This window comes from Siphateles boraxobius, unplaced genomic scaffold, assembly GCF_051911475.1.
Source record: "Siphateles boraxobius isolate OS27281-9 unplaced genomic scaffold, OSU_SipBor_1 41, whole genome shotgun sequence".
Taxonomy (NCBI): Eukaryota; Metazoa; Chordata; class Actinopteri; order Cypriniformes; family Leuciscidae; genus Siphateles; species Siphateles boraxobius.
Genome location: NW_027509042.1, coordinates 2,614,995 through 2,686,125, shown reverse-complemented (window position 1 = coordinate 2,686,125; position 71,131 = coordinate 2,614,995). Strand labels below are relative to the sequence as shown.

The 71,131-nt window shown below is 36.7% G+C and overlaps 7 protein-coding genes across 11 annotated transcripts in view; 3 read left to right on the top strand and 4 right to left on the bottom strand.

Moving 5' to 3' along the window:
* Positions 1–18,540: 18,540 nt before the first annotated feature.
* On the bottom strand, positions 18,541–23,371 carry hyal1 (hyaluronidase 1). The gene is made up of 4 exons (XM_077197775.1): positions 23,002–23,371; positions 20,978–21,923; positions 20,789–20,878; positions 18,541–19,283 (listed from the first exon to the last, which is right to left on the bottom strand). The coding sequence occupies exons 2-4, from the start codon at positions 21,896–21,898 to the stop codon at positions 18,921–18,923; spliced, it is 1,374 nt and encodes a 457-aa protein (XP_077053890.1). The 5' UTR covers positions 21,899–21,923; positions 23,002–23,371; the 3' UTR covers positions 18,541–18,920.
* Positions 23,372–24,125: 754 nt separating this feature from the next.
* hyal2a (hyaluronidase 2a) lies at positions 24,126–31,751 on the bottom strand. The gene is made up of 4 exons (XM_077197774.1): positions 31,475–31,751; positions 29,480–30,434; positions 27,521–27,610; positions 24,126–26,206 (listed from the first exon to the last, which is right to left on the bottom strand). Exons 2-4 carry the CDS (start codon positions 30,419–30,421, stop codon positions 25,817–25,819), a joined length of 1,422 nt encoding a protein of 473 aa, XP_077053889.1. The 5' UTR covers positions 30,422–30,434; positions 31,475–31,751; the 3' UTR covers positions 24,126–25,816.
* Positions 31,752–35,315: 3,564 nt separating this feature from the next.
* Positions 35,316–39,414, bottom strand: tusc2a (tumor suppressor 2, mitochondrial calcium regulator a). 3 transcript variants are annotated; one of them, XM_077197770.1, is made up of 5 exons: positions 39,339–39,414; positions 39,168–39,201; positions 37,854–38,066; positions 36,578–36,698; positions 35,316–35,860 (listed from the first exon to the last, which is right to left on the bottom strand). In XM_077197770.1, the coding sequence occupies exons 3-5, from the start codon at positions 38,000–38,002 to the stop codon at positions 35,795–35,797; spliced, it is 336 nt and encodes a 111-aa protein (XP_077053885.1). In that variant the 5' UTR covers positions 38,003–38,066; positions 39,168–39,201; positions 39,339–39,414; the 3' UTR covers positions 35,316–35,794. The 3 variants fall into 3 exon arrangements, with proteins under 3 accessions (XP_077053885.1, XP_077053884.1, XP_077053883.1); XM_077197769.1 differs by lacking the exon at positions 39,168–39,201 and having other exon boundaries at positions 39,339–39,413; XM_077197768.1 differs by having other exon boundaries at positions 39,168–39,394.
* A 4-nt stretch (positions 39,415–39,418) lies between these two features.
* On the top strand, positions 39,419–45,355 carry hmga1b (high mobility group AT-hook 1b). 2 transcript variants are annotated; one of them, XM_077197773.1, is made up of 5 exons: positions 39,419–39,454; positions 41,913–42,011; positions 42,225–42,302; positions 42,803–42,850; positions 43,660–45,355. In XM_077197773.1, the coding sequence occupies exons 2-5, from the start codon at positions 41,922–41,924 to the stop codon at positions 43,720–43,722; spliced, it is 279 nt and encodes a 92-aa protein (XP_077053888.1). In that variant the 5' UTR covers positions 39,419–39,454; positions 41,913–41,921; the 3' UTR covers positions 43,723–45,355. The 2 variants fall into 2 exon arrangements, with proteins under 2 accessions (XP_077053888.1, XP_077053887.1); XM_077197772.1 differs by lacking the exon at positions 39,419–39,454 and adding an exon at positions 41,079–41,398.
* A 1,110-nt stretch (positions 45,356–46,465) lies between these two features.
* nudt3b (nudix (nucleoside diphosphate linked moiety X)-type motif 3b) lies at positions 46,466–55,837 on the top strand. The gene is made up of 5 exons (XM_077197817.1): positions 46,466–46,763; positions 47,833–47,943; positions 51,435–51,479; positions 51,594–51,678; positions 52,586–55,837. Exons 1-5 carry the CDS (start codon positions 46,665–46,667, stop codon positions 52,780–52,782), a joined length of 537 nt encoding a protein of 178 aa, XP_077053932.1. The 5' UTR covers positions 46,466–46,664; the 3' UTR covers positions 52,783–55,837.
* Positions 55,838–56,605: 768 nt separating this feature from the next.
* rps10 (ribosomal protein S10) lies at positions 56,606–60,549 on the bottom strand. The gene is made up of 6 exons (XM_077197822.1): positions 60,417–60,549; positions 59,425–59,574; positions 57,531–57,705; positions 56,976–57,053; positions 56,821–56,876; positions 56,606–56,687 (listed from the first exon to the last, which is right to left on the bottom strand). The coding sequence occupies exons 2-6, from the start codon at positions 59,572–59,574 to the stop codon at positions 56,643–56,645; spliced, it is 504 nt and encodes a 167-aa protein (XP_077053937.1). The 5' UTR covers positions 60,417–60,549; the 3' UTR covers positions 56,606–56,642.
* A 2,704-nt stretch (positions 60,550–63,253) lies between these two features.
* The window catches only part of pacsin1b (protein kinase C and casein kinase substrate in neurons 1b), a 34,406-nt gene continuing 26,528 nt past the window's right edge, over positions 63,254–71,131 (top strand). Inside the window, exon 1 of one of the 2 annotated variants that reach the window (XM_077197795.1) lies at positions 63,254–63,612. The gene's annotated coding sequence lies outside the window, so the exon portion shown is untranslated. The remainder of the gene's footprint in view (positions 63,613–71,131) is intronic. The other variant, XM_077197796.1, reaches the window with a different exon arrangement.

Below are 71,131 nucleotides of genomic sequence, written 5' to 3'. Positions count from 1 at the left end.
AACGTAAACTGCACACACACACACACACACACACACACACACACACACACACACACACACACACACACACACACCCAAAACATTCATATCTAGTTACTTATTAAAAACGTTTTTGTTTTTATAAACATAACAGCTTCAAAATTCGTGTTTTCGATATGGGCGCGTCATTTACATTGTAGAGCAAAACGTCCAAGTATCGTCAACTTATGTTTACCACAGACCTTATTTTACTCATAAAATGTAAAAACCAATATAGGCAAATCTTGAGGGAACCGCTGGCGAATTACTCTTCCAGATTTTGATGCCATCATTGCAGTACTCTGGTACTTTAACATATACTATGGTATAGATATAGTATTGCCATCTGATACAATCACTACCGATGGGTAATAAAACCATGTAAAAATATATATATATATATTATGGTATTTACATGGTATGCAAAAGGACTCAAATGATAGTATGATACCATGTTATTAGCATGGCACATGTCAAAAGATTTAAAGTATGAAGAGAAGATGCACAGTGTGTGTATGTAGTGGCATTGCTCTGCTCTCATATGGACGGACTAGTGTCATTAGTCTCAGCCCTCTCCCGCTCATTAACTCGGTCTGTCGCCATGGCAGCCACACAAAGGCCGTCCCCTCCCTGCCTGCACATGGAGGGTGACAGGCCAATTAGAACAGGGCACACTGACACACTGTGATTACCTCTCCGCTAAACCCACTGCACAAAACAGGGCTGGCGGAAGGTAGAGGAAGAGGTGGAGGCCATGTAAGGCCAGGCACATCTCATTTCATTGAGCTTTCATGTTTCAACACATAAGCTCCACTCCAAACCCTAGTGAGCTGTCGACGTACGCAGTATTTTAAGGCATCATAGGAGTGCGAGTAGTGTGATGTGTCTGTCCACATTGAAAGCAAAAGTCCTGCAATGCAGCACCAGCCAATCAAAACACAGTTGATGTTTAATAGAGTAAAAAAAATCAACGATACGTTGATAACTTTTTAACAATAACTAAACAGACCTGTTCTGAGCTCCAAAGTTGTTAATTGATGGTATATATGCTTTTGTTGAAGCCATCTGTTCGCATTATTATTTCTTATCTAGTCTGATTTAACAGTGGAATTTGTGGTGAGAAGAACTACATTACCCATGATGCTATACAGAAATTTCCACCAATCAGAGAGGCAAGACTGCAGCAAGCAAATTGCGCCAAAAGAGTATGCATTAAACGGCCAATGAAGTTGGTCGTCCAATGCTGTCAAAATACTTAAGTATTCTTAAGTAGTGTGTGTGTGTGTGTATTGTATATATATATATATATATATTAAACAGCAATATTATCTAATAATATCTTGCTTACAAGAGGTTGTCAGGGTCATTAAAGTCAATACAATACTGCATTCAATTGCAAATTATTAATAATGCAAATTATTCTAATGTATCCCAGACAAAAGCAAAGCACTACCTTCTCAACTATAATTAAACCATTGCCGCATAAAAAGGGTTTTAAAATTGTAGTAACGTGTGGCTTTCAAAAATAATTAAAAAACAACCGTCTGATTGGAAACTTTGGGAAACCTTTATGCAAATCCATGCACGCTTAATGCAAATTCATCAGTCAAAATGTTGCATTAATGGTGCAATTAAAAGTCACTTATGCAATAATACCCATAGTTTTCCGACACATGACCAGCACAGAGACCCTGAGGCAGCACAGGCCTGTTTATTGTCCATCTGTTTCAAGCCACTGATATTTAGACCACCTCTCAAAAGGAGAATATGAATAAAACTGTGAGTTTTGGGCACTTGCGATCCATACAGCACCTGCATCAGCATTTCTATCACTAAAAACAGCGGGACATTCTAAAACGTATTAAGACATTGATAGTAAAAGATCAAATTTAGTATGCACATTATTGCATTTTGCATACTATTCAGGCAAACAGATGAGTGCAACTTGCTAAACTGCACATTAAAGGTTTTCTGTGGGAAAGCACTTCATATTCTGGGCTCTTCAGCTTGCATGCCTGTATAATATTGTAAGGGTGGATTTCCTGCAGGGGTTCAAGGCTGCAAGACTACCAAATGACTAAAGAAACACTGTCATCAAGACGGTAGAAAACTGTACATTTCTTGTCTATTACCACCCACTGCTACTTATACCAACGGCGGAAATAAGGGACCCAGAGAATAAAAGAGGAAGAGCAACACAATCTTGTTCAATGCTTTCCCTGACCATGTGACTTTGAGCCAAATGTGAGACGTTCAAACTGACCAATCAGATAATTACAACTTCCCCCACCGTACTAAAGGTGACTACAGGCCTACAGGCCTTGATCACTATCACCCCCATGCCTTAGGATTATTTTCAATCCTACAGTATTATTAAGAGGTATACTGAATTTGGTCCTTCATTATTTTCTTAATTATTGTTTTCTACTAGAGCATGCTTACAGTACAAGTTAGCGCACTGCATTAATATTCTGGCCGCATCTGCTTGATGTAGTGTGCATCATCAATAATGTATACTGAATTTGGTCTTTTAATTTCACTGTCTTGGTAGATTACTAAGTACAAACCTGGTTAAAATAACTGGCAGGCAGCAGAGGAAAGCCTGGTTTTGCCCTATTGGAACAAAACTACAAAAACGAATGCAATTCAAGCAGTGTTAATTCAGCTTAAAATGAGCGGAATCAACAAAACTTCTACACTTTTAAGCTACTAGTGCTCAACAAGGGGTATATTTTAACAGGCTTCACCACCCTATTAAAAAAATACAGCGCTGCTCTAAGCAAATACTGCACTCATGAGCTTCAGCTTACAAGATCACATACTTCCCTATACATAGTAGGCCAAAAACATTATGTGGCAATAGTTCACAGCACTTGTAAAAGAGTGGAAGATCTACTACTTCCGGCGAGATTCTGAAGTGTGCATATGTTGGACAGTTTTGGAAACTGTGGGAGAAATTAAATATGTTCTATATGACTTTCGTATGTGCAAATGTGTGACTAATGTACAACAGAGACAGAGGGCCTCCACTGCAAAGGTAGCATATGATAAGCAAATCTAACGAACTTAGTTATGGCTAAGAAATATCATCATTTGGCCTAGAGAAATAACCTTGGATGGGGTCAGGACTATAAGGAAGGAAGGATGCCCTCCTCTCATAGTCACACTTTGTAGCCATTCTGTGACTGTATGACCGCTGTCCTTTTCTTGCAAGAAAATAAATAATGTTTAAAGACAATTTGTACATGTTTGTCACTTATTCAGTGATGTAAAATTGTTTGCCATCACAATTCTATCCCATGAGGCCACGGGAGAGGATTTGTGAATGGCAGTGAAGTGACGCAACTGACGCTGGTAGATCACATGATAATGACTACATGGCGAATGTTGTACTTCTGAATTTCATACTACACATATTCATACTATACATAATTTAACGCTTGCAAAGTAAGTATGTGATTTCGGATGCAGCCCGTCTGTAGCAACCATAGTACTACACTTGTTAGGTTAGCCGAAACATGATTAGACGTTCAATATATCTCTTTTCCACTTGCCATTTAAGTCTAGCTTATCAAGTACTGTAAATTCTCAAATACCTGCCTGGATAATAACCTTTTTTCTTTTTTGGTAAATCAAGAATATAAATGTAAAAGTATACAATATGCATTTCCCAAAGTGGTTATTACTGTTAGCATCATATCATCATTTGCATATGCAAAATGTTAGAAAATTACTTATTTATTTTTTTGAGTCTATAACTTTGCATAACATAATTTTGTGCTTCTCAAATCTTATAAAGAGAGATATGTGAGCATATGAGTCTGTAATGGTCTCTGTATCTTGCTTTCATGTGCTAATATGCAGACTGCCTGTCTGCACACTAAATGACTAAAGAGGGTGAGAAATGAGATATGGAGAGTTATTGGAGTTCAAAGTGATGAGCATGCTTGCATTATGATAGCATTAGTTGTCAGCTATAATCTACCTTGCTCACTGCTGCTGTCCCGGTGTATCTGGTTCATCATTCACAAAGCAAATGGATGCTGTGTTTTGATCTTACGAGTACACAGGCGGCCTGCAGGTCAGTGTGTGAATCAAATTAACCCGTAATTAAGGTAATAAGTAGGAGATTCATATCATACACCTTTTCAAATACACTATTACAAGAGTAACCCCAGTGATTTTGGAAATTATTTAACATTCTGGATTTAAATAAAACTTTAAAAAGTGACATTTTGTTTATTGATCGACTCATTTTAGATGCAATGTTCATCAACATGTACAAAGTCGTTATTTACAGTAGTGTTTTAAAGCTTTAAAAGATTTGTATGTTTTCGAAAGAGTCTTTTGAAAGAGCACACCAAGGCTGCATTAATTTGATCGAAAAGACAGTAAAAATAACAATATTTTTAAAAAGTATTATAATTTAAAATACCAGTTTTCTATTTGAATATATTGTAAAATGTAAATTATTCCTGTGATGAAAAGCTGAATTTTTCAGTGTCACATGATCCTTCAGATATTGTTCTAATATGCTGACTTGCTGCTCAAGAAACATTTATTATTGGTATTTAGTAGTAATATGTTTTGTGGAAATTGTGTTAAATTTTTTGATGAACAAAGTTCAGAAGAACAGCATTTATTTGAAGCAGAAACTTCTGTAACATCGTAAAAGTCTGTACTGTCACATCAATTTAAAGCATCCTTGCTGGATAACTTTCATACTGAAAAATCATACTGAACTCAAACTTGTGAAAGTGTAAATATTTTCAAACCAACAAGCTTTTAAAAAGGGTCTGCCTACTGACAGTCACAATAATACAAAAAATAAAACTATAAATAAAATATCTGTGGCATCTATATAACTTCATAATATGCTACATAAATGATGCCTAATTTGCATATTTTAGCGGTTTTAATGGGAAAAGTAACAATTCAAAAAATCTTATTTTTACATGTATGTGGCACCATGCCAAATAAGGATGTGCCAGAAGTCTAAATATGCATTCGGAAAGGCTCGGAAAAAGAAAAACACATTCTACGGAGCCCCTGAAGGGACATGGTTGGGCTTGCTGCTGTAGTCGGCTATTCACAGAGTACATGTGATTGCGAATTCGAAAGTAAAAGTAAAAAGCAAGCATGCATTCAAAAGCGCTTTCAATACCCCGTATATTGATAGCGGCTCCCTGATTATATACAAAGTAATTCATTACCCAACTATATATTTGCAAAAGAACTCAAAAGCATTGAAATATTTTTTTCCCTCCTATCTCGTATTTTTTTTCCTATCACCATGTCCCTTTAGAAGCCCCACAGAATGTGTCATTTCTTTTCTGAACATAGTATTCGGCTCTCCGGGCACATCCCTAATGCCAACATTCACTGGCATTTTGATTAAAAGAAAGAAAAATATTTTCTAGCCTGAATGACTTCCCTCTCATTGCTAAATAACACTTGTGTAAAATGCCAGCGAAAGCAAATAGAAGTATTATTTACAGTATTACTCCATAAACCGTCACACACATATCCCAAGATATGTGTGTATTTACATTAGCACTCGGTCTAATCTCTGATAACCCCATTACACCGATCAATAGCAGCCTGAGAGTGCTGGAATACATACTGATGCACTTTGACCTTGAGAAAGCTATCGAGTCAGTGTTTCACAGAGTTAGCAAGTTAATTTAATAGAGGAATTCGTGCTGGGATGTTACAGATGCGGATGACCTTATCCGTCCGGCTCTGCGTTTTCCAGGGATTCTTTAGTTAGCAGAATCAAAAAAGACAACACTCTACACACGAACGGGCCAATTCCCTCTCTCATCGGCCCTTAAACCCCAGAAGAAATCTCACTGCTCACTTCTCTGCCGAAGCTCATCTCGTCTCGTTGTCCGTCAGGACGCTGCTGCTAGTTTGTTTGTGAATGTGATGGATCAAACCACATTCAGGTTTTTTTTTCTATTCAGCATTTCAGTTTTTCATCAAAATTGCTTCTTAGAATGCTGAAATCATTAAACCCCTAATACTGATACTGTATATAGATTATCATCAAAACACTACAAAATAATTGATATTTTTGTACTGGTTTAGTTATAAAGGCCTAGCCCTAGACAGAACAGTATATGACTAGCCTTGTAATGTGCAGACACACGTGTACCACATGAACACAGGTGGTATAGCTCATTTTCACAAGGTACATTTGACTTCTGTGTTTTTCTTAGAGAAATTGAGGCAAAGAGAGCGAGGGTGAGCGAGACAGAGACAGAACATTGTGTCCAGGCAGACGAAGGCGTTACCCTGTCCTTTGCTTCTATGGGAACGCTTCACTGCCTTTCAATAATAATAAAAAATCATGGAAAAAAAGAAAGAGAAACATTTTATCCGGCGTTCTCCAGGCAATTCTCCTCTCTCCACACTGGCCTCAACAAAATGGAGCACAAACAAAACCACACAAAGGAAGCAAAATCAAGTAGCTCCAAACACGTATGCCACATTTCTCGAACACAAAGATGCTTTATTTTCATAATGGTTTTCATAGGCATGTTTTCCTCCTGTGGCCGAAGGAGAGAGGCTGAGAATGATGGGAGATCATTGTGGAGAAATGGCTGGGCAATAACATAATAGCTGCTAAATTAAGTTTAAGAAAGCCATAGATATTGATGACATTTTGAAATCAAAACTGACACTATTTACTTTATTTGGATGGATGGATGGATGGGTATGGATTGATGGATGTATGTATGAATTGATGGATATGTATGTATGTATGCATGTATGGATGTGTCTATGGATCTACAGTTTGTGTATGTATGGATGAGCATGTTTTTGCTCAGTTTAATGTAATTTCTGTCTATTAGGAGAAGCATTTGACACATTAGCAGAGATTTCATTTGTAATTTCTCTCTTTCCTATGAGAAGAACTGGGAAAGAAAAACACTGAGAAGCCTGAAACAGGTGATTCTGCCCGAAGTGAAGTGCCGGTGTGGCGTAGAAAGAGTAGAAAGCAAGAAGAGGGAAGGAGGAAGAAAAGGACCATAGAAAAAGAGTAGATTGGGTGAGTGGGGCGGAGGGCAGAGGGGTTAGAGATTTGTGGTATAAAAGAAGAGCGTGAGGCACACAGAAGCTGTTAGTCAGAGACCGGCGTGGCATAATCGATTGTGAACACCGCCACCCAGCGCAGCCAATCACAGAGCTTCACACAGACTTCTCGGCTTTACAGCACTTGCACTTTGGGGAGGAGGGTAAAATGAACTGAAGATACGTGATGGAAAAAGGGAGGAAGAAAAACAGAGTCTGAAGATGGGATGGAGAGCGTAGCAGACAGAGAAAGATTGGCGGGGTTCAGATTTTTAGAGATCTGCTCTGATGGACTGACCTTGAGACGACAGAGCATTTTACGCCTAATCTGAGACACACATGCACTCGAGAAATCACACATTACAAGACAGAAATACACAATGTATTTGAAATGAAACTTGTCTCACTTCAGACTGTTCAGTCATTGGCCAAATGCAACCAAAGGGCTTCCTGCAAAAGCATATCTGTCATCTGAACAGATCAAGAAAAGGGTGCCAGCGGATGACATTTGTTTAATCTCCTTATCTCAGCTTGATGGCAATCCAAAGGCCTGCAACACGTCAGTTTTTAATCTATCCCTGAACAAAAGTTAAGACCGTACCAGAACTAATCTAAAGACACAAACTCAGCAGGCGTCAACATAAGACCAATGCAAAAATTGTGTGACCAGCCTGCGTGAAAGATTGGCTGGCTTAGATTTACATTTATTATGAAAATTGACTTAGTTCTAGCATTCCAATTAGCATTAAAGCTTTAACTGATGACACATAGCCTATCAACTATCAACGATTATCAATGATTTTCAATTAGACCTAAGGCATACATCATTTCTCAACTTAATATTTAGTAGAAAATAAAATGCATTTATTTATTTATATTTAATAAATATAAATGAGATATTAAAAATTAAAAATAAATACATTTATTTAAAATATATTTTAAATAGGCTAGAACAGATTTCTCCACAAGGGCAACAAGAGTTTTGTTTACTGTTGTAAAACATAAGTCTCAATTACGTAGTTGATCAGATCAAACATGCTACAATCCTCAGACATTAGATTATAATACTTCACGCAAGTAAACAGAGAACACATTGAAAGTGAATCCATCCCTATTTTGGTTGTTTGTTAGTCCAATATTCTAAAACACGTTATTAGAATCCAAACAGCCCAAAACTTCAAAAATGACCAATGCATGAAAAAAGGTTTTTGCCATGTAGCCTAGTGTCTTAACTTGCTCCATATGACAGAAAACTGAGCTTACAAACAGACAGGTTAGAGGCTGACACTGAAGATTTTCATTTTTAAACGTGTGTAGTCAACATGCATAACCATCTTAACCAGCCAGATGTTCTTGGTCGACCAGTTTCAACAGGAAGACCATGCTAGTCAAGTTTCTTGACTCTGGCACAAGTCAACATAAACTCCATGCAGAAAAACACACCAGCCTTAAAGCCCGTTCACACCGAGGATGATGACTGTAACTATAACAATAAAGATATAGCTGTACAAATCGTTCTAAATATAAAAGAATAGCAGAGTACACACAGAAACAATATAACAAATCACTTTCAGAATTCATTTTTCCAGCTTGAATGATAAAAACATTGACAGCCAATCAGAATCCATCCTGATTTAAAGAACTCAAGCATTTAAAGTGGACCACTTCAAAACTGCAGGGCGCTTATATACAGAACAATATGGTGTGTTGGTGTGGGACTCTAATATAGTTATCGTTCTTGGTGAACGGGCCTTTAGGTGGTCTGCTGGTCTCGGAACAGTGTTTTACTCATGCTCAGGTTCACAGCGATGCTTATACAGCTGTATAACACTTCATCCATCTGTAGAAACAACCAATTAACCAGCCCTCTCCCTGTGACAGGCACCATCTTCATTCATTTCCCATTTTGTTTTTTTTCCCCGCTGAAAGAAAATTGCAGAGGTCGCTTAATAATGATGGTAAAAAGAGCAAAGAAAGCGGAGGGAGAGAGTCGGCAAGAGTGAGAAAGATCCCATTCGTCACACTTGACAGACGTCATCTGTTCAAAAAAAAAACGTCTCAATTATGAACAGGCTTTAAAAGATGGGTTGCCAGATTAAGCTGCGAATAATGTGAAGCTCGGACTAACGATGTGTCGGCTGTGTTTCTCCAGAGCACTATATATTAACTAAATTAATAACTTGTTTACAACAAAAATGAACCATCACTGAACTGACTTAAGCTGGACTATGATGCTATTTTCTTCTAGATCTGCTGTACAGCCAGTGTTCCTGTTATTACCGTAAAGCTGCTTTGAAACAATCTGTATTGTATAAAGCACCATATAAATAAAGGTAACTTGACTTGACGAATGTTGATCTATTCTAGAGTGACGTAAACGTCTCACAAATTCCAGACTGAGGTCGCATTGGAAATCATCTGACCTGTATCGGATTTAGGACCACATGGAAGTGGCACACATCAGAATTGAAAAGATCAGATACTGTCATGACAAGATCCGAGTCACACAAAAAATCAGATTCGGGCCACATTTACTAGCAGTCTGAACATCGCCATAGTGTGAAGAATATTTAAAAAATCTAAAGAACTTTTTTCCCAATGCAAAGAAACTTTTGTGCATTTGAAAGGCTCCATTGATTTCAAAGGTTCTAAATAGAACCAACCTAGTCAATAAAGAACCTTTATTTTTAAGAGTGAAAAGTACTGAAAGGTCCTTTTGGGAACCCAAAATGGTTCTTCTATGGTATTGCAGAGGAAAACCCCTTTTGGAACATTTATTTTTAAGAATCCTGAACAACTTAGCATTGGATCCCATTGACATTCACTATACTGACAATTTTCAAAATATCTTCATTTGAGTTCCACAAGGAAGAACTAGTCTGTGGATTGCATGTAATAATTATTTGCTAATATTCAAGAGTAAACAAGACATCCTTGAGCAGTGCATCAGTAAAACTTACAGCACAAACGCCTCATCTCGCGTCAGTGGACCCCGTCCCTTCCATCGCAGACATTAGCAATCACAGTTGCTAATGGGCAGTTAAATTAATGTAGACTAGAGAGAGCTTCTGTTTGTTTGCAGTTTGTATAACGTTCACAGGCACATCGTATCGTGGCACAGTAGTGATGTCTCAAGAATTAGCCTATATCTTGAGAGGCTTGAACCCGCAATTTTTTGAATACAAGATCTCTTCACCTGTGCAGTGTTTCATATCACACACTGTCATATTAAAATATACACCCAGGTCCATCAATGCTACATACTTGTATCCAAAGCGATAAATGAAGATCACAAGGAATATATCACAGGATGACAAAACCTGCAAAAATAATAAATAAAAAAATGTGAATGAAATAAATGTATTTGGGGTCTGTTTTTAATGCACACCAAGGCTGCAATTATTTACTCAAAAATACAGTAAAAACAGCAATATTGTGAAATATTACAATTTAAAATAACTGTTTTCTATTTGAATATATTGAACATTTTAATTTATTCCTGTGTTGTAAAGCTGAATTTTTAGCATTATTACTCCAGTCTTCAGTGACACATGATCCTTCAGAAATCATTCTAATATGATGATTTGTTGCTCAAGAAACATTTATGATTATTATCAATGTTGAAAACAGTTGTGCTGCTTCATATTTCTGTGGAAACTGATTTAAAAAGAATATGATTCTTTGATGAATAGAAAGTTTAGAAAAAAACATTTATTTGAAATAGAAATCATTTGTAATATTTTTGCTCACTTTAATGCTGAATTTGTATATACATATATGTGTGTGTGTGTGTGTGTGTGTGTGTGTGTGTGTGTGTGTGTGTGTGTGTGTGTGTGTGTGTGTGTGTGTGTGTGTGTCATTGTACTTGCACTTGTCATCATGCAACACAACAAAACTAGATTGCTCCCATTATATTGACTGAAGGTGGCCTTCACAAGCCCTAAAGTCTTGTTGTGCTAGTACCCAAGGACGTTGATGCTCATGTCCTACTAGTGTAAATCACATTAAGCTACGCAGCGTACATCCCCGGGTGACCGAACCGTAAGCATGTCCACCTTTGATTATTGATTTTGTTGACTGCAGTAAACAGCGTCAGTAAGACTTACCACTGACCGAGCAAATGCGCTTAGCAAAGCTGTTTTAGCGACTTTACCTGCTTCCCCGAGTGCAGTGTAATTCCTTGACAGTGCACGTTCAGCCCAATACGGCCAGATAAAGATGTGCAGAGACAGATAGCAACATTTGAAGCTCTCTCCACGGTGCCACGTGTGTGCGCGCGCACGCGTAAAACGATGTGTTCTCATTGCTGAACTGTGAAAGGGAGAGCGCCTCGGGGCAAGACGCTGATGGGGACCTTTCAAATCCCATTGCGTTGTCTTCTCCTTCATTTTCCCATTGCACTGCCATGGAGGCAGATAACATGCTCGAGTAAAGGTTACAACACACGCTGACATTTCTGCTGAAACCAACAACTACTACATTCTGAATAACAGTGCCCCACTTTGTGCGTGCATGTGCGGTCATTTCTGTGTGTGAGGAGAAAGAATAGAAGGTTTGAAGAGGGTAAAGTGTCTCAATCCTGGCATTTACCAGGATTTTTCGGGTTTTCTTTGCAGTACTTTAGAATAGTTCTTCTCAACCACCCAAAAATGAGAAAAAGCTGTTTTGATGCTAAAGGGAATGTGAAATGCAAGTAATAAAACTCAACTATCCATTATCATCGCAAATTATAGGCTCCTAAAAGAAACGAGAAAACACTTCCCATATCTTTCATTGCTGATGTCAAAGGTCATGACTCATGTGCCATTTCGGTAGAAGCTATGGATGTTTTCACCACAGAATAAAAAAATGTAAAAAAGTAATTGCAACTTTTAATCTCACAATTGCATGAATCTATAAAGTAGTAATTTTATATTATAGAGTCAGAATTGTGAGATATAAAATTGCAATTTTGAGAAAAAAAGTAATTTTTTTTCTTCTCAGAAATGGACTTTATAACTCAATTGTGAAATAACGCAATTCTGACTTTATTTTAACTCGCATATTACAAGTTTAAATCTCGCACTTCTGACTTTATAACTCGTAATTGTGAGAGAAAAAGTCGCTATGATCTTTTTGTTTTATTCCATGGTGGAAACAAGCTTCCATAAGAAGCTCATTAAATTCAAAAGATAGTCATATAAAAACTAAACTTACAAATTTTCCAATTAGTTTTCCATTTACTTTCATATGATGAATACGGTTTTGTACTGGCACTCAATATCAAATATAAGGTATTGAAAGAGGCATCTAATGAATTGGCTAAATAAAACAATATTTTTAATGAAAATGTGTGACTTTAACGTTTTTATTTTATAATAATAATTGTCTTATAAAAACAATAGCGCAACCCCAACAGCCTTCAGGCATGACTCTAACAATACGGTATAAAGCCTTAAAAATACATTAGAAAAGTTCATTCACTGCTCTTCAAAATACAAAATGCACACATTTCTAAGGCCTGTAAGTTAATTAAAAAGAAAGTCTTGCTGAATATCCCACAATGCAATGGGGTGAGTGATAAGAGCGAGCAGGCTAATTCGACTGTAACTGGGATAACAAAATGATGTGCAAATGGGAAGAGCTCTAATCTGCCCCAGTCGTGCTGTTTTTATGAGTGTGGTTTGTGTTAATGGAGCATTACGTTTGAACTTCAAATTATGTCAGACCACAGACTTCAAGCGCTACAGAGAGTAGTATGCCGTACATAATAATCATAATGTAGTTATCAATATGCTGATATTCCCATTCCAAACACAACTATTGTCAACAACAATAAAACTGACCCCAAAATGCAAGCCAATATTGCTCGAGCAATACATAAATAAGCATAGAAATCAAGTGAATGACTGAGATGAAAACTGATATATCATCCCTAAAACGCCTGTAAACAGAGCCAGTGGATCAAATAACAAGATACACACACACACACACACACACACACCAAATAAGCAATGCCTGTGACGTCAGAGACCCTCTGAAGGTTGATTAGAGAGTCTATCTCCTCCTTGGAGACAAAAAAAGTGTGGTTGGCATTTTTGCGAGAGCAATCAGCGCACACTTTCAAATAAGTGACCAGGGTGTCACTCCAATCCTGCGTCGAGGCGGCCCGATGGGCGCTGAAGCGACTCGCCTCTGATAGCAAACACTATGACCCTACGCTATCCAATTTATTAGCTAGATTAGCATGTAGAGAGAGAGAAATGTTTATTCAAAACGGGTCGCAAATAAATGCTGAAAGATCTGAAAAATATCTGAACTAGTGGGCTATTATTATGTCAGCATGCTTCTGCATATTAATGTTAAATGGCTGCATTGTGCTAATTGTATATTTGATTTGACTCGAGTTTCATATTGTGCTTTTGATTGGTTGGCACGTGAAATGAGCCTTTTTCATGGTGATTGATTGGTCAAAGTTTGATGGTACGCCTGACAATGACCTCAAGGTCCTTCTGAGCTTTAGTTTTCAGTGACTATTTACAAAGCCAATTCAAACCCAATTCAATCTTAGAAAGAAATATCTGCATCTCTCTAAATTTAGTTGTGTGATTATTGTAAGTAAAAAAAAAATCACATCTACCTACGCTCCTGTAATTCCAATTGTTGGGTTTTATTGTCCCTGTGGAACAAAAATATGCTATTCATAATAATAATGGGATGCATGTTTAACTTTGGACTGGGGAAAAAACAAATGCATTGGATGATTTAATATTTAGTGCTCTCTTGTGCACTTACTGACAAAGACAGGAAAGTTTTCAGCAAATGATGCACTTTAGTTCTACAAATGGTTCTTATGAATTATGTAGTTTTCCCCCCAAAGTCCATTGATTCCTAAACCTGGAAAATAAGTATTTCTTTCTAGCAAATTGTAGCTATTCTTCTTTATCAATACATAAAACTTTTCATTCATGTTAACAGCAAAAAAAAAAAAAAAAAAAACATTTATGACCAATACAAATTAGCTTTTTTATTTTGTTTTATTAAATGCTTCAAAAAGGGAAATTAAACACAATAAAATAAATCCACGTGACTAGAATGCTATAGCACTCAAAAAACTAAAATTAGACCTAGATTAAAGATTTATGTATTTGAATTGCATATACAATTTCCATTCATTTGGATGACACAGTTTTAACATAAACAAATTAATAAACTTAATGTGATGCATATTTTTCAGTCAATGAAACGGGTAAAAAACAGGCAAGATTTCTGTGAAGGTATACTAATAAACTGAATGTGTTTAATAACCAGGTTTATACATTTATCATCAATAAATCCAATTTCTTTCAATCTCATACATTTGATCTAATTCAATATTGCTCATTCCACAGCTTGCCATATATTTAAAACCTGTACATAAATTTTACCTGAATAAATGTAATATTTTTTTTTTTCAGATTTATGCCTGATTCTAAGCAATCAGAATAAAAATTTCAGATTTCTTTTTTAATGCAGTTTCTTACCTGTTTTATTAATGTATGACTGGCAAATATGCATCACATTAAGATTATCAGTTTGTTTACTGTTTCATTCAAATGTATAGTTTATATACCAAGTCTTCTGGAGCAATACTATATGGCTGAAATTTAAGTTATTCAATATTCGCCATATAGCCGTCAAATATCGATTCACCGTCTGCTTGCAATGCATGTGCCCACTGTTTCTGAACGACAGAGGCCGTGTGACGAACCACTTGTTGAAAAGCAGTGAGTGTGTGCGTGCGCGTGAGTGAGAGTGATTGTGTGTGAGTGTGTGTGATTGTGAGTGTGAGTGTGTGTGTGTGTGTGTGTGTGTGTGTGTGTGTGTGTGTGTGTGTGTGTGTGTGTGTGTGTGTGTGTGTGTGTGTGTGTGTGTGTGAGTGAGTGTGAAACTTAGTTTTGAGTAAGTTGTTTGGTACCAATTTTGGATGATTTCATATTTGCTGTACTTTATTTCCACTTCCTAGCAAAGACCGTAACGTTTTCAGCACTTATGCAACAAAATAACTTATGCAAAGTTCTGTAATGGTGTTTATGAATTTCAGCATGTAGTGCTTTCCCCAAAGTCCACTGCCTCCTAAACCTGGGAAAAAGTATATAAAAAAACAGTTATTTTTAATTGTATTCATATTTCACAATATTACTGTTTGCATTTTAATCAAATAATGCAGCCTGGGTGTGCATAAGAGGCTTCTTTCAAAAACATTAAAATTATTCCAAACTTTTGACCGTTAGTGTACATCTATGCTACCTTCAAAAACTGCGCAGATGAAGACATGATCTCAGTAGAGAGAATGTTACTAGCTTCAGAACTGCTTGTGTTTTTCAGACTCTAGGACTGTGGCAAGCTCTCTTAAGGGAGCGCTGTTCCAGGTTGGAGACCGATAAAACACAAAAGTTGCAATGGGACGTCTATTATCATCCTCTGCGGCTGCTTATCTGTCTAAATGTGTGACTTTGGGTCAATGCAATCAGTTCTGGGGGAATGGAAGTGAGCCTAAATTTAACAGCTTTTGTTTACCTTATCTCTCTCACAGGCACCACCGACCAGAATGACCGAAATGTAAAGTTTCTCTTCTCTTAATCAGTGACCCGGCCATTTGTGTAGGTTCTGTTTAATGTGATTTTTACTGGCAATCATCCACGAAAAGGACATTTGGATTCGGTAGTAGTTCAACTGGACAACAGTCTGACTTGAGTATGACTATAAAAACACACGTCGAAGAAAACCACATTCTATGGATTAGTGTGAGTCGACAAGTCACTCAACAAACATTAGTTTAGATTCAGATGAACTTGAAAGCAGATTTTCATTGGGGAATTCCAAACGATTAGTCAACTAGTCATATAGATTATTGTAGATTACAAATGAAAATATTTTGTACTTTACATTAAGTTATTTAAATGCACAGTATTGCATATCTCTATGTAGCAAATAAGAGAAATCAAAATTACACTCTTCAATAATTTATCATTAGTTAATGCATTAACTAACATGAAGAAACAATGAGCAATATAAGCATTAACCTTCGCTAATGTTAGTTAATAAAAATGTTCATGTTAGTTCACGGTGAATTAACTGATGTTAACAAATACAACTTTTGATCTTAAAATTGTATTAGTAAATGTTGAAATTAACTTGATTAATAAATTAAGTAAAAGTACTGTACATTGTTAGTTCAGGTTAATTAACTAATTTTATCAAATGATACTTTATTCTGTAGTTTTCTTTATTCTTTTTTTCTCTATCCATGTGATTTTCAATTACTGAATCAGCATTTACATTTGGTTACCACCTTGTTCATTTTACTGCGATTTGGACCCCAAATTCTGAATAACTCAATTATTTTGGTCAAAACTCTGACTGCATGCACCTTCTGTAGCCTATTCAGCTGGGAAATGCACCCTTAATAGTGTGCTAGGTCTCTCTGACCCCTACAAAGGTCAAACCAAACAGCTTATAATTATTTCAATTTTCACAAAGATAATGCGCATATCATCTATGATTGCGAAGATTTTCTTCTGTTCACTCTCTTAGTTCGTAACACTTACAAAAAAGTAGGCTAATAGTACCATGGTAGTCTTGGAAGTATCTTGGCTGGGGTACCATATAAATAACATTTTATATTTCAGAGTATCATAGTATTACCATACGATTCCATCACTGTACCATAGTATCACCACGGTACCTTTTTTGTAAGAGAAATACATATTATCTCAATAAGGTCTAAAATATTGGAACGTGACCATGACCTTTTAAAGTTTCAGTGGAATTATCAACAGTATGAGAAAAATGTTATGATCATTCAAATTTACAAGTTTTAATATAATGAGGCCTGCATGTTCTGTTGAACAAATCAGTGCCATTCAAAAACACAGCCATTTCTAAAGCGCATCATTATCGAATATGATCAAAACTATACGTTCATCATGATTCGTGCTATACATTTACTGAGGTAACTGTGTGTTTCTTGCCCATGCAATTAGTATTAAACAAGTCTTTCATGCTTGTTGACTTCACACACTATTTTAATTGTTTTGAACGTGATTATTTTTAACCACAGCTCACAGTACACTTGACAGTGTGCTTCTACTGTCCTCTAGTGGCCCTAGAGTGTATCATTCCACACAGTGTGTGTGTTGCTTTTCTCTTACAGAGACAGAACGTCCAACAAAACCGCAATCTTGCATTCATATCAAGCTTGTAGGGCTGCAATGTATTTATATTCCTCAAACATTGTGGGGTTTTTTTTGTTTTGTTTTTTATTCCTCAGCTTTCTGCAATTAGTTCTCTTTCCTTTGCAGGTGTATTTTATACTGGAACATAAAGTTTGTTCAGGATCTTCAAAGGCCTCATATAATTATTTAAATAGCCAATAGCCTTTAAACTACATCACAGCCTGAACTATGATTGGCTGGTCAGATCAGATGGTGGTCTATTAGGGGGCGGAGAAAGCATGAATTAGAGAGACCAAATTTACATGTGCCTGAGTTCAAGTTGAGTTTGCAATGTTTGTTTTCCCAGAAAACAAAGACTGTATATTTTAATTGCATATTGTGAAAGTCTACTTTGTTCATTTTAAATGCATATATCTGCTAAATGCTGATTTTGTTCAAATTAAATGCATATATTTGACATGGACAAGCCACAAAACTTTATTTTGATTTAATGGGTTTCATTGATTTACATTGTTAGCAAGTTCTGCATTCAAAATCTAACCAACAACAATGATGTTGTTATAATGTTAGCTAAACTGTGATATTTTTGCAATTATTTGCATCCTAAATTGTGATTTTTGTTTCTTGCATGCATTTATTTATCTATAGCCGCTTTTACGAGATGGTTCTCACTGCGGAACATGAAATCCACGGGGAGGAGTCGGATCCAGATCTAACTCCTCCCACCTTACATACACCTAAAACTAGCCAACTCCGCCCCCTGATCCCTAAACACACCCCTAATCCCTAAACCCACCCCTAATCCTACCCATCTCCACCCCTTGGATCTTGATCCGACTCCTCCCCGTGGATCTCATGTACTGCATTGAGGTGCTACTGGCTTTTACACTGAAATGATGGTATCAAGCACAGTTGATCAAAAAGAAAATGCTGGCCGAGTGTAAAAAGAGCAACAAAGCGGCATTTCTCGTGCATACAACCGAATCAACGATTACAGACAAAAAATAAAACCTGATTTTAACTGCCTTAAAGACACAGGTCCATCAGGAAATGCAAGTCTAGTATTTACTAAAGTAAAAACTCAGCAATCAGGTAATGGCTTTTCCTTTTGTGTATTTTAAATTAAATATGTAAATTCATTCATTCTTAACCATGCATGCATAACTATTTATATAACAGACTTTAGGAAATAAATCATATAAAATATGCAATCGTTAAAGAAAACAAGAAAAAAATGCATGTGACATAATTTGTCAAAATAGTTTATTCCATATAGATTTCAATGATTTATTTGATTTATGAAGCTGTTTATGATTGAATTTAAATAATATGAATTAAATCAATAGACATTTGCATTCTCAGGCTTTTGCATATGATTGAAGTAAACATTCAACCAACAAACACTCAAAATAAACTGCATCTTGATTTTTACAAACTCATAATGTTTTATGCATAACATTTAGCTAGCAAGTATGAAAGCACATAGCCATTTGGCATACACTTCATCAAGTACATTTGTGACAGTCATCCTGAAAAGTCAAGTGCACAGGGGTGATGATGGGCTGTATTTGTTAACCCAGCAAACTTCAGGTGACCCGCACTGAGTCTTCTAGTCTAGTCTAATTTCTGTTATGTAAAACTAAAAGTCTCTACAGGCACTGGTTTCTGACATTGTTCTCCTCCCCAGCCTGGAAAACACTGGCACCTAAAATAGTCTGTGAATCCCGTGGTTTGATCTTCAGCCGTCCTCAGCCTCCTGTGAGCTACATAAGACGGACCCGCTGTTACTGGCCCAGGCAGCCCGGCTCGGGGAACGATGGACCATGAGGCTGGGTCCAGATGCAGGAAGGCTGACGCGCTCGGGTCTCGTCTGACACACCGGCCCTGGGACGAGCACACGGTCCTGCTGCAGAGAAACGCTGCCTCTGTCACGTTCACGATGTAGCGGCCAAGAGTGTTGTCCAGGTAGTCCCGAACCGCTACACAGGCTTCCTGCACAGATGGATAATATGGAGAGGATATGGTCATTGGTTATGTTTACGTGTGCATGTGTGTGAGTTTATACACTCTTAAAATGAAAGGTTCTCTTTTGCCATTGATGATTCCATAAAGAACCTTTCAAATGCACAAAAGATTCTTTAAAGTAGAAAAAGGTTCCTCAGATTATTAACATGTTCTTCACACTAAGATAAAATGATTCTTTTAAGAACTGTTCACTGAAAGGTTCTTTTGGGAATAGAAAATGGTTCCTCTTAGGCATCGCTGTGAAACCCCTTTTTGGAAACATTATTTTTGAGGATGTATTGTGGCTATGAGTTGTAGCTTTTATCAACATTAATATTTTAGGTTAAAACCTAATTAAACTAACCTAACAAATAGCACTATTTTTAAATTAGATGAATTTGTAACAGAAAGTGCATTTCTAAGGGTTTTCTACCTCTCCCTGCACAGTATATGGATTGTACTGTCTTGTTTTTTTGGTATACTGTATATTTTATATTTGTGCACAAAAACTAAAGTAAACTAAACTAAGATGGAGTAAAGCATTTTACAACATTTCCCAAAAGCAGTTCATGTGTGACTACTGAAAATACAAGTGCATACGAATACTGTAAATGACTTCTTGACATGAATGCTTGCGTATCGCTGTCATATGAGTATGAGTGAACAGAACATGTCTAGTGTGACTCCATCTATACAGCAGAAGTTTCCCTACACAGGTTTTTTTTGCCGTGATGCCATAGAAGAACCATTTTTGGTTCCCCAAAAGAACTTTACAAAAACACGTTTATAAATATATACTTGTTTTTTATTTTTCCCACCACAAAATCTGTAATTTTCTGTCGCATTTTTGATGTAGTAAAACACCCACAGGTTTAGCAGAAAACATCTGGGTCATGTTGTCATTTTCTTCTGTCACTGGAAATAAGTCTAATCTTGAAATTAGTATTAGGCTTAAAGGGATAGTTCACTCAGAAATAAAAATTCTGTCATCATCTACTCCCTCATGTCGCTCAAGACTTTTGTTCATCTTCAGAACAAAATAAAGATATTTTTAATAAAATCTGAGAGCTTTCTGTCCCTCCATTGAAAGATACGCAACTACCACTTTGCCGCTTAAAAAAGTTTCTAAAGGGATTGTAAAACTAAGGTTTAAATGTGAATAAAATCCTAAATTCAATCTGTTCATCATATGAAATGTCAAAGTGGCAGTTGTGTAGCTGTCAATGGAGGGACAGAAATCTCTCAGAACGACATGAGTGCGAGTAAATGATGACAGAGTTAGAATTTTTGGGTGAACTATGCCTTTAAAATAATGTCATACATGTAAAAATTAGCTGAGAATTGAACAAATAGCTGCAGCCTGTCTCAGAAGACGACTGGAATCGTGTCAGTTTTTCTAGTGATTAAGCGGGATAATACAATACTTCTTTATTTCCTGATTTCCTTCAGCACATATGATGCAGTGTGTGCATTTCTGTATTATTCACTCTGACCTTTGTTTTGGAGTAGTTTCCATCGCCCCATAGCACAATACCAGAAGCTCCTAGAGCGATGCTCTCTCCAATAGTGTGCACCAAGTCCTCCTGAAAACACACACAAGTGACATATAAAACACATTTTTGATGAATTCTGTATTTCACACATTTCATTTTTATTCATAGATCAACTTTCTCTGAGCTGACCTGTGAGAGAAACTCCATGGAGTAAGTGTAGGCGATCCTGGCGTAGGGGAAGACAGGTGGTGCGTGACGGGAGATCTGTTCCCTCACTCTCAAGGCCTCCAGGATCCGATACCGGCTGTACAGCAAGATATCCCGATCCCGGCCCCGGAGCCCATGATCCAGATAGATATCAGGGTACAGGGCCGAGCTGACGTTCCACAGCCAGGCCAGTTTATCATTCCTCTTCATCTCCAGAGCAGGACACTCACCCGTATACGTCCCGTTCTTCTTGTACTGATAATTGTAGCAGCCGGGGAAGCCATAAAACCCCCATAATCCTCCAGGACGCTCTTTGTGGCCCAGCTTTAAAGTCTCCTCCATAAAGGCCCGTGAAGCTTCCTCGAATTCAAGCACAGCTTCCGTTTCTATCTGATCCGGATTCCAGCTAGGGTGTTTGGCTTTCACTAAAGTCCTAGAGCCATTCCAGTACACTTTTTTAGTGTCCCAGTCACGTTCCCACAGCGGCCTCCACTTTTCCCAGTCGACGACGGCGAGCCCGTGAAAGCCACGATCTGGGATGTCTATCCGCAGGTCGCGTTCGGCCTTCCGAAGGTGCTGGTTCAGGCTGGAGTTCTGAGGAACACCTCCATACACCGGTTCACTGCCACGGCCATAGTAAGGATACTCTCCCAACTTATTAGAGTAGAAAATAGTGATGTTGTCGCCCATGAAGGCCTGGTCGCGGTTGTGCACGATGTCAAAGACGCTCAAGTCCAGCTCGACCCCAAATTTAGAAATGCAGCGCTCCGTCGGCGCGTTCCAAACGGAAGAAAACGGGAGATGAGTGAGGAGAGGGGATGAGATCGGGGGACGGCCGAGAACAGACGCAAAACAGATGCTGAACACCAGCAGAGGACATGCTCGACGTCCAAGCTCGTCCATCCCTGGAAAAGGTGACACGTTGGACCTGCAATGACAGGAACGTGGAACATTTAGCATCCATCTCCACACCTGATGTTACATGAGCCGAGGCAATTTAAATGGAAATGAAGTTGAGCTACAGTCTAATTTCAAAAGGTAATTTCAATGATGAGAGGCAATTTTTTTGAACAAAGGTATACTTTATCCTGAACAACTCATTATCCATAATAATCATCCACTTCAGGAAACACTACATTAAGTGTGTGTGTGTGTGTGTGTGTGTGTGTGTGTGTGTGTGTGTGTGTGTGTGTGTGTGTGTGTGTGTGTGTGTGTGTGTGTGTGCGTGCGTGCGTGCGTGCGTGCGTGCGTGTAGACCTTTCCCCTGAAACGTGACTTTATAATTGTACATGATTTTTCATTTCTCAATTCATTGGGAAACAGAGGCAGATACATAGATGAAATGGTTCTATGACAATTACTTACAAAATAAAAATGTATTATCATTATTCTTTAACATTATTAAGATCTTGGGCACATTATATATTAATACTGTGATATATGAATATTACATTTGTGTTGATATTATGGTAAAGATAATATTATGGTATTTATATGATTGTATATTTGTATGTATATGTATCAAAAGCTTTATTATAGACTCAGGGTCCAAATAAAAAAGCAAGACATTACATAAAATAAAAACAGCAACAAAAAGAAGAATATATAAATACATTTACCATCATAAATATCCTTACAAAGACAAAAGCAACAAAAATTACTATTTTACCACCATCTTGTTAAGTTACACGAATTTTAGCACCATCTACCATGGTACATTTAGATGGAGTATTACCATTAGTACTTTTGAAACCAACACGTCCAAAAAAGTTAAATACACGCATTAAATTAGCAAGATCTGACAAGCTGTGTTTAGACGTTTATGATAATTAGAAGAATGGTGGTGACATATTGTGTTTCTCATTTTACTGTTAACGGTTCAGAACTAAAAAGAGGAACCATAACTTTAAGCAAGAAAACCGTAAAACACAGAGAATGTACATTTTTACGCTGTTTATATAAATAAATGCACGCAATTATATCAGGTAGAAATATATCATACTTACTTATTCAGTAAATCTTTATGAATCACTCACGAAAAATTAAATGGTTTCAGCTTCACTCGTGACCTAAAAGTCTCCAAAGGGAAAAAAGGCGTGGTCTAAGGCGTAGTTCACTCAGGCAGGTTTAAAGGGATAGTTCAACTAAAACATTTTATTCTCACACCTCATGTCGTTCCAAGCCTGTAATACCTTCGTTCATCTTCGGAATAAAAATGAAGATCTATTTGATGAAATCTTAGATAGTTCTGCTTCTGTCCCTCCATTGACAGCTATGCAACTACAACTTTAATGCTTCAAAAAGTTAATAAAGAGATCGTAAAAATAATTGTGTTATTTAGTCCAAATTAACTGAAGAGACACAATCGCTTTATATGATGCACAAATTTAATTTAGGCTTATATTTTCATATAAACATGCAACTCACACATCAGTTGTGGTAAACAGAAGCTATTTGAGCTCATGCAGGAACCAATGAGGTTTGGTTTCGTTAATCCTAAATATGGATTAGTTTTACTATCTCTTTAACAACTTTTTGAAGTGTCAAATTTCAAGCTTTTGGTAAATATCTGAATGGCATCATTATAGGGGTTGTTCTTTTCGTGTAGATGGTGTGACAATTATATGGTCATGTGTCTCACAGCATTTCGAGATCAAGACTTAAATTCTCAAAAACAAGAAAGCAATTTTAAAATCTGTGATCCTAATACTCAGAAAAAACAACACCCTTTATACAAGCAAAGAGCTAAAATTAACAAATGAGGAACCAACATTATTTGTGGGTAACACCATAAAACACCACAGCTGTATGCAAAGCAGCTGATCTACTGAAGTTATTTCTAGAGTGATTAAAGACTAACAAACATGCCATATTTCATATTGCTTCCTACTGGTAAATGTCTATTTTGAGTAAACGTTCACAGAGTTAAAAGCAACAAATATAACTTTGTGGCTTGTAAACCCTGTAATTTGGGCTGGTCCTCCAGATCCAAAGGTTGGAGTCTCATAGCCTACATGTCTCCTCTTTTAGTTATTTTACTCAGTAAAAGTTCCACTAACTGAGAAACACTGAATGGTCACTGACTGTGAACTTTTGAGGCTGCGATAACTGTGAAAATAAATGAACACTCTTTAAAATGAATGCACAGTGTTACCAGTCACCGTGTTTTTTAATCAAAAGCAGTAATCTTTTTTGATCAAATATAATACTGTTACTCTGTGCATCACAATTTCAGAAAATCTAATTCGCAACAATGCCACAGTTCAAAGATATAATGCAAATCCTTCTCTCACAGTCCAGTGCTCGTGCCTTTTTCACATATGAATAATGACAGTGGTCACATAACTCTCATTACCATAACAATCACCTCTACAACCCTGACAGAGATGCTGAACAGGCAGAAAGTGTACATAAATACTGATTCTTCAACAGTTCAATTAGTCCATGAAACAGTCAAAATAAAGTTGCGAAATATTTTTAAATAACTCAGATTTTGAGTAGTAACTTCTTTGTTTATTTTAAGGGGTTCTGCCTTTATAGGACAGGACGGGAAAGAGGGTTGTGATGAGGAAATGACATACGAGCCAGATTCAAACTCAGGTCAGCCAGCATATGTGTCCACATTTCCAGCACTAGTAGTCTCATATTAACGATTATTAAAAGTGGTTCACACAACTCATGCACTATATTTCAAGCCTTCTTAAGTCATTCAGGAAAAGACTGAAATATAAAAGAACTTTAATTTAAAGAGGCCATGTGATGCTATTTTAAAAAGGTCATTGTTTTTTTTATTAGAACAGGTTAACATACTTTAATGTTAAAAATATATAGATTTTTTTCACATAGCTGCCCCCTTTTTCAGTGGTGCTGATCCAGGGAGTATTGTTTTCCCATAGTTTTTTTTTTTTTTTTAAGTCTACGTTAAAGTGTTATAAGCCATGAGCCAATTAGGACCGAGGTGAAACACATCACTACAAACTTTGATTTGAAGCAAAAAACAATCGGACAAAAAGACAAAGGTACAAGATGTGTGTACTTAACGGCGTGTAGTTTGTCTTTGGGCGGGCATAATATTTCAAATTGCGAGATGTTTGCAGAAGGAACATCTGAACTTCGATCAAGGTATTTTAGGCCGGTCTGCAGCAATGTTCTCTGTTAGAATAAATCCTTTCTGTGGGAGACTATGAACTTGAACAGATACATTACACACTAAAGGAAAAGGAAATCATTAAAAAGCATCAAATAGCCTCTTTAATATTGAATAAATAGACATAATTTTAATTTTAGCATGAACTGTACAGGCTTGCTCAAATCCACTAGTTCCACCTATTCAAATCATACATGTATTTGTGCAACTACATTTGATGTTTGCCACCTACACTGTAGTGTTAGATAACCAGCATCTTTACAGTCACATGTCTTAAATTCACACTCAAACCAAGACTAATGCATAAAACCAGATGTCCATCTATTCAAATTGTTTGATGATCAGTGACTCAAATAAAGACTTAACTATCTGCGTTTCAAATAAAACGCCTTCTGAATGAATCCACTATCAGATAGTCATAAATTTTCTTGAGATTTTCCTGTTGCACAATATCCTACATCTGGCTCAAAGGGTGTGCCAGTAATATGCGACAACAAACAAAAAGTGCTTATTTAAACTCCAAGGAACTTTTGAGTTTCCTGTGTTTATACTGTATACATTTCAATTTCAAGCTCACCCACATGACTTCATAAAAAGCGAGGGACCTTTTCAGAACAGCATTTGGAGCGACAAACATTTCATAAGCAAGAAAACGAGTGCCAGTTGGGGTGTGTTCAGGTCAGTAAATGAAGCAGCAATGGACTGAGAAGGTAAATCCATATTGCTTGTAGTGCATGTCCGTGTCCCCGGTGCTGAAGAGGGTCCTCGAGGTCACATCGCTCGCCCTGATACCCGCTATAACACTGGCACTGAAAGTCTTCGCTCATCCGCCGCCGCTCTTCCACGCTCACTTCTCCCTTCACGTGCAGTTCACTGCCCTGGCCAACTATTGTGTGCGCCTGTGGGTCAAGATGGAGATACGTGTCTGTGTCCTGATGTCTGCGCGCACACCGGCCATGGAAACTGCACAAGAAGCGACTGCACTGCTCGGCTGCTGTGGTGACGTTGAGGAGGTATCGGCCCAGTGGACCCCGCAAGAACTGGTTTATACTGGAACAACTGGCCTGAATGGTGAAAAATATAAAGAGAGAGAAATTATGTCAAGTAAAAAATAGAGTTTTTCCATGCAAAACTGCCATGTTGCTAGGTGGTTGGCAGGGTGTTGCAGACACTTTAATGTGTTATTCTGCAGTTGCTAAGGTGTTGTGGGTGGTTTCCAGGGCGTTGCTAAGGTGTTGTAGGCATTTTAGTGTTGCTATGCACTGCAGTTATTAGTTTGTCTACAAAGAAATAATTTATGACTGTGGCAAAAACAACAAAGGACAACTTATGTGCCAAAGTTTAAATCACCAGCCCTAACCATGTAAGCTTGACATAATAATAATAGTCAGAAATCTAAAAAAACAAAAAAGACCATCTGTTTCTGTTTCCTATTTGATACATTAGGGCATAAAACCATATAGTACGATATGAGAATATGGAGCTCAAAAAACAAGCATATGCAATTTGGTACATATGTTATTTATACAGTCAAAAAGTAAGATTAACTTTTAATAGCTTGTAATGTAAATCAATGAAATCTTTATAACAGTATAACAGACTTACATAAAATGTTTATAAATTTTTGTCTTCACTCTACATATCCAAATAACATGTCTTAGTAAAATGATATTTAAACGCTTAGTTTTATAAATCAAAGCTCTGTAGTTTTTATTATGGAGGGCAAAACATAATATAATGCAACGCATTACAATAATGATTGAGACATGAACAAAAACATTTGTCAAAAGCATGATGGATCATATCTGAGACTCACATTTGAACATACAATTACTTTATAAAAATCAGTAAAGATTTCCCAGCAAAAATACACATGAACCACAAGCGAGGATGGACGTTTGTACAATTATATTCAGAAGCCTTTTACTTGCTAAAACGTATCAGATGACAGAAGGCATGCAGTAGATTGTGTACAATACATTTGCCTTATACAGTTGCATAACAAATATGATATATAATGTAATTATGAACAACAAAAGCACCATTAGCAAAATAATAAGAAGAAGCAAGCAGGGCCGAGAGCAACTGTCTCGAGTCCCACGGAGGAGCTCCGGAAGGATAAAAAGAGAAGGGATGAAAGTGAAGGATGAGAGAGGACCAGACCTGGACTTTATGTTGTTGTTAAGTTTATGCGGCAGCCGTCCATGAGGGGCTGTCGCCTACTTACATTTTGTTGCTTAAGTTTATTTTGCGATTAAAGTTATGTTGAACGTTCAATGGTTCCTGCCTCCTGCTTCCCTGATTATTATCATTAGAAACTCCTTAACAAGTGCTATTAATTATTAAAATAATATACAATGTGATGTGTGAATGCTTACGTTGCTGCTGGCATAAGTGGCATCGCCCCAGAATACGATACCTGCTGCTCCCAGGGCCACACTTTCTCCAATGGTGGACACCAAATCAGTCTGCACAAACACACATAAGGGAATCAGTCACTGGATCTTGGACATTGCTGAGAGTTGAGGCCACAAATTAATACTATTTTGTAACAGCATCTTGGAAACAATCTAGGAAATTAGCTATAATGGTATGATGGGTGGTGGTGGCAGTGAAAACATGACCAGCACCCTTCCTGTTCCACATACACAGATAAAGAGCAGAAAGTATGAGTATACAAGGAAAAGCTTTGTGATAAGTCACATGAGTCACATAGTTGTCTCTGTATATTTAACAATAGAAGAAAGTATTTTATTAAAAGTACACGCCTCTCTTTTAAGTTCTGTAACTTTTACCATCTTTATGAATAGATCTTGTTTTAAAGATGTTTTTTGTTGTGCATAAAACCTGAATATCTTTAGGGTTAAGACAACAGTTGTGAACTTTACTAACATACACAATTGAAGAAATATTTGCAGACACTCAGAAGACGTCTCTTTGGCTACTGAACGAACAGAATGGGGAGAGTCACTGGCAGTTGAATGGGATATCTTGTCCTTTAAGGTCAACCTTCATTTCCGCACATTCTGTTCAGTGTCAGAGGTTAGCTGTAGGTTATATGCAGAGATTTTACAAAACTTTTGTTGGCTCTTTGCAAATGTTACTAAGCACCGCTCTCTAAGCAACTGTTGCTTTTGCTTTACAGCCTTTGTGTTAAATGTATAGAAAAATGTAAGTGTTTGGATAGGTTTAAATGGAATTTTAAAGGAAATTATCCCAAGTAATGGTTGGGTATCCTAAGTAAATGTTGTTCCCATGCACTTTTAGAAATCTTGGATAAAACTCTGTCACCTCTCATCCCCAAATAAACTGGTAGAACATCAGTTCAAGCCTCCTTTAAATAAATTTACAAATTTAATGTTAATTCATGTGCATATTGATTCAGATTATTAAAGCCAAAGTAAAAGGTTCTTTAAAGAATAATTCAACAAATTCCTTTTTTTTATGCTTTGAAATGCTACTCTTAATTCTTACGTAACTTTCTTTTACCACTTTTGGCTGTCCTGCAGTTTTGCAGAAAATCACAGTTTTCAAAATCAGTTCATTTACTAATGGGATTAAATGAAGAGCAAATGGACAGTTTTGCTTGGAAAGTCCACTCATCAGATGTTTCTCTGATAATATGACACGTCTCCATCACAGAAGTGTCTCAAACAATCCTCAGATTTGTCGAGATAAAATATTAACTTTAAATCTGCAATGGAAGTAGAATCCGCAAAGTCAGAAATCCATTAAAAAAAATTATTAACTTGATGGAATTAATCTCAATATTGATTCAGATAAGTTGTTTTAGCAAAGACATTACTCTTTAAAGATAATGTATTAATTCCTTTAAAGAAAATTACCTTTGCTTTGCAATGCTACTCTTAAAGGGATAGTTCACCCAGAAATGAAAATTCTGTCATTAATTACTCACCCTCATGTTGTGCCAAACCCGCAAGACCTTCATTCATCTTCCAAACACAAACGAAGATCTTTTAATGAAATCTCTTTAAGTACTTTTTGAAGAGTCAAAGTGGTAGTTGTGTAGCTGTCAATGGAGGGACAGAAATCTCTCAGATTTGTGATCCGAAGATGAACGAAAGTCTTACGGGTTAGGAACGACATGAGGGTGAGTTAATAATGACAGAATTTAATTTTTTGAGTGAACTATCCCTTTAATCCCAGTTTACGTAAGAATAAAACCCAATACCACTTTTGGAGGTTCAGCAATTTTACAGAAAATCACCCCGTCGACCGAAATCTTCTGTTGATTCCTATGCTCTAGTCGGCAAAAGGTCAATCAGGCAATAAGCTGAAATGATCACTGCAAATGTTTCTGCTTTCTACAAACTCACCTCTGTCAGCAACTCCAGCTCATTGGCATACGTAGGGCGGCTGTAGACAAAAACAGGACGTGCCAGTCCCTCTCCCACTGATGCCAATCTCATACCCTCTTTCACTCGGTTTCGGACAAACTGGCGACCAAAGGATGTTGAACGCAACACAGAGCCCATGTATATTGAAGGAAACAGGGCTGTGCTTTCAGTCCACAGCCATTTCAGCTGGTCGTTCCGGGCCACCTCCACATCCGGGCAGCGGCCCGTGTAGTTCTCCAGGCTGTTGCGATAGTCGTGATTGTAACAGTCAGGAAAGAGGTAGAAGCCCCACAGCTGGTTGGGACGCAAGCTTTTGGCCAGACGCAACGTCTCTAGCATGAATATGCGGCTGGACATCTCGAACTCCTGCTGGGCCACTTTTTTTACCTGGGTAAGAGTCCAGTTCGGGTTTTTCTGGGCCACTAAGCGCTGCGATTGGCTCTTGTATATGCCTTTGGCTTGCCAATTACGAATCCACAGCGGACGCCATTCCTCCCAGTCGATGACGGCCAGACCTCGTGCGAACGGGTCACGGATGTACTTCTCAATCCCCTCTGGCATCTTCTCTCGGTGGTGCGTGATGCTAGCGATCTGAGGTAGTCCTCCATTGACGGCTGTGTCGTGCTCGAAGTGTGGATACAAGCCCAGGCGGTCTTTGTAGAAGATGGTGAGGTTCTGCTTGGTGAAGCCCTCATTGGGAGACGCCACGATCTGAAACTGGTCCAGCTGGAAATGGACTTTGTGTCGAGGCCTGCAGTCTTCAGTTGGGGCGTTCCAGACGAGAACCAGCGGCTTCTGAGGGTAAAGAGGCCATCTGGTGGGCTTCAGATCTTCAGCAAGCGCAAGATGATCCAGAGCCAGTGGAACCAACAACCAGATTCTCCAATTAAGTTGGATCCAGTAAGCCATGACTTCAGTCATTCACAATAAGGGCCTGAAGTAAAGTCACATTCAGTTTATTATGATCAGAATTTTCAGTCAATTCAAATATTTTCTGATATCATTGTTCATTCGAAGTGGGGAAACAAGAAGACATCTGTTTTTATAGGGGACTGCAGCTAATGTAATGAGACAATTTGAACCTCGTAAATTTAATAAGTTATAAATCAATGATTGTATGACTTTGAGGTGAGTTCTTATTTGAAAGAAAGTTGGTTATTATTATACAATTGTATAATAATAAAAGTCCAACTGTTATTGCTATTCATGCAAAATGTAATATTAGATATCCATGTTATTTTTTGTAAACATATAATTGTAATCATTTAGCAAATACATAAACAATTTTCTTTTACCTAAAGTAATCAAAGTTATGCAGGAAATGTTAAATGCTACTTTATTGTAACATTGTTTTAAGCAACACTTTTACACAATCACACAATTCATAAAAGACACATGATGATATTCCAATTTAAAATGAGCTGATCAGACATTGATTTTACTGACCCATAAACAATATCTTAATATCTCATTTGTTTCTCCTAAAGTAATGGGATTAACTGAAGGTAAATCTCAGACTATGTTTAGATACAATCTTGACTTTTAATCTGCAATCAAAAGTCAGAGATCTCAATAACTAATATTCTCATTAAATATTTCCAAAGCCATTTTTTCCCCCCTGTTTTCCACATTAATCTTATACTGTACCTCTTTAGTCTTATTCTATGTCTATACTTAACTCTATTGTGTCTATTTTTTCTTCTAGGGGATTGTATTAGTTGATGTTTAAATAAAACATAACTGAGAACAAAAAAGAACAAGATCTGAACAATAAAATGTAAAACTAAGATACTTTGCAAAATTCCATGGTACTGAAATTCATGTATCACTTAACTATTTCGAAGAGTATCGTGGTATACACTTTTGTGTGAGTGTAAGTGTTTAAAACAATCAAAAACCAACACCAGTCCGTTCACATCAACCATAGAGCAACAAACATGAAACCAAAACAACTTTTTCATGGAAATAACTCACCTTCGATATTAAAAATAACAGTCATCCCCAGATAAATAACAGCTATAAAGCACAGATAAATCCTGTGTTTGCGATGTAAATCATTGCTGTTGCCTCATAGAGAGACTTTCGCGAGTGTTCCGCTGTTCATAAAGGATTCAGATCAGATGTTGCGAAGTAATGTCGCGTAAAGTCTCAAGAGAATCTTATCATATTCTTCATCTGAGATGCGTTTATCTTTGCGGCAGCGCAACAACTTCAAAGCGCCACTTTCATAAGTTTCATTGATTCGTTGCATGGGCGTGGTTTATGACCAGCACACTGGGGGCGTGTTTTCCTTTATGCAAATAATTTGAGTATAACGTGTGCAAGTCAGGTCCAAAAGAACGTTTTTTATTGAATAAACATTCAATTAATAAAAAGAAGAAAAAAACAGAAAAACATTTATTAAATTAATCAATTAAAAGAAACAGAACATGCTCACTGATCACAGAAATCTCTGTGTGTGTGTGTGTGTGTGTGTGTGTGTGTGTGTGTGTGTGTGTGTGTGTGTGTGTGTGTGTGTGTGTGAGTGTGTCTGTGTGTATGTGTATGTATATGTATATATATATATATATATATATATATATATATAAGAAACAGAACATGCTCACTAATCACACATTTTTATATATGTGTGTGTGTGTGTGTGTGTGTGTGTGTGTGTGTATAACAATTAATTAAATAAATAAATAAATAAGAAAATTATGAATGAATCTGGATCTGTATAATTTGACAAAGCAACTGTTTCTATGCTCTTAATGTAATAATATAATCAAATATTAAATATATATATATTTCTCCTCATCACATAAGTGTTAGGTTTTATTAATTTTAAGATTTATCCATATTAATAAACTATCACCTATATTTTGCCACGGTTTGGTCTTTAAAATAGAACATTATATAGATTCACTGAAACTTCACTGATTCACATGATGGATATGAAATCAGAGCGTCATTTGGCTTCTTTCAAGTGTTCCTCTCTGAGATCCTGTTCCGCTGATGTTCTGCTGACTCATGTGTGTCCTCTGTCAGTGCATGTGCGCTCATGAAAGAGAGAGGGACACTTCCTTCCTCGGCCCCGTTCCTTTTCTCCTCGTTCTTGGGGTTTTACATCACTGTTCCTTCCAACTAGGCACCGCCAGGAAGCTTTAACAATATGAGAGGAACTGGACGCACACACACCCATCAAGCCCGTCTCCCAAAAATGGCAAACTCACATCCTTGAGTCTCCCTGAATTATCTCTCCATCTCTACTCCTATAAGAGCAAACCTTCAGGTCAAAGGTCAACCAGCAGCTTTGTCAGAGGGCAATGATAAAAGACTTTTGAGGTTGAAAAAGTAAGATCTTATAAGATCTTCACATAACAAGCGAACACTGATGGGGAATAGCTCTATATACACATTTCAAGCATTATGAGGGTGAGTAGTGGATGATAGACTGTTCATTTTTGTGTGATCTGACTGTTTAACAGTACCTTCACACACACACACAAGCCCCATGGGCCGCTGTAACCTTCACATGTCTCATCACGAATTCACTCTTACACCCTCTAGCAGTTTGTTCTCTCTTATCGGTGTCAGTGATTGTGCGCAGACATGGCATCCTGTCGCAGCTTCCTGTATTTCATTCGCATGGGTGGGACAAACATTCTCAGTGAAGTCATTTACATCGGGACAGGCATCTGTTTGTAATGAACGTGCCTTTGCGGGGCCTGGCCGGATATGATAATGTATCTATCGTGTGTCAATAGAGCACAAGCTGCTGAACAGGAGTGAGAGTCTCACAGTGGTGAACTTCAAAGAAGCGAGGAAACATTACAAACAGCTTAACCTCTGACATTTCATATATACCACACCCAAACCCCCAGTGCCAGGCCAACAAACCCAAACTGAACAGCCAAAATAAACCAAATATGGGAGAAGAACACCGGTTACAATTCACAAACCAAGGAAAAAGTGTTCAAAATAAATAAGAAAAGATATTATAATTTATTAGAAAAATATTTTTTATATCTCTTTCTATTGTGTAACGCAAACATTGTGGTGCACCAAAGGTGACATTCCAGTAAATAATTATTTCAACAAATTAATGATCATTATTTTCTTCTTATGGCCGATAAACAATAAATGGCAGAGATGAAAATTCTATACTATTAAATAAACGAATAAATAATCTGAATAAATGAATAATAACTTATATAATAAATATTAATTATAATAAATATATAATAATAATATTTAAATATTTTTTACACATAAATAAATAAATAAATACTAAAAAAAATGTTTGGGAGTCTCAACCAGGTTTATTATCATTAACTACAACTAAAACCATAAAAGAAACGTTTTCTTTAGATTATCCAAAGATTATCCAAAATAAAATGAAATATTAAAATAAACTTCAGCTAGTTGGCAAAACAATGTCTCAATTTAATTTCGTTTAAGTTCTTAATGTACGGACTAATTTAAATCAAACTTAATCAACTAAAACTAAAACATAATAAAAACTATACATATTTATATTAAAAAATAAAAAATAAAACATAATAAAAACATAGAACTGAATTGCTAAAATTCTAACTAAAATTAAAATGAAAACAGAAAATATAAAATTAAAATCTATACTAATTCAAAATATTAACAAAAATCAGAGTATGTCAATTAAGATAAAACAACACTGCTCACAACATTATAATACAGTATACACTCACCTAAAGGATTATTAGAAACACCATACTAATACATGATGGATCCATGTTCTCATTCTGTTTACGCCAAATTCTGACTCTACCATCTGAATGTCTCAACAGAAATCGAGACTCATCAGACCAGGCAACATTTTTCCAGTCTTCAACTGTCCAATTTTGGTGAGCCCTTGCAAATTGTAGCCTCTTTTTCCTATTTGTAGTGGAGATGAGTGGTACCCGTTGGGGTCTTCTGCTGTTGTAGCCCATCCGCCTCAAGGTTGTGCGTGTTGTGGCTTCACAAATGCTTTGCTGCATACCTCGGTTGTAACGAGTGGTTATTTCAGTCAAAGTTGTTCTTCTATCAGGTTGAATCAGTCGGCCCATTCTCCTCTGACCTCTACCATCAACAAGGCATTTTCGCCCACAGGACTGCCGCATACTGGATGTTTTTCCCTTTTCACACCTTTCTTTGTAAACCCTAGAAATGGTTGTGCATGAAAATCCCAGTAACTGAGCAGATTGTGAAATACTCAGACCGGCCCGTCTAACACCAACAACCATGCCACGCTCAAAATTGCTTAAATCACCTTTCTTTCCCATTCTGACATTCGGTTTGGAGTTCAGGAGATTGTCTTGACCAGGACCACACCCCTAAATGCATTGAAGGAGAAATTGAACAGGTGTTCCTAATAATCCTTTAGGTGAGAATGTATGTATGGAATTTTTTATTATTTTTTGGAGAAGTTAAATTATATTATTAAATTAAGAACAAAAAATTAAATTAACAAAGATTAACTAAGTGACTGTTAGAATGATGGCAAAGGTCATATAAATGTAAAAATGTAGAAATTAGCGACAATTAAATATTCAATATCAGCGGATACAGATATACTCAAAATAATTATAATATAGACAAAAAAAAAAGGTAAATCATAATGTTAAAGTCAACATTTAATATGCATTCTCAGTCTCCAATTTGGAAAGGACTTTCCTTTTCAGCATGACGTCCTCACTGAATATTTTGTTTCACTCAGAGATTGCATAACATTATGGGTTTAAAACCAACTGTGTCTGGAATTTCATGTTATTATAAACATTAACATCGAGTTACATGAATAATTACTGCCATGTAACCTGCTAAACCATTTTATTCAAGTATATTGACTTATAATTTACTGTACATTAAATGATTACAAGTGCAGATGTGGGTTGCAGCCCAACAAACAGAGACAGACTTTGATACAACAGAATATTATAATATACAATAAAACCATAAACACGCACTGCAATTGGTCGACATTAACAAACACATGGTTTATGTACAATCCCTGCATAGCTTTAGGTTCCTTACTTACACACTCTCATTGCACATGCATTCCCTACTGTACATCACAGAAGACAGGACGACGTGCGTCTGCTGTCTATACACCAGAATGCAAATTAGAAAATATGATTCAACTTTTTGGTCAAAGCCAGATGAAGGGCAAACGCCCTCCCTGTCGTAACAGAGCCACGGGGCATCCTTATAGAGGAACGGCGACGGTGGAAGGAAGTCGAGGGGGATTGTGGCGCTCCTAGAGCCGTGTCACTTCCTTAAGAATCTGTTTGCTTATATTTCACACAGGATGACAGGGAAGTCCACGTGGATTCGGGGGTGATCCAAGTTAACGATTCCCTGTTAGCATGAAATGCAAAAATATGGTAAAAAAAATGCTTTTTAATACAAAATGAAGTGCTAAAAAACTAAATGATGTTATTTAAGGTAAACGAAATATTTAGATAAGACACCAAGAATAAATGAATAAATTAAGGGTAGCTTAGATGTTTAGATAGTAGACCTTGAACAAACAAATAAATAAATGCCTTATAGTCAATGTCTTTTAGCTTTGAGGCTGAATGTATTTTTTAGCAGTTATACATAAAATAAATGTGCAGTCTTTCTATTCTGGAAAAACAGACCAAATATATTTTACAATTACATTTATTCATTTAGCAGACTCTTTTGTCCAAATCAATGTGATTCATCTTAAGGAGGCAATAACATAAGCTAAAAATACCATGTTTTAAACCTTGTCTAGAATAGTACAAGCAAGAACAGGGAAGGATTTGAGAAATGGAGAAAGTAGAGAATAATTTTTTTTATAATAAATTATAAATATCTTATGCCATCGACCAGCAAAACCAAGAACCAAATCATGATTTTTACAGGCTGTGATGTAAATTAAAGTCATTTAAATAAGTCGCTTATAGCATAGGATCTTTAATCTTAATTTTAGAGTTTAATCACCATCATTTATAATTATTTTGTATAAATTTCACTTGATTTCTTGAGTTGATCCTGTCAATTTGCACTAAACGTGTCCATGTATCTGACCGGATCAGTATAGCTCACCTGAGGTATGAGGTTTTTCTGAATTCTTTTCAGCTTGGCTTTTTTTCTGCCATTCTTGGTCACCACAGTCTCCTCATAAAACTCATGAGCCAGATCGCCATCTTCATCAAAATACAAGGAACTGCAATCACAAAGAGCACCTGCGTGAATATCACAAAATCAATTTCAAGTCACATTTCACGCACAAAAAATATTTTAAAATGTTTTGCACAAAAACACATCCAAGTGTTTTTTATTTTCATTTCTCTCACACACAAAATATGTACCAAAGAAAAAGTGTAAAAAAATGTGTAAACACAAAATATGTGTAAAAAAATATTTGGTGTTATTTCAATTAGGCTAATAGCTGGTTTGATTTGCATTGAGAGATGATCTTATGGAAAGTGCCCTATGCCAATCTCTAGATATGGTGAAGGGAATGTGATGATATGGGGATATTTTAATTCCAAAAGCCAAGGGAACTTTATCAGGATGCATATTATCCTGGATCCATGAAATAACTGGCCTTTAAAAATATGACTTGGACATGTTCTTACAATGAGAATCACCCAGTTATTGACTTCACATAGCCCGACCAAAACCATGAACAACTGACTAGACTAAACGGCTCTCAGGCCCTGTTTACACCTGGTATTAAGAAGTGTTCTGGTCGATCGGATCACAAGTTGACGACGCTAAATACAAGTGTAAACCGGTTCTAAAACTGTTCTGAGCTTGTCCACTTTCCACCACTTTCATTCGACCGGATTTCTTTCGTAGTGTTAACGCTCATGTGGTCGAATGTGTTTAAACAGCCACAAAAGACCATCGACTCTCCGCCTACTTACTTAACATTAAACATCATGGGAAGCGCACTAGCCAGACGGGATTTAAACTTTTTCGGCTGAAGACCCAAATTTGGTTTGAAGATGAGAAACGTCCCATCACAATGTTCTCTCACCATTCCTGATTTCTAACACACACTCACAGTGTTCGGCTGGTCTTGCGTCGGTCAGAGCAGAAACTAAAGCTGATGCTCTGTGTGTGTTTCTCCGTCGTCTCCGGTCGAGTTCATATGTAAACTGCACAAGCTTATTTTTGTCCATTAAATGGAAAGATCTGGAAAACCCATACATTTACCCGCCCATATACTCACCCCTATAAGAAACCAGCACAGAAGTGGTTGAAAGTGGACAAAAGAGACGGATTGAAACACCAGCTGTAAATGTGTATGGGTGTCCCTCGTCTACTTGTGGAGGATCACAGGTTTTCCTCACATTTTTAACACATTGTTTACCTTTTCCTTGTGTAGACAAATGGTGTGGCATTCTTGAAGCCTCTCAGACGCGCTAAACACTGTTCAGTGACCTCACCAGGGGGTTCTCCACCAGCTCCTGAGCTGCTAAAAGGCCAGACTCCTTTAGTTTTGGACCCGCTGCCTCCCATTTTTTATTAATGATGCATTATTCTAGAGGAGGTGGACCGATCAGCAGATCATGTCAGTTAAGTCCTGAAAAACAAAGAGCATGTTACAGACTTCTGCCTTAAAGGCAAAGTCATATGGCAATGTATCTGGTGGCTTGCGGTGTGGCTTCAAAGCACGACTGTGGCTGAACTAGCTTTCTGAACTGTGGAAACTGTGGTGAGCTTTTTTTATAGTCTATAATACCTGCAGGCAAGGTCCAAAATGAACACTCGCCAAGCATGCATAAATGGGCCTTAAAACTGGCTTTAGGAGTTGGTAACTTTTATAGGAATTGCAACATCCCACCTGATCACTCTATTTGTTACGGCAAAAATACATAAATAAATAATTATTATTATTTGGGTCATTCCGTGTCAACTCCACCAGAGGTCCCCAACATACATTTTTAATTTTGTTAATATTTTTTTCTGAAGAAAGACTAACATAAATAGTGATGAAAGCCAAAATATTAAATGCCATGGATGAATATTTACTGAGTAATCCACTATTTTGTAGGGGTGGCTAAAAATGAGAATTTCCACCTAAAATTTAAAGCCAAATTACAGAGATGAGAAAATTACTTAAGAAAGTCATATAATGCAACAAAGATTACTAAAGACAACAGGATTAACAATAGACATACCTATCTATGCATAAAAACAAAATAATGATGCAGTCATTATTCTAAAGTCATATTTGCCCACCTGTGATTTGGCTCTAAATCTCAGGTTGAAATTTACAAAATAGTGTATTACTCAGGGAATTACTTTATCTATGGCATTTGATATTAATGTTTGTCTATATATAAGTATGTCAGAGTACAATAAATTTTTTTTAAATGGTGTGCATTATGCAGATATTTTACTAAAGACAACATTCTAGACATTTCACAAAATGTAATACACTAGCGTTAAAACAGCTTGCCAAATTAATAATTAACTCCTCAAAAGTTGTTATGATATACAAGCATTCTCTAAACACCCAGATCTTCTGGTTTAAAGCTGTAATCCCAGTTAGTTAGCATGCTAGCTGCTCATACCTGAAGAGCGACACATTAAACAACCTTTTACACACACAACTGACCAATATTAAATATATATGCAATACAAATTAACGTTTGTTTTCTCACAAATGTTATTGACTCACCCTAATAAGGCTGAATGTTAAAGAGTTGTTTGCGCTGTAAACAAGACATAAGCCATTCACAGCGATTCAACACACAAGAAACGCGAATATCACGCATTTCAGTTAATCGGTTCGTTGTGTTTTCATACCAGAAAACATTCAAACAAATGACAATGTGTAATGCATACATACAGATAATGTAAGTCTCATTGTTTTGGTTCTTCTAGTCTGCTGTCTCCAAGCGCAATGACGTACATTGGCAACGTCACATTTACGCGCCTAGTTTCTGAAAGGAATCAACATTTCCTGTAAGGACCCTGAAACTCTCACACATTTATTTTGTAATTGTAACGATAACTATTCTACAGACTTTTGAAAGCGGATATCTATGATGATTTGCGATATATTTAGCAAATTAGTTGATCTAGATTAGAAGATAATCTATTTTTTTAAAAATTGTAATTGTTAACCTATCAGTCAATTCATATTATATTATTTAAAGAAGCTTGACGGTTTAGGCTAATTATTTTGTTTAATTTAGTTTAGTTTGAATTTCTGTTTTATTATTTTAAGTGTGTGTGTGTGTGTGTGTGTGTGTGTGTGTGTGTGTGTGTGTGTGTGTGTGTGTGTGTGTGTGTGTGTGTGTGTTAAAAGTAAAAGTAATTGCATTTTTTTTTTTAATATACCTTAATTTTCATTGGGTTATCAGGTTGAAATTTATTTTAAATCGGCTCTCACAAGAAAAGTAGTCAAGTAGGCCTATGTGTTTTATCTATCTATCTATCTATCTATCTATCTATCTATCTATCTATCTATCTATCTATCTATCTATCTATCTATCTATCTATCTATCTATCTATCTATCTATCTATCTATCTGTATATAATGCCTATATATTATTTGTGTATTTAATTTGAAGCTATTTTATATTACATTATTTAAAGAAGCGTGAAGACATATTTTGGTTTATATATATATATATGGACTGTTGGCTCAGTGGTCCAAAGTACTTTTTTCGGATGAAAGCAAATTTTGCATGTCAATCGGAAATCAAGGTGCCAGAGTCTGGAGGAAGACTGGGGAGAAGGAAATGCCAAAATGCCTGAAGTCCAGTGCTGCTTCTCTGTAGTCCAGGTCAGACGATTCTGCCGCTGTTTCTGGTTCAAAAGTGGCTTGACCTGGGGAATGCGGCACCTGTAGCCCATTTCCTGCACACGCCTGTGCACGGTGGCTCTGGATGTTTCTACTCCAGACTCAGTCCACTGCTTCCGCAGGTCCCCCAAGGTCTGGAATCGGTCCTTCTCCACAATCCTCCTCAGGGTCCGGTCACCTCTTCTCGTTGTGCAGCGTTTTTTGCCACACTTTTTCCTTCCCACAGACTTCCCACTGAGGTGCCTTGATACAGCACTCTGGGAACAGCCTATTTGTTCAGAAATTTCTTTCTGTGTCTTACCCTCTTGCTTGAGGGTGTCAATGATGGCCTTCTGGACAGCAGTCAGGTCGGCAGTCTTACCCATGATTGCGGTTTTGAGTAATGAAACAGGCTGGGAGTTTTTAAAAGCCTCAGGAATCTTTTGCAGGTGTTTAGAGTTAATTAGTTGATTCAGATGATTAGGTTAATAGCTTGTTTAGAGACCCTTTTCATGATATGCAAATGTTTTGAGATAGGAATTTTGGGTTTTCATGAGCTGTATGCCAAAATCTAAGTATTAAAACAATAAAAGACCTGAAATATTTCAGTTGGTGTGCAATGAATCTAAAATATATGATAGTTTAATTTTTATCATTACATTATGGAAAATAATGAACTTTATCACAATATGCTAATTTTTTTAGAAGGACCTGTATATATATATATATATATATATATATATATATATATATATATAATTTTTTTTTGTACTTGGCGCCAGTACTTTGTCCCAGTAGCATATGGCCCGTGAGATCCGCCTCTCCTTCCATCAACCTGCGACTTATCCTGCTTTTCCATTGGCCTTTTATTCCAGTGACAGGCTGCTATTCCTGAACTCGCTTTAATCGCATCTATTCCGTGCGTGTATCCCTCGATACGATCAGAACCGACAGAGTTAATTCCTCAGTTTTCCACCCGTTACACGTATATTTGCCTTGAGATTAGACTGTGGTTTATTGGGAGACGGTCGGTTGCGCTCGAATTCAATCATCAGATCGGCATCGTGCGGGAGGTGGGGCCACCCAACAGAACAGCGCGCGCATCACACCATTATTTTCCTGTAAGTGCATGTAATTCAATGTTTCGTTCCGTCTTACATGGTTGCACGAGGACTGTAATGCTCATTTGCACGTCGGTCTCCATGTGCAGCGCGCGCTATATGGCTTCCATAGTAGATTTGTCGTTGCATAACCTATTGAGCGCCTCGCCTGTGCATCTACACAAAGTGATCCAAGGGTTTTAGACATGAATGCAATCATTAAACTTTATGAGAGTGGTGGTGCATATTTTTTTTTAGATTTGGGGTGCCAGAGACTATCAATGATGTACTCGTAACAATGATCACAATTGTTCCCTTTAAACTTAACTCATTGTATCAGTTAGTGTATTAAGTTATTTTCATGGAGGACGTTTGAATCATGTTGATATTTTTTTTTATAATCTGCTAATGCATTCAATGCAACTAATTAGCCTCCTTTTAAGCCATATTAATAGGTCATCAGCATTAGGCTCAAATTGAATCTCCTTGGATATAGGATCAGCAGTTGAATTCATTTTATTTGTATTTTAAACAGCCTAGAAACATGAGCGATTCAGAGAAACAAACGGTCTTCGTCAAAGACAAGGATGGATTGGAGAAAAGGGGACGAGGAAGACCAAGGAAGCATCCAAAGGTATAAAGTAATACTGCATTATTAGTAAACAATTAATTTCGATCATCAGTATTAAACCAGGTTAATTTATGAGTGAAAAGAAAATAATAATACCTCCATTATAGGCATGTAGTGGGTATGTTTATAATACTTCATGTTTTGATAATGCATCCTCAGGTTTAGTAACATTACAGTCTGTTGTATTAAGGGAGCTTCTTAAACTTTTTTTTGCAGGAATCAAGTGGGTCACCAACTACAAAAAGACCAAGAGGACGGCCAAAAGGCAGCAAAAACAAAGGCCCATCCAAGAGCGTAACTATTAATACTCATACTATGATAAATAAGAGTCTCTTTGTGTAATTATGGCATAACTGTTTGTATAGATGTAAATGACACAATTTTTCTCACTATTGCTGGGTAATACAACACAGCTGTCTCCTGTTTGCAAACACACAGAGACATATGCATTATTAATTCTGAATAGTGTATGCAGGGTTTTCATTGACGGCTCATCCGCTGACCAAATGCAGGTGACCCGCTGTTAGCCACTTACGGTAGCCCTGAGCAATGCACTGTCAGCTCTGTCCTCAATGAACTCAATGCCCCCTCCATCTGTGCTCATGTGCAGATACGAGCTCCCTCTACTGGTGCACTAAAGATGCATTGCTATTGGTCTGTGAAAATGCATTAAAAAAAAAAAGCAATCTGGTTTTCATCCACTGATTTAGCCTGGAAGGGACGATTGCATATAACTAAATGCATTTTCTTTGACACTTGAATAATTGTTATTAATTTAATTTTCTGTTCAATAGAAATCATCAGCTTCTGTCACCAAACCGAGGGGAAAGCCTAAGAAAGAGGTAGGCTACAACTACATCTTAAAATAATGGTTTACAAAAATTTTTTAATTCTCTCATTATTTACTAATTTCTTTCTTCCGTGGAACACTAATGTAGACATTTTAAAGTGAAGACGGCATGAACTAGAAGTTGCGATAGTCTTTTTTTTCCCTATTGTGACGAATATCCTTTGAAACTGCTTCTGGAACAAGAGAAAATGTTGGTCGGGGCTTGATTTTGTCCATGGAGAATTGATTGGATGTTTGTGGTTTGCTATTGGTGGAACTCATGTGAGTGACAGGTTGCCCCACCCATGCGCTGGTGTAACAGAGGCCAGCTAGTAGGAGCCGTGCAAGTAAACTTCACTCCCCTGGCCTCAAAAGGTGCACTAGCGAAAGCGTCAACAAAGCGTCCTTGTTAGCACCCTTGCCTCCCATGCCGGAGACGCCGGGTTGAGTCCTGCTCGGAGTGGGGCAAGCAGGACCGGACAGGTTACATTGGTGCCGTGACCCGGAGGGGTTACACCAGTAAACACGTGCAATATTTGCCACATCAACATTCTGCACAACATCCATGGAAGAAAGAAAATCCTAACAGCATGAGAATAAATTAGTCGTTTTATTTCTGGGTGAACTGCCTCTTTAAATTTTGAATTTCAACTTGCACAGCAGTGACACCATCCTGATCCTGCACAATTTTAAAGGTCAAACTATCTTGCTAAACCTATTTAAAATAGGAGTTCATTGCAAATGTCAAATATAACATGCAGCAAAAGAGAATCTTTGCTTTCATGCGTTTTATCCCCAAATATTTGATTCCGTTCCGAACAGGAAAAGGAAAAACCTCAGGACTCATCTGAGGACGCTGAAGAAGATGAAGAGGAGGAGCAGTAACAATCTAATCGGAGCACTACCTCATACTCAACCAAACTAACAAGCCGTCTGGTCTCAAACCTGGAATTACATTCACGTCCTTCTACAACCACAGAAGGAGAAATAGATGTAATACTCTGCTTTAATAGATAATAAGTTTTATGTCATTAGATCAAATATACTGTAGTATCCAGAGTCACATTGCATACAAATATGTCATGTGTTTCCAGCTATTTTTAATATATATATCTATATATCTATTGGACTGAGGTGCTTTTCTACATATGCTTTGTTTGTAGGTTTGTAATGTTCGTGTCAAAGTTGTAGACTAGATTTAGATCAAGCTAAAATTTAACTGTGTAACATCATGTGCTTGATAGTCCTCATAGAATGCATTCATGTTGAATGTAGCCGTTTACAGTTGACCTAGATTTTTGTTAGTGTATCTTCCAGTGAACATTTGTTTCAAGGCCGGTTCTTATATTTTGTAATCGGATATAAGTTACCCAGGCCAGGTGTTGAGGGAGCACATCGTTTTAGCTTATAATGTGATGTTTTCCACTAGAATCCCCAGGAATCAGCATTGAAGATAATAACAAAGGTTTACATTTGGATGCATATTTCTGCATTTGTCTGTGTCTATTTGTCACTAGCCTATAGAAGTGTATGGAAGCATTGGTCAGTTTTGAAGCCATCACGACACCAACATTGCAGGTACAAATCAGACTTTGAAACTGATTCTTTGTTGGTGAATTGTGCTAAATGACATTACAGCTAAAAAGATTTGTGTTTTGGAATTACATGATGACATTTATTGTACTAATCCCTTATTTGGCACTTTGAGTTTCTCAAATGGTTAAAAAGGGATTTCTGGATAAAACCCTAATGGTAAGGAAATAAATTACACATCAAGTTAAATAATTCCCAAAAGCACTTGCTTATAGAAGTGGTTCTCAGGTGGTTTTGTTTCAGGATGCCATCAAGTGGTGACTAAAACGTAAATAAAAATGTCCTTTAAAATCAAACATTGAAATGTGTTAACATTGCCAACAATATGTAAAATACACAACCCACTTCTTTTTTCTTTTCTTTTTTTTCACAGCATTCTTTAAATAACTGTTTGCATTACAGGGATCAGCTTAAGGTTTTCCACACCCAAGTGCTTTTGGAATTCTTAAATATTTCAATCATCTGGCTGTTGTACATGACAGATCACAACAGTGACAATAAGCTATGGTTCTCAAGGATTCAAACGTACTACTACTTTTCAGGACACTAAAAAATGAAATGAAACACTCCCTTGGTATGTGAGATACAATCTAAATCATGGCCCATATTAATCCTCCTTAAACATTTTAGGGTTGAATTTTATGCATTCAAGTCCTCATAACTTCAGAATTCTGAAATATTCACCTCAGGTAATACAGTGTCAAGAATAGACTGCAAAAGCCCAAGACAATGTCAATCTTAATCTCAAAATATCCTTTATTCTGCAATGATCGTCTGTGTAGCAGTCAATGGCCTATATAAGCATACTTTGTGTGTGACATTTTATTAATACAATTTTAGAGTTCTGATATGTGTATTAGATTTATAGATAGTTTATTTGTATGTATAATGTGTGTTGATATTAATAAAAAAATACTTTTTCAAATTGTTTATGCATTTACATTTTTGACAATAATAATTGTTACTGTTATAATATATTTATATTTGTTATTATATTAAACGTGTTTAAAATATTATTAGCACAAAACATATAATATCAGAGTAGTCTGGAAGGCGTTATGTTGCTATGCTGGTATAATCATTTTAAGAAATATGTTTCCACTTCAATTTAAATACTAAAAAGTGCAGAGGTAAAATGGATATGTTTTGGGAGATATATATTTTTATAGAGATTTTATTATTTGTAGCATTTGATAGATCTGTATATTTCATAATTATTTGTCATGGTTAATATTGTTTAATTGTAGGCCTATTAAACAACTTTTAATTTATTTATTTTATTATTTAATATTATTTAAGTTTTATTATTTAATTTAGTAGATGGATTTATATTTTATAATTATTTATTATTGTTTATGATGTTTTATATCCACTTCAATTTAAATACTAATGTGCAGAGGTAATGATTATAATTTTTGAGATATGCCTATTTTTATAGAGATTTTATTATTTGTAGCATTTGATAGATCTGTATATTTCATAATTATTTGTCATGGTTAATGTTGTTTAATTGTAGGCCTATACTAAGCTATTGGTTACAATGATTTTAAGATTTTAATTGTGATGGATGTTATACATAGTTGTATATAATGATTGGACGAAGAGTGACACGTTTTATGTACGCTATACAGTACGACAAAGTTACAGACAGTAGCCTATATTTTTTGTTTAATACTGATTTATTCATTGATTTTATTTAATTTATTTAAATTAATAATATTATAACATTTATTTTAAATAATTGTTTAAAGTAACAATAACAATAGTACAATAATAATATTAACAATAAACGGAATACTGTATATTCTGGAAAAATATTGTATTTTTAATTAGATACTAATATCAAATTAATAATAGTATAACACCTATTGTTAATTTTATTGTAACCATAATACATTATTAACAAATAATAAAACAATTTATAATTAATAACAATAATATTAACGTGTAGAATACTCCAATGAACAGATTACTATGCGCAATTTCATATCCGCAGGCCTTATTCTCTAAACGCAAGAACGCGGCTTTTATCCGTATGCGCTGTTCAGGTTGCGCACATTCCGTAACGGTTTCGATAATGGCGTCTGTCACCGAGATGCGCTCGGCTTTGAAAAAATGAAGCGTAGAAGAATCTATTTCCAGTGATTCACGCGGGGTTTCCATTTCGCGGACTTTACCTCTCTATCCGCGCGGCAGTATCAGGTTCCGATCTCAGTCACAACGCCCAGCCCGAGATGATGAAGCTTAAGTCGAACCAAACGCGCACCTATGATGGAGACGGGTACAAGAAGCGGGCCGCCTGCCTGTGCTTCAGGAGCGAGGCCGAGCAGGAGGTGAGTACCGGTACCGGTGTCGGTGCCGGTGGAACGAACGGGCCGCCGAGAGGGAGAGCGCGCAATGCGTGCGTCTCTCAACGCTTCAGCTGGTTAATCTCAAACGCTTTAGCGGCGTGCTATCAGCGGTTAGCGTGGGACTAGTTAGCGGAGTTGGCCTAACGTTACGCGTTAAACGACTCGACTAGCAATAATCAACGAAGCGCGCGACTCGGTGACAGCTTGATTGATTCATCGACATTCATCTGATTGGATCTCAGTTGAGAAATGTCATAATATTTGAAAGACTTTGTTGCCGTAAAATACTTAAGTGGTAACGTTACCATGGTACAGTGATGGTCATACTATGGTAACCGTGTCCAAAAAACATGATAAAACTATTATTTTTCCTTGAACACCACGAACATCAAACTATATCCGATAACTGTTTTGGTACTGATATTTCATATGTCCCATGAATAAGTACTTCCAAGAATATCATGGTACATCTCCAACATAGTACCGTGGTAATTTTTGTAAGTATGTATCATCTAGCAATAATACAATGAGTGCCACTACAGCATTTTTATAAAACAAACAACTTTATTCCATTGTTTTAAACCATAGTTAAATTGGTAAAATGAGAATTTCCTGTTGTGACGAAAAACATTTACAAGGGGCCTCACGTGATCGAACTTGATCCCAAATTTGATCTCATCTTACATCAAAACAAAGCAGGATTCAGAAGGGCAAAAACTGGGTTGAATGTGTTGTTATGTCAGACATTTTTATAAATTGTTCATTGGAACATTTTGGCAAACTGTTGTAGCCTACATTCACATTTAGGATCATTCTACACACATCTTTACCAATGAGACCCTGACCAAATTTACTCAAATATTTACTCAAAATGTGTTAAAATACCAGGAGATTTTATATCGACACAAGGGGAAGCATGGCTTCTGTTAATGAGCCCTAGCCAATGGTGATTATTTCACAATTGCCTATTATTAGTTTTACGGTATATTGTTCAGTCACTGACTTCCAGCAAGTTTGATAGACTGAACTCTTGTAACGTGTGTCCACACAGGTGTTATTGGTGAGCAGCAGCAGACACCCAGACAAGTGGATCGTACCTGGAGGAGGAATGGAGCCCGAGGAAGAGCCCAGCGTCGCTGCTGCCCGAGAAGTCTGTGAAGAGGTTTGACTTTGATTCATGTACTTCTCTAGGATTATTACTGTGCGTTCACACCGCCGCCCTGCCAGCGACGCCGTGCAAAGATTCGTGGAGGCTCTGATGCTCTGACGTAGATCGAATGCTTGGTCTTTTTTAAAACTTCATTTAAAGGGGCTGCAAAGCAAACAAGGATGTCGATCGTTATTTTTGCAGAAAATTGATCGATGGAAAGAACTTAACAATTATAGTGACATGTTTGCTAACGAAATAAACCAATTAAAAGCCATGTGTGTGGTGTGACTTTTGTGTTCATGGTTAAGTTATATTCTAATTTACATTCCCGCAGAAAAAAATCTTCCCTATAAATAGTGTTGCGCACCTTCTTATCAAATTCAAATGATCAACCTCTCCTCTATTTTGCTTTGGAACTAATGTGGTCGGAACCAAAGTTTTCAGGATTGCGTTCTCTGGAATCCTCTCAAACGAAGCACTTCTACATTCCGATTCGTTGCCCGACGAACCCCGTCATAGCTCATTAGCATAAAGTTGACCAGATTTCAACTGTCCTCGCCACTCTCACCGTCCAAGACGCGCCGCCCTCGCCGGAGCTCGCCGCCGGGCTCTCATTGAAAATGAATGACTTCCGGCCACTTTGACACTCTCGCCGGCGACGGTGTGAACGCACAGTTATGCATTACTTTCATTATTTATCATGCTCAAAATTCTATTAAAGGGATAGTTCACCCAAAAATTAAAATTCTGTCATTAATTACTCACCCTCATGTCGTCCCAAACCCGTAAGACTTTCGTTCATCTTCGGACCACAAATGAAGATCTTTTTAATGAAATCTGAGAGATTTCTGTCCCTCCATTGACAGCTACACAACTGACACTTTGACGCTGTAAAAAATTCATGAAGAGATCGTAAAACTAATCCATATGAATTGAGCGGTTTTGTCCACATTTTCTCAAGAGACATGATCCCCATCAACACACACATCAGTTGTGGTAAACGGAAGCTCAAGCATGTTTGCTTGACGTGTGAGAACCAGTGAGGTTCATTCTTGTTACGCATCACGTTTGAGCTTCTGTAAGAACCAATGAGGTTTATTCTCGTGCGTCAAGCAGGTTTGGACTAAACCGCTCAATTCATATGGATTAGTTTCACGTTCTCTTTATGAACTTTTTGAAGCGTCAAAGTGTCAGTGTCAGTTGCCTAGCTGTCAATGGAGGGACAGAAATCTCTCAGATTTCATTAAAAAGATCTTCATTTGTTTTCTGAAGATGAACAAAAGTCTTAGAGGTTTGAAATGACATGAGGGTGAGTAATTAATGACAGAATTTAAATGTTTTTGTGAACTATAAAGGAAATGGGTTGTTAAAGTTTCATACATTGTTTGTAGGAGATCTCGTTAATTTGTCATGATTTTAAAGTACTGGTGCTTCATAGGTTTTATACGGCTAATGAGCACAAAACATACACAAAATTTTAGCTCTAAACAATAAGTGTGACCAATCACACACAACAAGTTTGTGATTGGCGCACGCACATACAGTTGCATTGCAGTCAAACCGTTTGGCTCATAACAACGATAATTTGATTATGGCCAAATAGCAGGTAATTAATTGCCTGACCGATGTATTAGGCTATGTTCAGGTTTTGCACATTCAGATTTTATCCAGAGAAGTTTTTGAAAAAAACACATGAAATCAATATTTTGAAATGCAATTCCAATCAGGTTTTTACAGATGTGTCTCAGTTTGGATGCTCTGGCTGCTCAAATCGGATTTTAAACTGTCTTTTGTGTCACTCTTAACGCGATTGCGAGATGATTAATTCACCTCCATTTTCCCTGCATCCGTTTTGAAAGCCTCGTCACATAAGCGTGTACATCTACGTCATTACACATGCAGATTGATTGGTTATGTCTGGCCACACAAATCTTATTTGATCACTTGCAATTAATAGTGCCTGAAAATATCTGATTGGAGAAAAAAATCTGATTTGCCTGCAGTCTGAACATAGCCTTACTTAGTCTATCATTATTACTAACAATAACTGTATTAACTAACTCTGATGTTGTGGCATATATTTTTGACCTGATCCATTGTGCAAACATGGAAACTCTAGGTTTTCCCTCTCATGACATTTCACCTATGGGGTTTCTCGTTAAGTGAAGTGATAATGTTCCATCAGCTGAGATCTGCCATCTGACAGACGGTGAACATGCTGCTCATTCTGCCGGGACGATCGCCTTACAGTTTTAAAGGGCATTACACTCAGATTAAGAGCTGCTCTTTACACCTCGACTGCCAGACCAGTAGCCAAGAGTGACCGTGGACTATAAACGTACCATGACACAAAGCTAACTGCGTTCTGTGGGATTGTCCTGAAGTCTGTTACCACATGAAAAATGAAATGTTATAATGTTAAATTACAATATTTCAGATTCTCCATTTCTGATTAATCAAATGCAAGTAAATTAGTGTTATTGGTCATGTGACTTTGTACAGACGGTCAGATGTTCTTGCTTACATTGAATCTTAAGATGCACTCAAATTATGCTGAAGATCATGAACATAAGGTTTCCGGAGTGTCGGACCTCACATTGTTCTCCTGATTATATCATTTGTTATAATAAAACAATACACTATCTTTCAGAAGTTTGGGGTCAATAAGATTTGTTTGTTTGAGAGAGAAAAATTCATACTTTTTATTTAGAAAGTATTCGTTAAATTGATCAAAAGTGACAGTAAAGACATTTATAATGTCACAAAAGATTTATAGGATTCTGTTCTTTTGAAAGTATCCTGAAAAAAATATGACTTTTCAAAATGCTTTCAACATTGATGATAATAATAATAATAAATGTTTCTTGAGCAGCAAATCAGCATTTCTGAAGGATCATGTGACACTGAAGACTGGAGTAATGATGCTGAAAATTCGGCTTTGATCACAGGAATAAATTACATTTTAAGTTTTATTCAAATAGAAAACGGTTATTTTAAATTGTAATAATATTTCACATTTTTTTCAGTATTTTTTTAAATCAAATTAGTTCAGATTTGGTGAGCATTGGAGACTTCTCTCACAAAAACACTGACAAATCTTACAGATCCCCAAAGTGTTAACAGTTGTGTGTAAAAAATGTTTTTATAAAATGCAGAAAGCAATAGCGTTTTTTTCACTAGTGGTCTTATGCCTTTGGACCACCGCTGTATAATCAGGACTAAATTTAGACCATGTTTGACGACAATCAACTACTCAAGTTGAGGTCAACCGCCATGTTGTGTACATGACATTTGGCCTAAAGAGCGTCATGATGGATCGCTATCACACCGGACGGGTGTAGACTGTCAATGCCTTCATGTTCCTGCTCACTAGATCAAAACAAACTCTGTCTCCGAAAACATATCAGCTATCAAATCCCACATACAACCTGACCACATTATAATGACTGTCTCTTTAAAACAAACCCGCAATGTTTCAGTTTCATCCATTCATTGTTTTATAGGCTGGTGTCAAGGGCACTTTAGGAAGACTAGTAGGAATATTTGAGGTAAGTACAACTATTATGAGAAAGCATGGTTTTCTATAAAAGCTGATTATTGTTAAGCAGTTAAAATGTTGTGCTGCTTGTCTTAACTATTTTAACTTTTTGTTTTATACTCAGAATCGAGATAGGAAACACAGAACGTATGTCTACGTTCTCATTGTAACCGAAGTTCTTGAAGATTGGGAGGATTCGGTAAACATTGGTTAGTACTTCCAAATAATACACTATCCTTCAAAAGTCTGGGTTTGGTAAGATTTTTTTAAACATCACCACATATACAGTAAAAACATCAATATTGTGAAATATAATTGCAATTATTTCTGTGATGCAAATCTGAATTTTCAGCATCATTACTCCAGTCTTCAGTGTCACATGATCCTTCAGAAATCATTCTAATATCTGGATTTGCTGCTCAAGAAACATTTCTCATTATTATCAATGTTGAAAACAGTTGTGGTGCTTCATATTTTGTTGGAAACTGATAAATTTTTTTTAGGATTCGTCAAAGTTTAAAAGAACAGCATTTAGTTGAAGTAGAAATATTTTATCATTATAAAATTGTAAAACATTATAAATGTCTTTACTATCACTTTTGATCAATTTAATGCATCCTTGCAGAATAAAAGTATTAATTTTCTAAAAAAATCTTTTGAACGGTAGCTTACATCTAGAGTCTGAGCCTCAACGACACTTACATGCATATTATTTGCTGGGTTAAAGGTCAGTAATCTAGTGGAATAATCAGTCTGAGTAAACTAAGAAATGCATGTTCTGTTCCTGTTATTCTGCGGAAATACTGGAGATGTTTGCATTCGTTTCTCATAGCATCCAAAATTTTTATATATATATATACACAAAATTCAGTGTATATAATGAATAAATTGCGTACATGACACATATATCAGACATGTGGCAATGTTTAGGCAACGTTAACATGATGTATATCTCATCAGAATAATACCCAATTAATATCATTGTGAGGTTTACAAGTGTGTTAAACATCTAAAGGTCCTGAAATCACAAGTTTGTGATTGGCGCACGCACATACAGTTGCATTGCAGTCAAACCGTTTGGCTCATAACAACTGTTTGTCGTTTTTGTTTTGACAGGGAGAAAAAGGGAATGGTTCAAAATTGACGATGCCATAGAAGTATTGCAGTGTCACAAACCAGTACAGGCCACTTACTTCACGGCTCTACAGGAGGGCTGTCTGAACAGTAACGGGACGCCCCTGGTGGCCACGATAGGAGAAGACCCGTCGCCCACCTACAGCATTAATCAGAGCTCTGTCTCTGATATCAGATAACTAATGCAAAACACAGACACTCCGGATGCTTCCACCACTCTTGCTCTTACTTTCATTGTTCTGTTATTATTTGGATTCTTTTTCTTTAAAAAAAAAAAAAAAAGACACAAAAAACAATGGTTTGCCAAGGCTTTTTGAGCGCCAACAAGGTGGCAAAGGCATCAAGTGTTGGTTGAATATTCGAAACGATGTTTTATAAATGTAACACTTTTGCTTTTCCCTGTTTAGTTCTCCTTTCATGCGGACTGTTGCATGAAACCCATTACCCACGTCCCTTTAGTGCCCTCTGTGCGGCCCGAGTGTTCGATTAAACGAATGCAAGAACTACTTTTTACTGTTGTGATGTAAAAATATACACATGGTGCGTGAGCATGTGGTTTTCAGTATTTTTACACATTGGATTTCCTCTGCGTGCGTATGTGTGTGAACAAGCTTTTCATTAGTTCTATTTCCACGGTTGCGAGGGGAAGCGTTTAGTCGTCTGAATGGTTGAACTGTGAGAACTTGATAGTTTTGCATGAACACTGGTATTTATTTGTCTAATGAGTTTGTGTGATGCGATGAATGTTTAACCTGTACTTCGTGTTAAATTGTTGCTCTTAACTTAACCTTTTTTTTGTCTTGCCATCTTGTAAACAACTTATGGGCCTCCAAAAAAATACATTTAATTTATTCTAGTACCTGATTAGACTGGAGAGTAATTCTACACGCGCACTTTTTTTTAATTTAGAAAATTTTTTCCAACCAGCTGATGTTTGAAGGAGTTTGAATTTAATATTGTAAAATTTTCAATGAATCCTGTGTGTAAAGTGTGTGGTTTTGTGCCGTTAGCCGCACCAATTAATTGCAACTGAATTGTTTAGACTTTATTTATGCAATTCTGTTTAGTGCCGCTATTGATGCAGAAACGAAACACTTCCCCTTTAAGCAAACTGTGATATAATGGTGGTATGATTTGGCAGGTTGTCGTTGTGCTGTCATGGTTATCTGTAGCACTTTTTAAAGTCATCATTGAAACAAAATTGACTCAATTTACTTTTTAATACCCTTGCCTGGTTTCATCAGTGCTCCATATTGTGCCGGCACAATTCGACTGCAAACCTATTCTGGTATGAAACACACTTTTCATGGTCCAATTACTCCAACCACAGATTTATGTATTTTCCTCACCATATGGAAGTAAAATGGGGTGTGCATACCATCTTGACTTTAAGAAGTGCCACAGTAGATAGAAGTGGCAATAAAACCGAGTAGCTTGGAAATCCTCCCTCTACACAAGAGGATGCACTTCAATTTCCAATGCAATCTTTTTTGGGGAAGAATTTTTTTTATTGTAACGTTACCTGGCAAATTCCAAAATCTTTATGAACCACATGAAATCAAAATGGATTCTTTTTACTTTTTTCATGTGCTTCATGAATTATTGAGCATGATTCATTTCAGTTCCTGTTATTCCGAGGGGGAAAAAATGCCATCAAAAATAAGCAATTAAGGCTTTTTTTTCTTATGGAATATACTGTTTTGCTCTGAAATGCATCACATTAAGGAAGTAAAATGGTTTTGTGTTCATTTTAGCTATTAGCAGATGTTTACATTTTGTTAGTACCGCAAAGGCTCTCAAATGACACCTAAAGAGCGATTTGAATGAAGATGTTTATATAGTTTATTATTTTTTAGTTTAATGCAATGTGCATGTACAAAACTATCTCTAGTCTGCACTAGCAGCATACGTACAGGACATATTTCACATCATATTTTGGAGGGCACTTTTGACAGTATCTTGATCTTCATTAGACCCCTGAAATTGTTTAATTTTCCATTAGTAGATTTGGCCATTAATATTATGGTGACAGGGTCTGTTTTCTGGCCTTTATCTTGGGTTTTGAGGTTTCTGGTTGTTTTGACCTCTTCTAGAAGTGACCACATCTACAACTCCTCAACCACTTAGCATTGAGAGAACAGATGTTTTAGTATATAAAAACGTTTCAACATATTCTTCTTTTGAAATGTCAGATACGTGAAGCCGCTCTGTTAAGTCCTTGGAAAGCAGCGGTTGGCAAAATACTGTGAATCTTGAGCCACTGTAGTTAGAAAGATGTTTTGATGTCTTTTTATTGCTCTTGTACAGATCCTAAAAGGCAAAACGTTAAATTCGAGTGCTTGTCATTGCGATGTATAGATATGGTACAAGTTAGGTTGGGAGTTTTATTTCCTCAAGACTGAACTGCATCGTTTTGCTCCTTTAGGAGTTTTAAGTGCATTTATGATGTAAGTTTCTTATAAAGTACATTTCGGATTCAAGATTTAATCTTTGTACTGTTAGTCTAACTGCAAAGTGAGTAATGAACCCAAGATTTAACAAGTGAATGAACACCTTTTTATGTTTACATGCCTTTGATTGATTAATATCCATCAACACTAATGTCATCAGTTTTGCAGCTGATGTCAAGTCTTTCTCTTTCACTAGTGTAGCATGTAATACTTAATCTGGACTGTTTTTTGATTGATATACGTGATGATGGCCATACTAATGTACCCCTCATTTTCAGTGGCACAACAGCATGAAAGAACAACTCTTAAGTGGACGTGGCTGCATTGACATGGTTCAAACCACCTTCATGTAGCAAACAACAGTGCTGTGGCTGGCCTTCTCTGAGCACTCATACTACAAAACAAGGATGTGAGATCTTAACTGCTGCATTTCAAGTACAAAACCCACCATCTGAAATACCCATATCCTTGATGAAAATCTCACGGAAAGCACCTTAAATTTGCCCTGCTCGTGACTCTGAATGTAAACTTTGGTAGATTGCATTTTATTTGGCCACGCAAATAGAGTTTGCCCTGGTATACGTGGAGTAATTGGCCCGAATGGGATGTTGTAATTATGACGCAAATCTCCCAATGCTCCAAAAAGAAGCTGTGACCGTTTTTAGTTCCACAGCTGTACCCTTCACTGGAATATTTTGCTTTTTCGTTTTGGGATTGTGAAATCAACCAGTATGAGAATGTAATATAAATGTGCCAACTAATAAACACCAGTATTTCACCTCAATGTTTCGGTGAGTTTTTCTCCTCTCAAAAGTCAAATTTTTAATGATTTTGCATGCTGCATATTCCTGATTTATGTAACATATTGAAAGGTCAAGGTTTAGTGGCAATATTTCATGTGGTGCAGAATATACAGTAGTCAACATTTGAAGTGGGTCAAAAAAGTTCAGTTTCCTAAGACAAGAACGTGTATTTTATAAATTCCTGTATAACTTTGATGAAAGGGTTTGATCCACTTCAAATGTTGACTACTGTATAATGATCATATATATATACACACAAACACGTATGTGCAGAGTTGTACACTGCTATACATGCATAATTATAATAATCAGAATGTATATACAAACACACACACACACGTGTACAACTCAATGCATATATATATATATAAATATAAAACAAATAACTAATACAACACACAAGCGTGTTTGCAGCATTTAAAATTGACAGGTCCTTTCCAGAAAAATGGGTCCAAAAAACACAAAGCTGGTAAGAAATTTAGGAAACGCTTCCTTTTACAGTACGTTAACTTGCGTGTACTTGCCTAAGAAAGTACTGGGTAATATAAGGCAAGTACATGGGTTAAGGTTAGGTTCAGGGTTAGTACCTAGTTATTACCCAATTATTGTAATTACTATAATAAATACATAGTATGTACATGGGGAACAGGATTGTAAAAGGAAGTGTTACCGAAATTTAAACCGTCAGATACATTGCATTGAAAGCATAAGTACCAGCAACCAATATTTGAAAAAGTCAGACACAAAAGTACTTTTGAAACTTTATTGTACAGATAATGTGGAAAATCACTGTGGCTGCTGTCCTCCTCGGCCACGGCCAAAACCACCTCTCTGAAAAAACAAAAGGGAGCACATGCAAAAAGTGAGTCACAACTTCCAAATTGGATTATCAAAGCTTGCATTTCTGTAACGGAGTCATGCACTGAAATTAAATTATAAATAGTATTTAAACAGTAGTACTTACAAACTGGAATTCTGTGGCTGCACCTGCACCAGCCTCAGCTTTCTTATCAGCACCGGCTGGAAGACAAAAGGTTTTAGTTTAACACAATGCTGCACGCCGAGGCCACAGCTAAAGAATATGCTGATGTCAACAGTCAGAGTGTATTGTGTACGTACGTGGAGCTGCAGACCGTCTGTAAGCATCTCTGTCTCCCTCACCACGGGCCAGACGAGCCGGTCTCTCTCCCTCGAGACCTGAAAAACACAGCAAGTTTGATTTAGCACTTCAGTTGAGGTCTTTGAAATGGACAGCCACTTTGTATTCATACACAACCACTTATACGCCACGCTACAAATACAGTAGTGAACATTTGAAGTGGATCAAAACCTTTCATCAAAGTTATACATGAATTTTAAACAATACCCGTTCTTGTCTTAGGCCAACTTTGATTAACTTTTTTGATCCACTTCAAATCAAGATGAATCAAGTTGTCAATCCATTATATTCAAGTCATAACAGTTTTCTAATAGTAATGATTTTTGTTTTTAAATTGAGTTATATGAACTACTTTTTTTGGTCCTGAAAATGTTTACAATATCACTGAATGGAAAAGATGTTGAAATTCTACAAAAATTGCATGGAAAACAAACAAGTTTATGGTACATCATGGAGGTGAAAAATGACCCGCTTCAATTTGACATGCTTTTATGCGAGGAAGATGGCCCTCTTACCCTTGGGACGGGGTCTGGCGGTCTCTGGGCGGGTCTGGCGGCGGAGGGTGGCGGGCACGATCTCCGGGGGCAGGTGGAGGAAGTCCCGCAGGTACTGGATGCCCTCATTGGTCAGGTACCAGTAGAAGTGGCGCCAAGCAAACTGTTCTTTCACGTACCCACATGACTTCAGAGACTGGGAAGGCAGAGGTATTTCAATATACATTCATATTCACATGTCATTCATTGGTTTTATTAATGAGCATGTTTACATGCACACTGATAACTCAAATTAGCTTATTGAAATAACCTGTTGTTCAGGTTTACATGATAACCAATAAACCAACAACAGAAGTAAACTGCGTTTACAAGGCTTTATTAATAAATCAGGTTATTTCTCAGTAGTGCTCAGAGTATTTCATTTGTTATGTCAGTTGTAATGGTAAATAAAGCATTAGAAGTTAAAAGTATTGCTACATGTCAGAGGGAAACGTACGACTCATTATCCTCTCATGCAGTTACAGATGCACGAGATGAGAGCACTTACTTTCAGACTCACTTATATAAGAGTCTAATTTTGCGATATATTTCCTACTCTCTTATTGCAAAATGCTCGCACTGTCTGGATGCGCTCAAAATCCACAGTAAGGAAGCGTTCCTGTCAGATATCATACATGCGCAATTCAATAAGTTTACAAGCTGGGCGAAATCAGTGTAACGGGCAAAAATCTAATTGTAAAGATCAGTTTATGACCCAACTCTGATAAAGAAAAAGGATACACGGATTTACATGATCACTTGCATTGTCACCTCATTTAACTATAATCGGTAGGGATGGGAATTGATAAGATTTTATCAATATCAATGCCACTAACGATTCTGCTTATCGATCCGATTCTTTAACGATTCTCTTATCGATTCCTGATAGCACTGTGTGGGAAAAAGTAGTCTTTTTCGGGGGGAAAACAAGTCGTTTTAATGCTTACACTTGACTAAGCAAACTGTACTTTTTATGTAATTTCTGTAATAAATGGAACCTTATTGTAAAGTGTTACCGATTAGTTATACACCGATTAAACGTCCCGTGAGTTCAGTGTTGGAAAGATCAGTTGTTTTAACCATTCATTAAAACGAATCGGTTCAAATGAGTCATTAGTTCGCGAATTGGACGTGTCATTATCGGACGTGTGCGCGTTGTGTGATTATCCCGCCAGTTGGGACATCCCACAAGATGTGTGTCATCACAGAAAACATTTCATCACTGGATCGTTTTTTTTCGTTTATTTGAAGTGTGATTATGTCAGCTGAATGTGCGGAAGACTTTTCAGAGAAGATAAGGCAACGTATTTTAGCACAATTCACACCCAGCGGCAATTCAGGAAAAACAAATCTCCGAATGCTCCACATAAAACTTTAGTCTCCCTACCTTACCATCGTGTCGTTTATTTTGATTAATATGTGCGAGGGAGAAAGCGCTTAGTTTTGAGACGGTGAAGCCTACTTTCGCCTTGCTCCGAAGAGAGAGAGTGCGTGCGCGCGACCGGGGCTCTCTCTCTCTCTCTCTCTCTCTCTGCTCGATCAGTTTAACATGCGCCCTGTCACAAGCGCAGCGGTTCATCTACATTACCAGAGAGAGACAATTTTACTCACTGATCAAATAAGACTTTGCAGGACAAAGATTATCTTTGGACGCGGTGCTATGGTGCTTGATAAAGGACAAAAGGGACAGTTGTGAGTTCACGGTCTGTACATACTATGGCTGACTCAGAGCAGGAGCATCGATAAGAGGACTCGTTAACGTCGAGGGCATACAATATCGATGGATCGTAAAATTTAGAACCGGTTCTCGAGTGGAACCGGTTTTCGATTCCCATCCCTAATAATCGGGTTAAGAAAGCTGGTCAGAAGCACTCACCTGCATAGCCTTCATCACGTGAAGGTTGGGTACGTTCTTGTCGGCGAGCTCTGGATGTTTCGGGAGATGCACATCTTTTTTGGCCACCATGACGCCCTCTTTAAAGAGGAGCTCATAGATAGCAATACGGTTCTTCTTGGGCATCAACATCTGCAGGAAAGAAAACACAATCATGAGTTTTCATACATTATGATATTTACAATTTAATGCACTTGGCAGACGCTATTAAGTGCATTCAAGTTATATTTTATCAGTGTGATAACACACACCTTTAGAGCAACTGTAAAGAGCCCCTATTTGAGACCCTAGTTTAGCCATAAACACCATGGTATTCTTTGGCTTATCTATATCTGGTATTTACCATTCTATGGTATATCTCACAGCATTATTTACATAATGTAAATGCCAAACAGAACCATGGTATTTGTTCAAAACACTGCGACTACCATCAATTGTCATCACTTACTCAAAGAAGAGCCACACAAGTACGTACTGCTGTAGTACAGTGATGGTAATATCATGGTATCAAACCACTACCACATTCAAGTATCATAGTATGTACATGTTAGTTCCATGGCTAAACAAGAAAAACAGTAACTTTAAGAGCGTGGTCATTTATCAGAGATAACATTCTGCGCGACTCTTATGAGAAACGCCTTGACGTATTCACATTATTAAGTTTCCATGAAGGTTTCGGCATTTAAATTACTTGTTTTCCTAAACACCCCCAATAAATCTTTGATTCAATGTTATTTTCTCATGTCATGTTACTGTGTTGACTTCACACCAGCCGTGAAACACTCTCGCGCTGTAGCATACAAGACAGGGACATATCCTAACTTAAATATACTATTTCCCCACCGCATATTTTCTCAAGACTAAGATATATTCATTATATGGGGTTTATTCAAAGCTAATTTGCTTGAAACGACACATAAAATAATAAGATGATGAAGATTTTGAACGGATTTTCGGCCCTTGTTTCGGCCTACCTTTACTCTTGCTGAGAGACCGGAGCCGGAAAGAACGTCATCAGCTGTTCTTCCTGTACTGTTTCGCCGCGCTTTATACAGTCACACGAGAAGCGCGACGCTCCCGCTAGTGGACTGGAGATCGCATTAACTTGACAAATAGTATAAAATAGACAAAATATATAGGCTATACATACACTAAACACACACACTCTCTCTCTCTCTCTCTCTCTCTCTCTCTCTCTCTCTCTCTCTCTCTCTCTCTCTCTCTCTCTCTGTGTGTGTACTGTACATTAAATTAGGACATTTTGAAAGATGCAATAAAATCAAGAATTTGTGATATTTTTTAATTCCCTTTAATTCTACGAAGAAGAAATTTCCACTGTTTTAACTGAACAACTTAATTGTATTTTGTAAATATAATCAAAATTTAATTTTGATTTTGATTAAAAAAAAGTTGGGACAGAGGCATGTTTACCGTGTCACATCAGCTTTCCTTTGAATTACACTTTTTAATAATTGAGGGTACTATTTGTTGCAGTTTTGCAAGTGGATTTTTTGCCCGATCTCGCCTGATAAAGACGGCAGCTCAACAGTCCATGGTCATCGTTGTCTGATTTTCCTTTTCATGTAAAGTGGTGAGCAATGACAAAGACCTATCTTTGCTTGCAAAGACTGAGATGCTCCTTTTACACCCAATCTCAATCCCCTCATGTATTATCATCCCTCCTGCTTATTGTGGACTCTTTCAAACGAGTTTAACTTGGATATTCTATGAGCTTTTCACTTTTATTTTGCCTCTGTCCCAACTTTTTTGGAGTGTGTTGCAGCCATCAAAAAAATGGTATAATTATAAAATACAATTAAGTTGTTCAGTGAAAACACTGGAAATACTTTCTTTATTTTGTCAGTTAAATAAAGTTGAAAGAGAATTATCAAATCACAGATTCTTGATTGTATTGCATTTGACAAAATGTCCCATTTTTTGTTGTAGATATACAGTATATATATGAACAAATGAACTGACCAAAGTGTGTACTGTATATACATACGAGAGAAATATATATATATATATATATATATATATATATATATATATTTCTCTTTTTACACTTTGTTTAGTTCAAGAATAATTTATGCAATTAATTATATGTTGTTTATTTAAAAGAATCAAAAGAGCTGTTTCATGTTGTTGGGATTTAGAAAGTAATTAGTAATAAGTAATTCAATACTATTTCAAGAGAGTATAATTATGTAATTACACTGGTGATGATGTAATTAGTATTGTATAATTATATAGTATAATATGTAATTAGTATATAATTACTTTTTTAGAGTAACTTACCCAACACTGCATATATATATATATATATATATATATATATATATATATATATATATATATATATATATGTATAATTACAAATACATTGGATGTCCTCAGTCAGTCCTTATTCATTGTATGCATGTAAAACAGTGACCAGGCATCGCCTGTTTTGACCATAAATAGTGTCCTGTTGTGACATCAAGTATAGTAATTTCTCTTCAATATTTGTTCTGGCTGCAGAGTTAAATGCTAAAGGATATTACTCGTTTCCTTCACTCTTTATATCTCAAGATCGCTGTAGCAACATAGAGGGCATCCACATCCTTCATACATGAGAAGTAAGCATGCAATTTAACAATGAAAGTAAAGTCTGGTAATTTTAAATGTGTGTATGGCATATGGCCTTTGACCTCATTCTCAATAATGGCACTTAATGGATTCATTTTATTATGGTACTATTTCTAAAAGTTTTCTCAACCTGATTCTAGAGGCACTTGCTCTGGTACAAGGTGTTTCTAGGTTGACCTTTGAAAGCAGGTCTATGAGAGAGAATTAAATTTAAACTCTTTAGAAAAGTTTCTTGAAGTTTCAGCTTCGGATTTGGCATTGGATTTATTTGGGAACATTTCAATAGCAATGGCTCCATCCAACTGCTAAAACAAAACTCATCTTCACTGGGATGCGTTAACAATAAATGTATTGGTTAATATTTCAGCGCTCAGCACATTTCTCTGCCAGCGAACTATGTTTTCCTGTTTTCCCATCTGTGTTGCGAGGCGGTGATGTGTTTAATGCCTGAGGTTTGTGGACTTTTGGGAAAGAACCTTACAGGAGCTTTGATTGTTGTTCCACCTGTGCCAACAAATAGAGAAGTTAACATTGCAACACCTCCATCTGCTTTCATACACAGACCACCTGTGTTTGCAGGCGAATTCCTTTCATGTAATATTACATTTAGAAGCAGATTTGCCAGAACCAGTTAGTGCACATTTACTAAATGTGGTACAGGTTTGAATTCAACTTTTTTTTAAAGTGCATGTCAGAAATGCAAAGCAGCTCATGAATGTTGTGTTAATATTATGACGTCATCAAATATTTAGTTGTACTGCAGTATGACACCGCTGCCCCCAACAACACATTGAAGCCAGAGTAAATGCATTAGCAATGTGTCACCAATAGGTGGCAAAAATAAACCCTAATATACCCTGAAAACCATGTAAATGAATAGCACTGTACATATAGGCTGTCAGTGGTATTAACACAACTGTACCATGGTAGCCTAATGCCACAGTACCTTTTTGTTGTTGTTAAAACATCCCAAATACAATAATAGTACCAGTTGTTTTGGTAATTTCTGGTTAATAGAGTTTAATTGAACCATAGTCAGTTGTGTATTTCACAAGAATCTGGAATAATAATAGGCTCTAAAAATATATATATTATTGCACTGGTCACCTATTTGCACCTATAGTATGGTGCTCATTAATATGTAACGTGGGTCTCTTGAGTCTTGACTGACCATCCCCCATCTGATACACCCGCGGCACAACACTGGCTGTGTTCATCCGATACCTTTGTGTTTCTATTGCCAACGAATTGTTCTGTTGAACCGATTCTTTTTTATTCAGTTTAAATGTTTCGCAATGCGTTTGTAAATCACTACATATTGTAGACTGAGGCACACCATATAAATTACGTATTAAGAATATGTATCGAAATATGTATTGAATTACACGAAAACACCACGTAAAAGAACAGACGCTGTGAACTCGCTGAAACGAATTCCCGAGCGAACCGATTCCCTAAACTCAATCCGACGGCTCAACCGTTATTGTGTATTACTAGAGTGGAGGCTCACAGAGAGGCTGGATTCTCGTTCATCTGTGTTTGGTATGTCTTAACGCATGATTTTGCTTCTTATTTAGCTGTAGAAATGAGACCTGTATCGATTTAAGCGGACAGACGTGTGGTCTTGTGTTTTGTCATTTATTTCTGAACGCTTGCGCATTCTTTTAACAACGCTGCGGTTCTTCGCATGAAACGCTGAACACTGAAGGCTCTGTGCACCTGGAATTAATATGCATGTGTCGAATGAAATTGAATTACATGAATTAATTAGATTTTTATCCATTCTTCATTATAGACATGTTTGTATTTGGCTAAATATGGTGTATTGGAAAAATTAAACTACTTAAAAGCTAACTTAGCCTACAAGACATTGCAGCCATTTTCCCGAAATTAATGTTTAGAATAGTATGCTATTCAAAAGTTATGAATTTCTTGCATTTCATGGTATACCATGATATACTTGTAAAAAAATGAGACACAATATGGTAATGGTTCTTTGATAATGAAATATTTACATTGTACTCCAATGTACTTTTTTTGTAAGTTGTGTTTTTTATAGAATACACATACTGTCTAAATGTTGGAATTAGTAGTCTAAATTGCTGAAATTAGTAGTCAACTCGCAGTAACAATTAGTAGTAGACTGATTTGTTTCTTTAAAAAAAAGCTTTGTACTTGCCAAACAAGAAGATACAAAATGTTGGTCATGGTACCATTGAAGTACCTTGTATAGCATGAATAAAGATGCCAATTTAGGGCACTTGTTAACCCAGACCTCTATTCTGAGATTCACAATAGACCATTTTAGTAAGTGCACTCTCAGTTGCTCCCAAAGGAGACTTCAGTGTCTTTTTGCATGCTAAATCTTAGAGGTCTGCTTTAATGTATCAATAGCAGCAGGTCTGGCAGCAGCAAAGGACATTAATCATTACACCAGTGTGCTGTTTGATTAGGAACTGTCTAATGGTTGTCTCTGTTGCCATTTAGTTTGATCTTACATCTGTGCACGCTTAACCGGTCGTTCACAGACACCAGATGTCCGTTTGACTTCTTCTGCTCGAGTCAAAACGTAAATCCTGGTTTTGGAGGGTCTTGAACTGTCCAGGGTCCTGAATTGTCTCTTGGCACCATGAACTCTTGAGCTCTGGGTCAATTATTATTTGTTCTGCTGGGAAAAACTTTCAATTTTTGTGCACTGTTTGAGTTTGGCATTTGTTATCCTGCATAGATTCAGCGCGGCAAAAGCAGTCACTGGCGGGACCTTTTCAAAGTTAAGGTACTAATGTGTACCTTTTGAAAAGGTAGCGCCCCAGTGACCGCTTTTGTATCTTTATTTCTGAGAGTGTTAATCTTAAATTTAGTATTTAATCTCAAATTTAGATTTTTGCTGTCCTTTCACCTTATGAAGTCATAAATTATATACTTCCGCTGTGTAACTGGATTGTATTGGAGGATTCGTTCACCTTCACTCTGAATCTGTCCTTCAGCCTTCAGTAGCTTCAGATGGCGACTAAAACCGAAGATGTCTTTAGACAGAAGCTTTTAACTGAACTCAATATACAATACAAGGTCTGATCACTTAACAGTGGGATAAACATCTCAATGCAACAGATACAAACTCCATTCCAGCCAAGACATCACCTTTAGAAAAGAGATTATCATTGAACACTTTTTAGAAGGAAATGTACAGTATGCAGTTAGTAGCATAGTATTCAATTCTGAATGATGTGGTTTGGTTGCATAACCCAGATTGAATGATTTGTACTTTGAAGGATGACCCAGGGTTCAGCAAGGCTGTGTCATTCGCTTCAGGATGATTGGGGTCAAGTGTCAAGCTCAAGGGCACAACTTATATCACCCGTGTTACTGCCCACATGGGATTCGAAGCTGGTTACAGCTAATTTCTGTTCTCTTGATTAATCAGGAGCTTTTGTTGGTGGTTTTGGCAAGTTTTAGTTGTAATTTTTAGCTACATTTATTTAGATGGAATTTTATTTATATAATAAAAATCTTATTTATAAAGTTAATTTAGCATTCTATTTATATAATTATGTAAAAATGTTATTTGGTAATTTGTTTATAAAAAATAATTTATTTTATTTATAAATATATTCATTAGTTTAGTAAAAATGTAATTTAATTTATAGTTTAATTTAATTTAAAGTAATGTAATTTTGTAATTTATTCATTAATTTATTGTAATTAATACAATTGTTGAGTAGTTTAATAAATATGTAATTTGATATTTGAACATGTCTGATCGAGCAGGTGTAATTTTTTAGCAAATTTTATTTGCTACCTACCTAGTAATCATATAATCAATTTGGAATTGTATTTATAGAATTAATTTGGTACTATAAAAAATTAATTTTTATATTTTATTTATAGTATTAAATTACTTTTTTATTTATTAAGGGTAATTAAGCATTTTCTCTATACATTTTTTCAGCTGTTGTGTAATTTAATTTATAATTTAAAGTAGTGTAATTTTGTAATTTATGAATTAATTAATTTTATTAATACAATTGTTCAGTAGTTTAGTAAATATGTCATTTGATAGGCTATTTTATTTATAAAATTAAGTTTTTGGCAACATGTCTGATTGAGCTTTAGTTGTAATTTGTAGCTCTAACTTTATTTGCTGCCTAGTATTTATATAATCATTGTATTTATAAAATTAGCATTTTATTTAACAATGTAATTTAGTACATAGCCTAGTATAATATACTTGTAAAATACTGTACTGTATAAAATACATTATTATAAGTAAGTAAGTATTTTATTTGCTTACTAGTATTTTATTTGCTTGCTTATTCTTTTAGTTGTTTACATTTTCCAAATTAAGTGTACTGTTAGTTCTGGTAGTGACGTCAGTCAAGCTCGCGTCAGCTGATCCATGTCTACCTATAGAAATGTATTGATTGATGTATTGATTGATTAATTGCCATCACAACCTAGTTGTGTGAAATCTTTCCTGTGAGCTCATCAACAATAATTACATACACTGAGACAAAACAACACACACATTATCCCATCAATTACAAGGTATTATAAGGTCCATTCAGTATCAGCTTAATCAATGCGTTGCTCAGGAGCGAAATACCTTCCTCAATCCCCAGCTCCTCCTCTCGACCAATCAGGACTTGGCCTTCTGATATTCCTCTTCGAATCAGACTCATATTTCTTGGATTATGTTGTTACACTAAAATATTGAACATTAATGATATCTGCAATACATTTATGTTGGTTCTGTTTACCCTGAGGAGGGTTATCACTGCACTCCTGCTCTTATCCATGTTAGACTGCATGGACAGGGAGTTTTTGCCCACACCAGAAACACTCCGCCATTAACACTGTATGCTAATTGTCTGTCATCTTTGACAATAGTGTTCCTGACAGAAATCAATGTGTGCTTTCAGTAGGACATCTTTTTGTATTTTCTATTTAGATAGTATCAGGCTATTTTGTATGTGCGAGACTTCTGATTCATTAGAACAACAAAGTGCAGTAAATGTTAAAACTGTATGTGCTACAAACCAGTGTGTGTATAATTACGTCAATGCATTCAAATAGTATGGTAAGAAATAGTAGTTTGCAATATCAAGCATAACAAGCTGTTTTGTAGTGCTAAAAATAACTGTAAGCGGTTGAAACCGGAAGCCTTTCACAATGGCCTTATGGAAAAAATAAGGTGGATTTAGGAAGAACAGAATCATGTGACGATATCTTTGGAAAAGAGAGGAAGTTATGATCAGAACATTGTTGCTGGTTGAATTTGAACCAGAGCTGCTGCAAGGAAGCAGTAGAGAGCGTTTTAAAAGTGTATGTCTATATTTGATGTCTTTTATAGGATAGATTACGCTGTTCTTTGAAGCCTCAGGGAATCCGTGCAACAAGATCTCAGCTGTTGCTCTCCAGCGTCGTGTTTCCAGGAGGATGGCGTGCTTTTTGACAGGTTCTCATGTGTGTGTGAGGCGGTGTGGATATCAGCTGTGCTGTGACCTTGCCTTAACACACACAAACACTTGGAAATCCTCACGGACACGCTTTTGGCTGCTGTGAGATCCTGCATTGATCCTTCTCTGCTGTCTTGCCCAAGTTTCTGTCTGTCTGTGAGATGGACAAAGATAGAGAGAAACAAATTGAAGAGGTGGATGGAAGGACGTCACGTATCTATCGATTGAGCCTAAACGCTTGAGAGAAAGAGATGCTGAGGAGAGATGTGAGATTTATGCTTTGAACATTGCCGAGCAGCAAGTCTGCAACGATCCGATATCAATAATCCGTTCTTCCTCAGTTTCTAAACGTCTCTGAAAATGATTACGAATGCTGAAAAGATGTGCGAGTGAGAACTTATTTGAAGCTTAGCGCAGCGTTCGACAACCCCACCCATAAGCAAGAAAAATAATGAGTTTCTTTTCAAACATTTCTCATCAGTATATTAAGCTGAGATTGAGATTAAATCTTGTATGCTTGAATCTGTCATTTACTCTTATTTCTAAATCTGTATGAGTTTCTATGTTCTGCTGAACACAAAAGAAACTTTTTGGTATTCGGTAACCAAAAAGTTTCTGGTCCCTATTGACTTCCATTGTATTTTTTCCATGGAAGTCATTGGGGACCAGCGACTTTTACCGATGTTCTTTAAAATATCTTCTTTTGTGTTCAACAGAACAAAGAAACTCGTACAGGTTTGACACAACATGAGGGTGAGTAAATAATGACAGGATTTTCATTTTGGGGGGAACTATCACTTTAAGTCAGCAGATGTGAATTTAGTGCCTTAAATATGAATTTAGGACTATATTGGTGCATATTTGTATATTATTGGGCATTGAATGTGTGAACTCTCTCTTCTCAGTTTAAATGAGCCTCTGTTTCAGGGTGTGACTGTAATTTATTTTATTCAGCTCCTCCAACACATTATTAATAATGCACGAGAGATAGAGGGAGTGTGCATCAGTCTCTTGAGTATTTATTGAATGAATGAATCAGTGTCTCATGCAGTTTATGACTGTCTTCCTACACAAAGCTTCACCTGCGATGTTCAAACCCAAACACAGCTGTGGAGCTTTTGTATTTCACAAACATTGCAATTGATTTCCATTAATTAGGGAGTTTAGCTACTAGGCAAGCTTATTTTAAGCATTATTGGTAATGTTAATTAAAACTAAAGCTATTAAAAATCGTTTTCATTCATTTAAAGGTGCATTGCGCAACAATTCATGTTAAAAATACACGTTTTCTAACCCATACATGCATAAACAATTGCCTGATGGACTGAATGAGCCCTTCTCTGATCACTGCAATTGCCTCTATAATCCTGTACAGTAAAATAAATAAGAGGGATTCGGGTTCGAATTTGAGACTGGGCGTGACGTCATGCGCGTTCACGCTCACCAGGCTATGTCTCGCAGGTTTGTGTTTTCGCCGGCGCCGCCATTCTCCGCATCAGCGAAGACAACTCGTGCGTCAAAGGTAGAAGATGGATTCAAAGAGACCGGCTTGTAGTCCATTCCAAACCCCAACGCAAACTCCACGTAAAGTAAAGAAAAGAAAATTGTCGTCTAGTGCCACCAAAAGGTCCAAATTGGAGTCAGACAGGCGTCGGAGTAAGACGAGAGTCTACCTCGGGAAGGCATTCAACAAATGGAGAGATCTCCGGTCTGCTCTTGGTCTCAAACGGGATCCTCAGTTGGCTTTTTTCTTGATAAAACGGTAAGATATAGCCCATTCTCTAATGTTTGATACAGCCTTGTGTCCATTGCTAACATGCTAAGGTGTTCATGTCATTGACCAACAAGGAAGAACGCCGTTGCATTGGCTATATTGTATTTTTCTGTAAAAATAGTAAATTGTTCCCGTGAATGTGGTACATTTTGTATGTAGTATATATGAGGTATGTGGGAGCTCGTATTCTATCAAAACGAGGAAAACGTAAAATATTTTGGTATTGTGATAAAATACATGTTTTATTCTGAACATTGCAGGAAGGGAAATACAATGGTAAAGGGGTAAATATTTTTACTTTACTCATACTGTTTAGCAGTCAAAATATCTACTAAATAAATCAGCGCTACATGTAGTTTAGTGATTAGCAAAACAGTTCAAGATTCTTGAGTGTGATATAACATGCTGATAAAATGACCGATAATTAGACAGAAATTTTGAGTAAATTATAACAGAAAAAGGATGTATTTTTATTGGAATATTCTACTTAGCAGATCAATAACAGGCTGAACCACGCAAGTCTTCGGCGGATTAGCCTGTTTGGCTTTTATGAAAACGTCATGGTGACATTTGATTGTTTATTACCTTGAGACATTTGAGTGAACGTTGTTGACCAACTGTGTATGGTATGATTATTATTTTGAGCTTTTGCGAAGTAATCAATTATATTGTTCATGAACGTGTTTTCATAACAATACAATCATAGGTGGATACAGTAAAAACATAAACAAAGTTTTCTACTACCCCCGTTTTTCCCCTCACACATAAGAGTAATTTACTCAAATGTCTTTCCTTCCATATTTTTGAAATGACTTGCAGATTTATAACTTTATTACCACTGAAGACATTTTGGCTGTACACCAAAGATCTGTGCGGCAGATGCTCCTTTAGTTATGAACAGCTCGTGCTCGTGCATGCGTGCGTGTGCGTGTGGTCCATGAGCGTGCACAACTATGGTTGCAGTTTCGCTTGTCGCCAGAGGGGGCGTAGTTCTGCAAAAACTCAGAGACTTGCGTTTTGCACCTTTAAATTAAGCTGAAATATAATAAAATATAAATATTAGATTAAAAACTTTAGCAAAAATGATAAATACTGCCTGGGCAACCTGAAATAAGGTTGAAATTTAAGTATTAAAATTAAAACTAATTAAAATTAAATCATCTAAATAAAAAAGAAGATATTAAATCAAAAGAAGCACATAGCAAGATTACTAAAACTACAATGAAAGCTGAAAATATAAAAATATAAGCTAATTCAAAATAATAAAACTAGGTCTAATATAATAGTATATAAATAACACTGCAAAAAAATGGGTGTAGAAACAATTTTTTACTCAGTCATTTAGATTTTACAATTATATAGAAAGAAACAGTACATTTAATTAAAATTTAAAATAGAAAGACAGAAATAGTTCACCCAAAAATGAAGATTCTGTCAGTAATTACTCACCCTCATGTTGTTCCAACCTCGTAAGACCTTCGTTCATCTTCGGAACACGAATTAAGATATTTTTGATGAAATCTGAGAGCTGGATCACTCCTCCATTGGCTTCTAGGTAATTTCATCTGCCGGCCCAGAAAAGTTATTAAAGACATCGTTACAATAGTCCAAGTTGGAGGATTCGTTTCACCTTCACTCTGGATCTGTCCTTCAGCCTTCAGTAGCTTCAGATGGCGACTAAAACCGAAGATGTCTTTAGACAGAAGCTTTTAACTGAACTCAATATACAATACAAGGTCTGATCACTTAACAGTGGGATAAACATCTCAATGCAACAGATACAAACTCCATTCCAGCCAAGACATCACCTTTAGAAAAGAGATTATCATTG

Excerpts from the sequence above, each read along its gene's own strand:
- hyal1 (XM_077197775.1), bottom strand. The coding sequence starts at position 21,898 with ATGGACGAGCTTGGACGTCGAGCATGTCCTCTGCTGGTGTTCAGCATC. Across the intron at positions 20,879-20,977 it reads CCATGGAGTTTCTCTCACAG|GAGGACTTGGTGCACACTAT; the intron begins GTCAGCTCAGAG and ends GTGTGTTTTCAG. Across the intron at positions 19,284-20,788 it reads GAAACTACTCCAAAACAAAG|GAAGCCTGTGTAGCGGTTCG; the intron begins GTCAGAGTGAAT and ends CCATCTGTGCAG.
- hyal2a (XM_077197774.1), bottom strand. The coding sequence starts at position 30,421 with ATGACTGAAGTCATGGCTTACTGGATCCAACTTAATTGGAGAATCTGG. Across the intron at positions 27,611-29,479 it reads AGCTGGAGTTGCTGACAGAG|ACTGATTTGGTGTCCACCAT; the intron begins GTGAGTTTGTAG and ends GTGTTTGTGCAG. Across the intron at positions 26,207-27,520 it reads CCACTTATGCCAGCAGCAAC|GCCAGTTGTTCCAGTATAAA; the intron begins GTAAGCATTCAC and ends TTCACCATTCAG.
- tusc2a (XM_077197770.1), bottom strand. The coding sequence starts at position 38,002 with ATGGGAGGCAGCGGGTCCAAAACTAAAGGAGTCTGGCCTTTTAGCAGC. Across the intron at positions 36,699-37,853 it reads TTTGTCTACACAAGGAAAAG|TTCCTTGTATTTTGATGAAG; the intron begins GTAAACAATGTG and ends TTGTGATTGCAG. Across the intron at positions 35,861-36,577 it reads AGAAAAACCTCATACCTCAG|GGAATCGTTAACTTGGATCA; the intron begins GTGAGCTATACT and ends TCATGCTAACAG.
- hmga1b (XM_077197773.1), top strand. The coding sequence starts at position 41,922 with ATGAGCGATTCAGAGAAACAAACGGTCTTCGTCAAAGACAAGGATGGA. Across the intron at positions 42,012-42,224 it reads GACCAAGGAAGCATCCAAAG|GAATCAAGTGGGTCACCAAC; the intron begins GTATAAAGTAAT and ends TTTTTTTTGCAG. Across the intron at positions 42,851-43,659 it reads GGGGAAAGCCTAAGAAAGAG|GAAAAGGAAAAACCTCAGGA; the intron begins GTAGGCTACAAC and ends CGTTCCGAACAG.
- nudt3b (XM_077197817.1), top strand. The coding sequence starts at position 46,665 with ATGATGAAGCTTAAGTCGAACCAAACGCGCACCTATGATGGAGACGGG. Across the intron at positions 47,944-51,434 it reads CCCGAGAAGTCTGTGAAGAG|GCTGGTGTCAAGGGCACTTT; the intron begins GTTTGACTTTGA and ends ATTGTTTTATAG. Across the intron at positions 51,679-52,585 it reads GGAGGATTCGGTAAACATTG|GGAGAAAAAGGGAATGGTTC; the intron begins GTTAGTACTTCC and ends TTGTTTTGACAG.
- rps10 (XM_077197822.1), bottom strand. The coding sequence starts at position 59,574 with ATGTTGATGCCCAAGAAGAACCGTATTGCTATCTATGAGCTCCTCTTT. Across the intron at positions 57,706-59,424 it reads ACGTGATGAAGGCTATGCAG|TCTCTGAAGTCATGTGGGTA; the intron begins GTGAGTGCTTCT and ends CTGCCTTCCCAG. Across the intron at positions 56,688-56,820 it reads CAGCCACAGAATTCCAGTTT|AGAGGTGGTTTTGGCCGTGG; the intron begins GTAAGTACTACT and ends TTGTTTTTTCAG.